The 72,089-nt window shown below is 37.8% G+C and overlaps 2 protein-coding genes across 2 annotated transcripts in view; both read left to right on the top strand.

The window, feature by feature from the left end:
- The window catches only part of LOC129237939 (uncharacterized), a 10,142-nt gene extending 8,025 nt beyond the window's left edge, over positions 1–2,117 (top strand). The window contains exons 3-4 of the mRNA XM_054872941.1: positions 1,183–1,494; positions 1,556–2,117. Of these exons, the coding sequence (XP_054728916.1) occupies positions 1,183–1,494; positions 1,556–1,966 (723 nt within the window). The 3' untranslated portion in view covers positions 1,967–2,117. The remainder of the gene's footprint in view (positions 1–1,182; positions 1,495–1,555) is intronic.
- A 39,073-nt stretch (positions 2,118–41,190) lies between these two features.
- Positions 41,191–57,288, top strand: LOC129238142 (uncharacterized). Its single transcript, XM_054873177.1, has 3 exons — positions 41,191–42,384; positions 46,424–48,037; positions 57,035–57,288. Exons 2-3 carry the CDS (start codon positions 47,206–47,208, stop codon positions 57,286–57,288), a joined length of 1,086 nt encoding a protein of 361 aa, XP_054729152.1. The 5' UTR covers positions 41,191–42,384; positions 46,424–47,205.
- Positions 57,289–72,089: the final 14,801 nt, after the last annotated feature.

Here is a 72,089-nt window from a genome sequence, read left to right as displayed (position 1 = left end):
TCTTCTTTTTATTTTTCAACATAGTCCCTTTTAGAAAAATACACTTCTCCCAACGCTTCGCCCATTTTCTAATCCCTTCAAAAATAGGATTTGTCGAACACTCCAAATACGCCTCTATCGCGGCGGTGACTTCCTTGTTTGAACTAAATTTTTTTTCCCGCGAGCCATTTCTTCATGTTATGGAACAAGAAAATGTCACAGGGAGCCAGACCGGGTGAATACCCGGCATTTCTTTCAGTTTTTTTGTGAAAGTGGTCCAATAACTCACTGTAGTACTATCCTGTAATTGTTCTTCCTTTTCCTAAAAAAATTCATGAGGATGATGTCGTTCGTATCCCAAAAAATCATCGCCAAGACCTTTCCAGCCGATGGGACTGTCTTCGCCTTCTTTGGAGCAGATACACCGGAAAAAACCCAGTGTTTTGATTGTTGCTTAGTTTCTGGTGTGTAATGATGAATCCAGGTTTCATCAACTCGACGCAAAAATTCCTTCGCATCACGTTTAAATTGCTCCAAACATTGCTTTGAAGTTAAATGCTGTAACCGCTTGTTGTCCGCCGTGAGCAATAGCGGACTTCATCATGTAAAACATTAATTGCCGTTCCGGTCGACACACCTATGGCTTCTGTTACTTCGCGCACTTTCGTTCGTCGATCAGCGAGAATCATGTCGTGGACTTTTTGAATTATTTCCTCGATAATCACGTCAGCCGGGCGTCCTGGTGGCTCCTCAACAGCGAAGCGTCCCCATAGACAGCATCCAACTTTGCTTTTATCTCCTCGCATTTTTCCCACCCAAAAACAAAAAGCGAGTTACCGAACGATACTACTTTTTCCATCTTAGCGAAAATCACGAAACATGTCGTCTTACTTGAATAGCTGCCAAATCCAAACTTTTAATCAGTCTGAAATTTGTTTTGCCGTCGTTTAATAGATGGCAGCACCCGATGCTAACACCAACTTCCCTCAGGAACGCCCTCTGTCATCAAACACGGGTACTTATTGAACCGCCCTCGTATGCCCATGTCTTATATTTTTATAGAATTAGGATAATTTCACTTAGCTCGGGTCCTAGGAAGTACCCACACAGATTCACTAGAACTAAAAATCTATTGGATCTCATTCCATTTGTGTGATTCTGTCTATGATAATCAAAATTTATTATCAAATTCTCGCACTTCAGGACCCCTCTGTTCGTGAACAATTCACCACCGGCATGCTAGACGAGCACTACATACGCACCAATGAACGCTTCATTGACTTCATGACACTCCAGTTGCGCACACTCGCCGATGTGGTGGCAAAGTGGCCTGATTATGAATCGATTGCCGTGAAATTGCATCGCCACTGTGACAATATCAAAGAGAACCTCGTAATAACGGGACAACCCACGCCTGGCGAGCTGACTGTGCTAAATCATGGCGATTTGTGGGTTAACAATTTCATGTACAAATACGATGCGAATGAGCCGACAAAGCCCATCGATGCAATATTCGTGAGTTACCTCAGCAAAAAGCCACTAAAAATGTAAATATAATTTTCGTTTTCGTTTGCAGGTCGACTTTCAAAACAGCTTCTTCGGTAGTCCTGGCTGCGATATAAATTTCTTTCTAAATAGTAGCGTACAGCTGGATGTGCTTGTGAATCGTCGTGACTTCCTCGTGCGCAGCTACTACCAGGCATTGCGTGATTCGCTCGAACGTATGCACTACGCACACATCCCTACTTTGTACGACATTGAAATGGAAATACGCGCTCGCGAACTGTATGGCTTCTTTTCGTCTTACGCTTTCTTGCCAATGGTGGCGATGCGCAAAGAGGATTCTGTAGACAATAGCATAGAAGCGTTGAGTAATCAGGAATTTGCGCGCAAGAAAGTGCAACTGATGTTCTCATCGAATCCACGCACCACAGATACGTTACGATATGCTCTTAGACGTTTCGATGAACTGGGTATATTCGATTGAGAAGCTACTAGAGGTGAAGAAGCTAAACAGGGGCGGCAGTTAGCCATTGGCTCATTTCATATCGTCGTTTTTTATTTTCATTATTCCATGCATTCCATTACCCGTATTTTTTAATTTTAATGTACAATATAATGTAAATTTTTATTATATAAAGAAGATAATATAGTTTTTGAGAGATGTTTTAACTTTCTAGGGCGGAGGGAGTGCAGGGAGTGCAGTGTTCAGCTTGGGTATCACGTCGATATGAGTGTAAGTTTGTTTTTTATTTGGTGATATAGAGTGACTCAATGTTGCAGGCGATAGGTGATTTTTATCCTCGACCAACTGCTTTCCCTAGGACTCCAAGGTCTCTATAGTTCAACCAGGCGTAGCATTGCTTTCGTAAAACGAAGAATGCCCAAGGCTAGATATTCACATACATATGTGATGGAACGCAGTCAATGACCGCTCTAGCGTCGCTACCAGTGCGAATCTCTGATAGCAAAGGCTTTTTCTAATAGCGGTGTATTTCTGCCATCGAAAATCTTCACATAAAAAATATCTGCGGTTCGGAGCCGGCTTAAAACTCTCTCTATTTGTGAAACAAGATGAAGACCTACGCCACAAATAGGAGGAGAGTTCGACCAAACTCTCAAAAAGAGTGTAAGCGCCAAATATACATATGGTATATATAATATATATATGTATATACATGGAACGCAGTGCCGTTATCTTCTAGGTACATTCAAATTAAACCAAAATTTTTATCAAATTTTTGATGACGTACTCTTTCAAAGGAATAACTCCCATAATCAAGTTAACAATAGTCCGCAAATATTGCCTGCACAAGTTTAGTGCAGCCACTGTGGGTCAATAATCCGATGCATTATTTAAAGAAAGAAGAGAGACATCGAAATATGAGAGCGCCAAGACCTCAACCTAAATATTTCGCTGCTTTCAGATCAGATTAGATTTGTGGGGGGTTGGACAAGTCCAGGCACTCAGTAAGGAGACCATCGTACTACACCCGGAAAGATTTCAGTAGAAAGAATAAAGAGATAGGAAAGATGAAATGTGGGTGGGTGGTAAGACGAAAAAATTAGTTTGAGGTCACTCTTCCACAAATCTCTTGGATTCATTGATGAATCTTAAGAGATCCGGAAGAGGAAGAGTATGAACTTGATCCATACTCAGTATATCGCAATCCAATATCCTAAGTCTGATTCTGGAAAACGCCGGACAGCTACAGAGAAAATGCGACACTGTATCATCCTCAAGACAGGATAAGCATATGGGGCTATGGGGAACGACCTTCATGACAGCCATATGCTAACCACAGGCGCTGTGCCCTGTGATTACACCCACCAGTACTCTGAGGTCCTTCCGACTAAGTTTTAGGGAAAAGGTCGCTAATTTCCTATTTGGTTCTTTCACAAAGCACTTAGCCACTCTGCACGAGTTCAACCCAGATCAACGTCCTCTATGGGTAGACCTCCTGAAGTTGTTAACATGCTAAATTGTGACATGAGAGAAGTTATAGAGAAGATGAAGACCCCTATACCCCAGTAGATTACAAAGTGCGAATGGTAAAATATATAACGGGCAACAAGGATATTGAAATCGACGGACTGCCGGCTTAGCTATTCAAATAAGACGGTGAGTAGCTGATAAGGTGCATGTATCAACTCATCTGCACAATATGATCAGATGAATGTTTGCCTGTCAATAGGAATTAAAGCATGCCCTTCCCAAATCACAAGAAGAGTGGTTTCATACACTGCTCATATTGGCACTGAGTCAGGATTCTTAATATTGCTTTGAAGGTTGTACCGAGAACTTTATTTGAGGAACTGAAGCCTACAGTTCATGAACTGATTAGACCTTATCAGTAGGACTTTAGACCTGGAAAATCCAAAGTTTATCAGATATTCACAATATGCCACAATCTGGGAAAAGGCCAATGAAAGGAGAATCTCCAAACTCCATGATATCCACATTTTTAAAGCCGAGAAGGTATCTCCACAAAACTAATACGGCTGTGAAAATTGCGTTGACCGGGAGCTCCGTAAGAATTGGGAAGAACCTCTCCGAGCCATTTGATACCAAACGAGGTTTCAGAAAGTATGGCTCTCTGTCGAGTGATTTCTTCCGAATCGCAGAACTAGAACTAGACAGAGTACCTCCAGTCATCATACAAACAGTAAGTACACTCGCATATGGCATCCTCCACTATGTTCGACGGTGTGCTAAGACTAGATGGGCCCCTAGATATTGAGAGGATCGCCAGCGAATCAATGAGTAGGAGCATCGTTTGGTCGTCGTCTATGAAGCTGAAATTAGCTGAGCACAAAATCAATGTAGTCTCGAAGCAATGATTGGTAGTCCTTTAAATTTTAAAATGCACCTGAAATATGCTGTGAAGAGGGCGTCGTGTGTGCAGTCCTGCCTATCACGAATCATACGGTGGTCCTAACTATAGCAAAAGAGTCCTATATAGTAGGGTAGTCAGCTCGGTTTTCTTGTAGGAAGCACCGATCAGGGCTAACGCACAGAACATAAATAGCTACGTAAGAATACTGATAGCCGTCTATCGGCCAGGCGCTTTGCGGTTTTCTGATGACGCTTCTTTCGTCATTGAGGACTAATCCCGGTAGACATTTTGGCAAAAGAAATGTATAAGGTTTATTGTATTAGGCTATCTGAACTCGTCGGTAGAGCAAGGCGTAAAGATATTGCAGCCGAACAAAAGGCATCGTTCGATCAGTCACTGGCAAGATCGGTGGAACAGATAACCGAAGGGCAGATGGACGGATGAGTTAATATCCATCCTTACGACGTGGTTAGAAAGGAACCATGGAGAAGGAAACTACACCTAACACAATTCCTTTCAGGGCACGGGGTATTTCGAAAATACCTCCATAGGTTTGACCATGACAGTTCCTAAAACTGCCCAATTTGCATGGAGAGAGAAGAGGACGTTGATCATCTCTGGTTCCAATACTTACGCTATGCTCCCGAAACCTTTAACTTCTAACTAACAGCTAATGAGCTTACCAGGTCCGCCAGGTAATAACAGCTAATCGGCAGCTCTGCGGCGAGAGTTCTAGACTGTAGAGAGGTCTTTAGTACGTAAGTGTTGCTGTGAGGCTCCAATTCGTGTATATTGCAATGTCGGTATAGCATTACTCATGAGAGTACTCCTCACGGGCGTCATCCCGAAAAAAACCTACGTTCCTGTTGACAGTTATTTTAAGTAGTAAGCGACTTCGTTTAATTGGGAGCCAGCATTAACATCTATAACAATATCAGCCTTGAAATCCAACGTAGAATCTTGCCAACAAGTGTTACTTTGGACTGAGTAGGAAATTGTGTAGTAAAGTCCTCTATCGACAATCAAAACTAACACTTTATTTGTAAGTCTTTCATCATGCTCGGCCAATTGTATGACGCAGAAGCTCGGTTGATGACAACTGCCGATGAAGCTATCCTTGGAGTATTTGAAAGAAAGATTGCGCGGAAGATTTTTTGATCGGTGGCGAATATCATAGACGGTGGAATAATGAGCTGTTTGGGGATTTACGACGAAATAGACAAAGCACAGCCATTCAAAATCTAGTGGCTTCGCTGGCTAGATCATGTCGTCCGGATGGACACAAACGAGCTCTGAAAGTATTCGTTACGGTACCAGCCGGCGGTAGCAGAGGAAGACGAAGGCATAGATGTACAAGGTTGCGTCTGTTTTTGAATAACTAAGTTACTAAATTAAAATATATTTTGAGTGATGGAAATCTTTATTCTGACCTTTACGGGCTCCATTGCTTGTCTGTTTACGTACTGCAGCTGCCTAGTTCCCAATTGTCAAATATGATCGAACAAGTGGTAGAAATGGGCTGTCCCCATAGAGGGAAATAAAATTGCTAATGAGCTTGCTAGGGAGGGGATTGAATTGGCCTCAGAGACCTCGTACCCGGTTATCGGCATCCCATTGTCAGTTGTTAAAGGGGAACTGCACAAATTATTTGTCAGGAAAGCGCAGAAAAGATGGAGCTCCATTTCTTCATGGGCCATTGCGAGAACCCTTTGGCCCCAATACGATATACGAAGGACTCAGAAAGTCCTTTGAACTCCTCGCCATTCAATTTCCAAGCTCGTAGCTATGTTCACCGGTCATTGGACCATCGGCACACACGCGGAAAACCTAGGTTTACCATTTAACCCCCATTGCAGAAGCTGTGGGGATCTTTCAGAGAAGGAGACTGTAGAGCAGTTTCTCTGTAAATGTCCGATTTGGCAGCCAGACGACTAAGGTCACTGGGCGCTCCTTTCTTCGACAGCCTGAGGCAGTGCGCCAACCTAAATCTAATCATTCATTTATCCATTATATCAACAGATCTGGCTGGCTGTAGATATCTGCCCGTTGGTGGAGGTCTCATAATGATATCAAAACGGCGCTTAAGTGCTACTTGAGGAGTGCCAGACCGGTAGTTCAACCATTTCATATACCTACCTACCTAAACCTTGCCATTAAACATTGAACACAGTTTCATTCAAGTGAGTTGCACGGCTAGCTTCGCTGTGGGACTACAGGAACCTGTCAATTAAATTCTTCGGTACTTTTTCACGAGCTTCGGCACTTATTTCACCAATGGCAACTTTGATTTCAGCAGTTTGGACCATCTCTGTATTGTTGGCGCAAGATTTACCCTTAGCGTAATCAAATCGCAGCTTCTAGACGACCAGCTGAAATCAGCACTTCGGCTGGTTATTCGATTCCCGAATGTTTGCGAGTATTTTCCAATTTTGTTCAAGCTAAAAGCGATCTACTTTGTAAACGTCTAACCATAAACTAAATTTCTGACACGTCACGGATATTATTTTAGCTATAATAGTCAAACAATTGGGTAAAAAATCCAAACGTTAGCTAGACCAACCTGTATTTACATACAGACATACACACATATGTGTGTACTACCCACCACAATGGTAACCTCAGCTGAATCCGTTTAGATTGAGCAATTCGTCGCATTCGTCTGGTTGTCTTTTTTCCAAAAACTAAGTGTATTTATTATTTTAGGAATTTGGATTACTGAAATTCATTTTCATTCCTTATCTTCTGTCCATGTTCTAGATCCCTTGACAGAATTCATCTAGCTCTGTTGCAATGCCCATGCGATTTTGGTAAATCCGAGATAGTATTGTATAATCTGTCCATCATTTTTGGATGTATTTTTATGTTTGTATAGCCAACACATATTTGTTTTCTTCTGCCATTTATGATATTTTCAAATCTAATTTTCGCCCAGCAAATCGAACACGAAACGCAAAATCTTGCGAAACTCTACATTCAACAATGTGTGGTCTTGTCGAAATGGGCAAACGGACAAGCGGGCATGTGGTGGTGCGCCATGCCCAAATTGTTAGCTGTCAAATAGTCAAATAGCGAAGAAAAAACTGTCAATTTGCGATGAAATTGAAAAATTACACTTTTCGTACGTATGCACACACATACAGTGCACAGCATAAATCATGATACCCTACCATGTCTGAGTATAAGTTTAAGAAATTTCACACATTAGTATAGATTCTGAAAAACTTTATTAATATTGTACTCATTCGTAATTAAAAAAAAAATAATCAACTTTGTCTGCTGCATCAACAACGGCAAGCAAAAATTTAACTTTTTTTTTGTAGAGGAGGTTAAAATCGAAAATGTCAGAAACATCATCAAAGGTGCCGCCCCACCAGTGGTATGTGGGGTATGCTCCCACTAACCCTATAACATTCCTCCCCTCTCGCTGATTCCAACCTGGGATTGCTAAAAGCAATTTCATCAAGGTGGAGCCGTGTTTATGCCTTTTAGACTCACCAGGTACCTGCGTCCAGGTTCCTTTCTTAATTGCGTATTGGGGTTATATGCTATCGATAGCATCAATTTGTTTGTCACCAATGGGGCATCGGAAAATTGCAATATTATTACTCGATATCGACTTGTCGTCTGTTTGGGTTCGTCTTGAGGTTTTACCCAACGCCTTTGTGACTGTCGTCTGTTTGTGAATACAGTCACCCTCACAGGAGATCTGTTTCAAAATGGCTTCTTTGGGCGACGCATATGGGCATCTGTTGGGTATTCTACATCGGTAGCATTCGCTTTGCTTCCGCTTTGCGCTCCCATTCTAAGTTTCTTAGTTTTAATAATATCCTTGCTGCAAAATGTTTTGCTGCTTCCTATTTCTCTTCCGAGTTCAGCATTTGCGTTACAAGGTTATCTGGTGTAGGGACGACGCCGAGGACTTTTGCGAGCTCGAAACGCTCTTCAGTGCAGTGCCTGGCGCAGTGAAAAGTCACGTGTTCTGCACTCTCACCTTCGCTGTGGCACTCTGGGCAGGTCAAATTGTCTGCTAGATTAAAACGGCGGAGGTACACAAGAAAGCCACCCTTTCCGCTGAGGATTTGGGTTAGATAGTAATCCATTTCGCCGTTCTTTCTGCTTATCCATTCATCTAGTTTGGGGATCAACTCATACGTCCATCGTCTTTTGGAGGCGTGATCCCATCTATTTTGGCACTTTGTCACTTTGCTTTCGCGCTCGGTTATTTTATCTTCAGATGTTGGTTTGTGCGCACATGAGTGATACAGTCGCTTAAGTTCTTCTGCTCGTGAGAAACTCTACTCGCTATAACGCAGTGGGGATCATCAGATACTGTTCTGTACGCACATGCTATTCTGAGCACGCTAAGTCTGCTAGCTTGCAATGCCTCCTTTGAACGTCTCGTTCGTCCTCCTGGTCATACTGGGGCGGCGTGTAGGAGAATAGAGTCAGTAACCATTGAAAGAATTTTTTTACTACTTTCTTGGGGTCCTCCAACGTTTGGTAGTATACGCATGAGTGCGATATAGTGAGGTTCTCGCTCCGACTATTTACAGCTCAGTTTTTTGCCCTGCCAGCTTTAGATTAGCGTTGCTGAACCACCTTTGGGTTCTCGCAATGGCAAAAATGTAATTGTAAGTAAGAAATTCGTCAGTGAAACTAATAGAAATAAAAGGTTCGAATTTGCCAGATGTTATCAGCTCAAAGAATTCGACTTCTGGGGTAGAGTAATTTTCTCCGATGAATCGAAATATAATATTTTCGCATATGATGAGCGACTTAAGGTGTGGAGAAAGCGAAATGAAGAATTAAATAAAAAAATACAATTCAAACGGACAAGCAGGTGGAGGTGGTCATGGTTTGAGGCGTCATGGTTTGAGGCTGCATGTTCACATTAGGTGTTGGTAATCTTTTTTTTATTGATGTAATAATGACAAAAGAAGTAATATTTACAAATCCTTAAAGAAAACTTGTTACAAAGCGCTGAAAAATGGGATTATCTGATGGATTTTATTCCTAGTAGGACAACGATCCCAAACACTCCGCGCACATAGTGAAGATGTGGCTAATACATAAAGTACCTCATTTAACATCAACACCTCCACAGAGCCCAGATATGATCTCTATAGAGCATTTGTGGGATCAACACCTCCACAGAGCCCAGATCTGAACCCTATAGAGCACTTATGGGATAATTTGCAAAAACGTTTAAAGAAAAGCCACATAACTTCCAAAAATCAACTTAAAAGCTTGCTTCAAAGCGAATGACAAAATATAAAATCGGTTACACAAAAAACTTTATTCACTTAATGCCTGACCGACTAAAAAGGTGATTCGATTACGAGAATATCCGACTAGGTTAGGTTAGGTTAGCCTGGTTGGCAATAAGCAACTCATAGACCTTTTTGGTGCCTAGCGATACCAGATGGAGACCGACCTCTATGAATGCTGAAAGTGGACATCATGTAGGATGTCAGCGCTTTTGGCGAATATAAGCAGAGCTGGGAGATCCGCTGTTGAGACGTCGTCCAGACCTTAAAAAAATGGGGCTCCCAGGCATTTTAAATGCGTTTTTAATAATGCCGGACAGACGCACAGAATGTGTTCTAAAGTTTCCTTAACCTCCTCTCTACATTTCCTGCATTTGTCCGTGTTAGCAACTCGTATCTTGTACGCATGTGCAGCCAATAGATTATGACCTGTTAGCATTTATCCTACTGGATATTAAATGTAATTTTTCTCAAAGTGTTATTAAACTTTTTCATGCATAAATACTTTATTGCAAGAGTATAAACACTTTTGTTGCGCGAATTTTCAGATTTTCTATGGGTTTTTCCTTCTTATTTGAGAATGAGATTGTTTATACATATTTTATATTTTCTTATATTTCACACGAGAACAATTGGTTTTATTTAGTTTTAAATAAAATATTAAAATACTCAAAAACTTTCGTGATAATTTTTATAAAACATCTGCGAAGTGATAGGGTATCAAGACTTCTGCTGTACACTGTATTTTTGTATGTAGCTGACATGCGTAAGCGTTGGTATTTGTCAAATAATTTGGTATTTCGTCTGTAAACATGTCAAGTAACCATATTCAGATAGTGAGATACTGAGCGAGAGAGAGAGGGAGGGTAGGGCGGAGAAGGCGAAAAACACGGGGTGTTGGGCTTTGGTCGTTGATGCATCTGAAATACGCCATGCCGTCCACTGGCAGAGGTAATTTGTAATGCATCAGCTTGGCAGGCATTCTTTTGATGTTTTTTGAATTTTCCAATGCACTTTTTGTCAGTTTGGTGTATTTTTTTGGGATATTTATCGTATGTATTTTAGTTTGTAATGCGTCGCTTAACAAGCTAAACAAAAATTACTACAGCAACTGGTTTTAGCCATTGCGGTCACTTTGGCTAATTCGCACATGATTGTATGCTTAGAAACTTTTTTGTTTTTCGTTGATTACCTTAACGGCCATTCAGGTGTTGTAGACGTCCGTTAGGAGATTATACACCCGAGACTAACTGACTGTCAAATGACATGCGAACGGAATGATGGCTGGTTGACAGATGGCAGCGTACCATTGAGCATAATAATATTCTTTAACATTTTCTCGCCTTTTCGCTATGAAAAAAAAAAAATTAAACCAAAGTTATTGGCACATAAATCACGAACAGAAGTAACTGCTAAAATTCCAAAACAAAAAAAAGCACGCAACGATTCGCAAAATGCGATTGCAATGCAGTGATAAAATTACAACAGCAATTTGACAAATTAGTCGAAACGGTATACGTGAAAAGCGTGAAAAAATTTGTTAAATAAATATTTTAAAGTAGCTGATGGATGCCACTAAATTCGTGTACAGTTTCTTGATGTTGTAATATAATATACAAGGTGTGGTGGCCAATGAATAACGGGATGCACGTATGCCTCGATCGCCTAACAGTGAGTAAGTCCCAAAATATGGGGTTCGAAATACTCACAGTGAACTTCAACTATCTTTAGGTTTGTCTAAAATGGCGTCAAAAACAAAGAGCACAGCTTCATCACGGCTGGTATGAAGGCGAATTGAATACAGAAGGTGGTGTCTTCCCAAAAACAGTTACTTTATTTTTCGCGATTTTGACAAGTCTGACGTCAGCCGACGAAGGGACCGACAGACAACTACGAGCATATATAGGGTGGGCCATGAAAAATTTGCTTTTTGAATCGGCTATAAAAAAAACTAATCAATATTTTTTCAAACTTTTTTTTTTTATTTTGAAGATTGAACATTGTCATTTATGAATGAAAAATAATAACGTTCAAATGACTGCCACGACTGGCTTTACAGTATGCCATTCGGTCAACCCAATTTTTAAGCACATTTTCGATTGTTTGGGCTCCAATTTCATGAATGGCAACTTCGATTTCGTGTTTTAAAGCATCAATCGTCACTGGATGGTTCGCATAGCATTTGTCTTTAACGGCTCCCCACAAAAAATAGTTCAACGGGCTTAAATCACAGCTCCGAGGCGGCCAATTGATATCGGAATTTCGGCTGATTATTCGGTTTTCAAAAACGGTAGCCAAAAGTTCGAGTGTAACTTTGGCAGTGTGACAAGTTGCACCGTCCTGTTGAAACCAAATGTCGTCCATGTCATCCTCTTCAATTTTTCGGAACAACTCGTTGAGCATGTCACGGTAACGCTCGCCATTTACTGTAACCGCGGCTCCTCGCTTATTTTCGGAAAAAAAATGGCCCGATGATGCCGCCAGACCAAAAACCGCACCAAACAGTGACTCGTTGTGGATGCATTTGCTTCTCTACAGTAACGTGCGGATTTTCTGAGCCCCAAATCCGACAATTTTGCTTATTGACTTAGCCAGCGATGTGAAAATGAGCTTCATCAGAAAAGAAGAAGAAGACTCACCACTTTGGAAATAGGTTTTCAATATTTCCTAATTTTGTTCAAGCGTATAGCGTCCCATTTCGTAAATGTCAAACCTTTAAGTAAGTTATGAACACATTTGACATGTCATTTGTGTTACCATTCTCAAAAAAATAGGTGGTTCAAAAAGCAAACGCTATATGGCCCACCCTGTACAAAGGGCGGTGCATGATGAAAAACAGTTTCATAGATATAAATTAAAAGTAAATTCGGTCAACGTATTCGAAAATTCATCCTTTCATTTAATATTAAAATTTGCAAGTCGCGAACGCGACACCCGGACGTGAGCCGCTACTCTTTTATAAATCTGGAAGAAATCAGAAATAAACTAATAAATATTGAATTGGAGTCGGGGTTTGAGCTACATACATATATTCAAAATATAAAGTCTATAGCCACCGGCGAGTTGCTGAAAAATCGACTGCAAAGTTCCTATTGAAACTATTAATTACACAGGCCTGCAAAATCTCGCTTTTTTACAGTTTCTAAAACCGCTATGGGTGTTTCCTGAAGGTTTTTTATGCTATAAACGAATATGACCTTGAAAATGCTCCAGCACGTCAGTATTTTTGGCAATTTGCGGTTAAATAGTCAAAAAATGCAGGACTGTGAAATATATCCGATACATTTTGGTACATAAACTTTATTTTTACTTAATTGTAAAATGTGAAAAATTGATGGGTGATATAACTTTTTAATAATTTTTTTCGTAATCAGGACACCAAATTACAAAGTAATTAGTTAAAATTATCGAAAAAGTTTTTTGGTTGTTGGCCTGTGTTATTTACTACGTCTATTTTGTGGCCCATTTCTCATCAATTAAAAAAGAATATCAGCAAGAGCAGTAAAAAATCCAACAACTTCCATATTTGTAAACATGAATTCGAACCATCCAACCAACTATTATTGCCTCAGGTCGTGATATGACAAATGTCGAGAGACGAATTGGTTCAATATTTCCGTCGCTACGCAATTGATCCGAATTTATTGCATGTCTATGGCTATACGGCCGCGAGCGTCGTACCATACATTAGGGCTGCATCAATATGTATAAGTATCTGCCATTTTCTTACGATGCTATTGCGAAATAGATTTTACTAGTAACAACTTGTTACGCACCGATTATTCGATAGACTCAGGTCAGACTTTGATCTTCATCGGACTTAGATTCGAATGAGAGTGGTGATGAAGAATGTAAACGCACCGACCAGTTGAAGAGGATTTGCATGCGTTGTAACAGTGACGGCTGTACGCTTCGCATCGGTGAATTGTGAATGCATTTATATGATGCCTTCTCGCCAAAAATCGCCTGGTCTGGTGTCAAAAGAAGTTGTTAAGTCAGTTTTTAAGGATCTCTTTAGTATCGAAGGTAACGCCATTCCTATGGTTTGACAGAGAGCGAAAAAGATGGTAGTCGGTCGGCGCAAGGTCTTGAGAATACGGCGGATGTTGAAGTACCTCCCATTCGAGCTCTTGGAGTGCGGCTTTGACGACTTTTGCATCAAGGGGCCTGGCATTGTCGTGAAGGAGTATAGTTTGACCATGTCGATCAGGTCTTTTCAGTCGAAAAGCCTCATGCGCGCGATGTAGCTGGAGCTCCTGTACAGCTTCTGTTGACTGTGACATTTTTTCCGAGCATTTCCCAGCGAACCATCCCAGTCCCACCAAACACATATAATGACCTTCTTTGGATGAAGATCCCCTTCACTCTCGACTTTGGCGGGCCACTCACTCCTTTTTTCGCTTCATATTGATGTATGGGTACCAGTCACCCAGTCGTTCTTGTTCTCATCTTTATAAGTTGCACTATTTGTCATTTGCAATAGATATTAAGTATGACTTTTCGGCAATGTTGCTATCGGAAATTCCTGCAATCCATTAAAATTATGTGAATTAAGTCTAGTTGTCAATCCGCATTAGTTGCACACGATTCCTGAGATATATTCGAATAAAGTCGTTAACACCATCGTCTGTCAAGGCTATATGTTGCTTGCGTGGATTGTTTTTCATATATCACCAACAAAATCTCAGTTTTTGCCGACCTGTCGTAAACTACTGTCGTATCCTCTGTTGCATTGGCGAATCAACTGATTCCTTCAAAATCACTGAGAGCCGGCTAACAGTCTGATGTTAGCCACACCTTCTATATTCTCTCCAACGTGGTCTACTAAATATGCAGTACAGCGCACAAACAAGAATGATAGAAACAAGATTAATAATTTGACCTTCGCAATAAATTTATTGCTTTTTTATACCTAAAATGCGAAAATTTGTAAGTTTGGTGTTTTTTTTTTTTTTTAATTTAAAGCTACTGAAAGTGTAAGTTAAAAAAAGCTCTATTATTAAACAAAAGGTTGGTTAACAAAAATAAGATTTTAGTGCTAATGAAAATTAGTTGGTTCTTATAAAATTTGATATTTTGAAAGTGTGAATTTAATTTTTTGCTCCTTTTAAGGTTATGCAAGAATATTAAATGTCCCTCTCTCAACTCTTCGTATGATTGAAAACCTTTTTACACATTTTAAAAAGCGCTTGAATTTACTGAATGCGAATTAAAATCATAGAGCCATAATAGTTTCTTCCGCTCCTCAATCCTTAGTGGGACATAGGGCATCAAGTCGTGTATTCATAGTAAAAATAAGTAAAAACATACCAGAAAATACTGAAGAAACTATAACGACATTTTTACAAAAAGTGTACCTTATCTAGCTACATAACCTCAAATATAGCAAATAAGTCGTTCCCTTAACAAAAAAAGTCTCGCTTAACAAAAAAACTCATAAATTAAATTGTACATAAGCATAACACATTTGTTATAATAAAAAAAAAAAACGCACATTCTAAAGACAATTTGTCAAGCAGATAAAGATCTTTAAGTGATTCAATAAAAGGTTGATGTTTCATTTTCTTTAAATGGGAATTTTAGTGTGTTTTTATATCCAAAGCTAGGCAACACTGCAGTAGCGAGAGAGAGATTTGACTGCTGAAAGCAGAAGAACACCAACAATACGAGTAAGGGCAATGTGACCAGATGGTAAGGTAAAGCTAAATGTCACCTGAAAAAAGGTAAAGCTAAATAAAACTGAGTGAATAATTGAACTAATTTTTAAAAAATGTATATTTATAAACATTACATTTTAATTAGGACAGGCTAGAACTAAAACTCCGAGACTAAATAACAAAAAAAAAAAAATGCTAAATCAAGTTACGAAAATGGTAATCTGGCCATACTGGTGCTAATACGACGTCACTAATTGTCAGAATTGCTGAGAGCAAAGCAATGGTACCACGATAGGCGCCATCTCATTACTATTTCCATCATGGCGCACAAATCTTCTGCGTATCCGCTGGCCTCCCTTGCTTTGGAAAGATAAGGTGAAGGATTTGGCTTCGCTTAGCACTTTGTTGAATGCGGCCCAAATCGCTTTGGTGGTTACCGCACCAAGCAAGAACTTTCAATAGTAGCAGCACACAAAGTACAAATGAATGAACAGTATAAAAAACGGCGAGGACGCCAAAGCTTTGCCTCTCCACTCTACTCAGAGCTTCTATGACGCACATTTACAAATGCATATAGTAGAAAAATGTATGAATGCGGCTAACTCTAGCATATTTTATACGATTGCTGACGTCGTATTTAAAAACTAGGGAAAATAAACTTTTGCAATGAAATTCCCGCGTCGTACTATTGTTTAGAAGGCAGCACGACGCGGAACGTAGAGGGCATCACTTGTGTCTATGCAATGCATTTTACTTCAGAGCAGAGGGTGGTGAAAACTGACGTCTGTTAGCGCATTAGCTCAATTTATTTGTGTTGAACTTTTTTATTTCTAATTATTTGCTGATGCTAGTAAATTTTTTGCGTTGCTTTTGCTCATTGGCATCAATTGGTTGGGTTGGCTTTGCAGCGTTTTGACTTTGTGGGGCGTGCGCTAATACGTTTTGTTGAGAATCTTAGTGATTCATCATTGTGATTTTCACTGAATATTTGCGTGTGAGTCAATTATCGTGAATTCGTACAATGTACAGTGGGAATTTGTAATATTTAGTGATGTCTGTTAACGAGAAAGATACGACTTGCGCGCTTTGTTAAACTCGGGCAAAACCGCTTAAGCGGTTATCGAGCAAGTGAAGAAGAAGAAGATATCTAATACCCACAGGTATTCTGTGATGGAATGAAAACTCAACAACTCGTTCTTTGAGGCTGTACTATATTTTTTATCCGGTTCTCGATCGTAGAAATACAGATTCCATGGAAAAGGTTTTCGTTTCGTGTTTAAATGTTGCAACATATTTTCGTATTACAAGGTGAAGCCCAAAATAAACAAGGATTTGTTAGGATAACTTCGAGTTTATTTATACAACATAGTCCCTTCTGGCCTCGATACACTGTTTTGCGCGATCTAAAAGCTTTTCGAAAGAGTGTTTGAGGCCATTGACAGAATGCCCTTCAGGATGTCGGTAGAAGTCTTTTGGGTGGCCTCTACGGACGCAAAACGTTTTCCTTTCATGACCAAATGCAATTTTCCGAATAGGCAGAAGTCAAAGGGAGCCATATCAGGCACCAAAAACATTTTTATAACGGCAGTCTTGTTTATTTTGAACTTCACCTTGTATATAAATATTATTGTTTATTTTTTTATTGCACATTGCAAAGTTTCAATTATTTATTAATTTTTTAAGTGATTTGTGAATTTTTTTTAGAACAATATAGTTCATACTACAACAAAAACCATATAACTTAAAGTTTCAAACTTTGTAAAGCGTTACAAAAAAATATTCATCCAAATTTCAAAATTAAAACTTTGTAAAGCGTTACAAAAAAATATTCATCCAAATTTCAAAATTAAAAAAAATTAAAAATGTTCACCAGTATTTCAAAATACTTAGAAAAACTGTGGGTATGCAGTTCTATTTTTTATTTTTTTTTTTTACCTTGGGAGCATAGGGCCTCGACAAGACTCTTCCAACGTACACGGTTCTGTGCTGTTGTTTTTGCACCGTCCCATGAGATGTCGGCATCTGCTAGTTCGCGCAGCATCGACCTTCTCCAAGTGTTTTTTGGTCGATCGCGACCTCTGCTCCCTTGCGGGTTCCAGTTCAGTGCCATTCTCGTGATGCTAACTGGTGGTTTTCTCAATGTGTGACCTATCCATAGCCACTTTCTGCATTTGATTTGCCTAAGGATGGGTTCCTCGTTCGTAAATATCCACAGTGCGTCGTTACTGATGGTGTTTGGCCAGAATATTCTGCAGATGATGCGGAGGCATTTGTTGAGGAAGGATTGTAGCCTGTGTGTGATGGTGTTAGAGACTAGCCATGTTTCGCTTCCGTACAACAATACAGGGTTGCCCATACTCGACGGACCCATGTGTTTTTTTTTTAAATCAAAGAAAAACACAATTTTTTTTTGATGTTGACGATAATAATCATTTTATTAGGTTCAAGTAGATTTGTTGACATCGCTTTTTGAATATGATATCTCTCAAATGGCCGCCTTGAGCCTGTACGGCGTATTGTGTCCGTTTTGCAGCATTTTCCATAGTTTTAGCTAACATTTCGGCTGGAATAGCGGCTATTTCGTCACGGATGTTGTTCTTGAGCTCTTCTATGGTCTTTGGCTTATTAATATAAACCTTTGATTTTAAATATCCCCACAAGAAGAAGTCAGGTGGCGTTAAATCGGGCGAACGCGGTGGCCAGTCAAAATTGCCATTTCTTCTTGTTGAAACCAGAACTGCCTCATACGCTTTCGACGAATAATTGACATCACAAAAGTGGTTATCATATCGCGATGACGCTCTTTCTTCTTCTGATTTCTTTTGTTGAATGTAAATTTCAACAATTTGGGAGCGCTCGTGTGGCGTGTACTGTTCCATGGTAAAAATCTGCTTGGACTGACGCTTCCAACGCGGTATGTCATTAAGCGATCTGACGTCTCTGTCAAAAGATACAGGGTTGCCAGATGAGTCCGTCGAATATGGGCAACCCTATACTGCCTTTACGCATGAGCCGAATATTCGTAGTTTAGAGCGCCTGGAGATTTGCGAACTCCCCCAAACTATATGCATTCTCCCGAATACCGTCCTTGCTTTGTTTGGCCTGCAGTTGACATCTTCATCTGCTTCACCATCTGCCGTGATGATGCAGCCGAGGTAGCAGAAGCTTTCGACGAATTCCACCGATGTATAATCGATTCAATTTGGCATAATATGGTACCTATGGTTCTGGCTCTAGCACCAATGCGCCGTTTTGATATTATTGTTAGCCAGCCAGCCAGAGCTGTTGATATAATGGAGAAGACTGATGGGATTTAGGTTGGCGCACTGCCCCAGGTTGTCCAAAAAAGGAGCACCCAGTGATCTGAGTCGTCTAACTGCCAAACCCGGTCATTTACAGAGAAAGTGCTCGACAGTCTCCTCCTCTGAAAGGTCCCCACCGCTTCTGCAATTAGGGCTAAATGGTAACCCTAGATTTTCCACGTGTGTACCGAATGTCCAGCGACCGGTAAACACTGCTATGAGTTTGGAAATTGAATGGCGTGGAGTCCCCAAGACTTTATGAGTCCTCCGTCTATTGCACTGGGGCCAAAAAGTTTTCGAAATGGCACATGAAGAAATGGAGCTTCATCTTTTCTGCGCTTTCTTCAGAAATAATTTGTGCAGTTTCCCTTTAACAACTGTCAGTGGGATGTCGATAGCCGGGTACGAGGTCTCTGAGGCCAATTCAATCCCTCTCCTGGCAAGCTCATTAGCAATTTCATTTTCCTCTAAGTTCCTATGTCTTGCAATCCAGATCAGAGAAATGTTACCTGCACACCCAAAATATTTGATATTATCCTTACAGGAGTTACTAATTTCGTCCTCTGAGCCTTAATTGCGGCTTGACTATCGGAGAAAATGTTAATATCTCCCTCGCTTCCACGTTCCCTAAGCATTTTGCATGCCTGTAGGAACGCAAAGACTTCAGCCTGAAAAACACTAGAAGTATTCGGCAGTTTCAAGGAGATAGATAAATTGGCTGATTTAGAGGAAAACCCTGCTCTGACTCCCGATTCCTCTTAGAGCCGTCAATGGGGTTATGTAAAAAAAAAAAATGATTACAAATCGACGCGACTTTTGAGTCACTTAAAGCTTTTATTTTTTCATTATGCCAAAATTAATTTTTAAAATTTTGTACAACGTTTTTAATTTTAAGTTCTTTAATGAATTCACTAATTAATTTATTATGGTTTTTGTTGTTTTATGATTCATTTCTCCATGGAAAAAAAATAAAAGAAAGTAGTGAACACTTTGCAATACGTCCCGCTGCTATTATTGACGACACAGGTGCATTCTATGATTTTCAATAATTTCATTTGTCGAAAACTTCCTAGCACTAACTCATTTTTTTCTATGTGAAAACAAATAAACAAATAATTGCAAAGGGCTAGCAATTGATGAAATGATGGCAACATATAAAATGCATGGCTGAGTTCCAAGTTGAATGTTGCTTTGCATTAATATCGAGTTCCTTAAAAGTGAACTGCTTACGATATGCAAAGTACCGAGTTGACTTTATACGGTAGACAGACGGCAGCGTTAATGTATATTTATGAGCGCTCTGATGGGCATTGAGATTCTTATGACAGACGACAGTTTTGTCAAAGAATGTCCGGTACAGATCCGCAATTACATACACTGACTCAATAACTGACTCATACACTGACTCAATGTTCAAAAAGTATCGGGAATTTTGTGTTTTTTTCAAAAGTTATTTAATTATTCATTGATATCTATTTTGTTCCCTTCAAGATATCGTGCCAACGTATTTTCCAATATTCGAAGCACTTCAAAAAATCACTTTATATCTTGTTCAGCTCCTCCTTCGATGCCGTCTTTATCTCGTCAATCGTAGCGTAGCGTCGTCCTTTCATAGCCCTCTTTAGTTTCGGGAACAAGAAAAAGTCACAGGGGGCCAGATCTTGGGAATACGGTGGCTGTGGCATCATTAGGGTGTTGTTTTTGAGAAAAAAGTCGGGCGGTAGCAACGATGTGTGAGCATGGGCGTTATCGTGATGCAAGAGCCAATTTTTGTTCTTCCGCAAATCGGGGCGTTTCTGGCGGACTGCTTCGCGCAAATTGCGCATAACTTACAGGTAATTTTCCTTATTGACCGTTTTACCCTGTGGCAAGAACTCATGATGTACAACGCCCCTGCAATCGAAGAAAACGGTAAGCAAAGCTTTTACATTCGACCGAACTTCGTGCCCTAATCATTGAAAAAAATCGAATGGCACGAGCCAATCGACATGTCTAAGTACTCAGCAACTTCTCTAACGGTGATTCGACGATTGGGCAATATCATTTTCTTCACTTCATCAATTTTTTCATCTGTTGTTGAAGTGCTCGGGCGTCCGGCAAGCCGGCACGCTTTTCGTCGTTCACATCTTCTCGGCCTTCTGAGAACATTTTGTACCACCGATAAACGTTGCTTTGGTCCAAAGTAGCTTCTCCGTATGACACAGTCAACATTCGGAATGCATCCGCCCACTTAATTTCGTTTTTCACACAAAATATACAGGTTCTTTTGGAAAAGGAAAAAATCGAAGACGAGCCGAAACCCCCTGCAAGCAAAGCAGCTGTCAACAATTAACTGAACATTCAAAATGGCCGAATTGGTCGGCGTGAGTGAGAGACATGATTACCAACATATCGCCACAAAAAAATTAAATTCGAATATACATAACCTGCGAAAATTCAAAATTCGCGATACTTTTAGAACACACCTCGTATTAAGGTGTTGGGCGACTTCTGTTACGAGCTTAGGAGCGCTCAAATTTGGATTTTTCTTAATTTGTTGCACTCTTCGCCGTTCATCTGCATTCGAAAACAATTTTGGTTGACCCCATTTCTTCTTATTTTCCACAAATTTTGTTTCTTTGTCATGTCGAATACAGTCAAACGGGGTCTATCCACTATTTCTGTGATTTCCTGAATGGTTTTACCTTTTACATTATTACTAATAATTAAATTTCTGACTTCAATTGAGTTTTTTTCACGCTGTCTACCCATGTTTATAATTTGGATTTTTATTCAACAAAACGCGACTGAAATTTTATTTCAATTTATTACGTTTGCTTCTTTCTTTGCACTGATACAATACAAGATTGCCCGCGCTTGCGGTTGACATACATCCCCACACCATTACACCCCCCCTCTATGGTGCACTGTACTTAGTGTACTCTTCTTCTTCTTAATGGGCGCGATAACCGCTTACGCGATTTTGGCCGAGTTTAACAATTGGACACACCAAGTGAAGTCAAGTCCACCAACTGGTATCGCACCAAATACTTTCACAGCCGGAGCGTTTGTATCCATTCGGACGACATGACCCAGCCAACGAAGCCGTTGAATCTTTATTCGCTGCGCTATGTCTATGTCGCCGTAAAGCTCATACAGCTCATCGTTCCATTGTCTGCGCTATTCGCTGTTGCCAACGTACAGAGGTCCAAAAATCTTACGCAGAATCTTTCTCTCAAACACTCCAAGCGTCGCTTCATCGGATGTTGTCATCGTCCACGCTTCTGCGCCATAAGTTAGGACGGGCATGATGAGAGTAGTTTTGTTCGTCGAGAGAGGACTTTGCTACTCATTTGCCTACTTAGTCCAAAGTAGCACTTGTTGGCAACAGAAATTCTACGTTGGATTTCAAGGCTGACATTGTTGTCGGTGTTAATGCTGGTTCCTAAATAAACGAAGTCTTTTACAACCTCGAAATTATAACTGTCTACAGTGACGTGGGTGCCGATACGCGAGTGCGCCGACTGTTTGTTTGAAGACAGGAGGTACTTCGTTTTGTCCTCGTTCACCACCAGACCCATTTGCTTTACCTCTTTATCTAGTTTGCAGAAGGTAGAACTAACAGCGCGGTTGTTAAGATCGATAATATAGATATCGCTCTTATAAAATATTGTGCCTGAGCGATTAAGTTCTGCGGCTCGTACGATGCTCTCCGACATCAGGTTATAGAAGTCACACGACAGCGAGTCACCCTGTCTGAAACCACGTTTGGTATCAAACGGCTCGGAGAGGTGCTTCCCAATTCTGACGGCGCTGCTGGATATAATTTAATCTCTTGAAAATATGGGGAATCGTATGATTTTCGCTAATATTTCATATACCGGAACTGTTCAATAAAACGAAAAATATGTGTTTAATCATCAACATTTATTTTGTCGCCTTCAAAATTGGCTCCCTTCGAAGCAATACACATATGCCAACGATTAGTCCAAACACCTTTAAAACGAGTTTGAAGAGATCTTCTTCAGCTCCTTCAGCGAATTCTCCTTAATGGCCTCAGTTGAAGTCTTTGAAGTGCGTACAGATCGGGGCAAATCTTCCACGACTTTTTGGCCTTATACCATTCGTAAACCCGTTTTTTTTAAGCACACTTGCCATAGGCTTTCTGCAACATTTTCAATGATTCGGCACACGAAATCGCGTTCAAAACACAAAATTTAAAGCAAATTTTTTGTTCCTACTTTACTCTTTTTTGAGTTATCTTTTGAATTAATTTGCGTTATTCATCTTTACTCAATAATTGATTCGGTCATTAAAGGTCAGTTCTGGTTTAATCCAATTTATTTTGCTCTCTTATCCATAAAGGCCTTGAAATCCAAGCATGACCTCAGGAGCTAGTGAAATCAAATATTTTGACCTTTCAAAATGAAACGAATTTGCAAATATCCAATCAGGTTCATTTATTGGCGCCACCTACGCCCTAACACACAAACACACTCACACACGCGCGCAATTTGGTGAATGCGAAACAAAATGTACTATAAAATACCGCAGTAATGCAGATTCCTAAAATTAATATTTTTCTCCAACGCTAAATTTTCTTAAATTAATGTAACCAAACCGAACAACGGACAAATGTAATTGGGCGAAACTTAAAAACAAAACAAAAACACTTACGAAGTGTGCCAAAAGAGAAGCAAATATAAATGTGCATACATATGTACATTTGCATGTGTATTTGTATTTTTTATAATATATTTATTTGTATGATAAAAATAAAAAACGAAAACGTGTCTTCGATGGCTTACGTTGAGGGCTACTGGCTCAACGACATCGATTTGAGGGTCATTTGCGCAATAAGACTCGTGCCAGTGCCAGAGCCGCCGGAGACACGCGTACTCACGCCCACAGTTGCGTCAGTTTACGTATGAGTAGCCAGCAACAGTTGTTACATATTTCAATGAGCAGTGAAGCTGACGCATGACTCTTACAATATACAGGGTGGATATATTATTTGAGGAGGCCATAACTTCCCCAAACCATTATTTTTTGTTTTGCTATTTTTCAGATAAGGCATGGAGGACTACAACATAACTCAAGAAATGAACCTACATGCAGTTGCCATCGCTATGTTTGCAAATTACACCGATTTAGGAATCTCTAGTTTTCTTAAGTGCGCCCTTTCATTCATTCGTAAGATTCGCCGTGAATTGGAAGCAGCAGGAGCCAAGCTGTTGCAAAACGAAGAACGATCTGATCCTGTGTAATCTGTAGAATTTATTCAATAAGTGCAACCGATCATTGACAAGGACCCTTCAATATAAATGAAGGTCCTTGAGAGCTGGTTTAGTGTTTTTGAGTGCCTTATCCGTCGAGTTATCCATGAAGACCTCTGGCATAAATCCAATGCGATGCATAGAGTACAGCTTATGTCGGAGTAAACATGAGAGCAGCGGGTTTCCCGATCCAAACGCCTTTTAAACAAAATTAAACATCCTGAAGCGCTGAGATGGTTTTATGGGGGTTTGTCTGCCAAAAAAATGTTGACCAAAAACAAAAGTCCAACCACAGAAATTACAGATGGCTATGTTCCAATGCTGCAGAGAGCGATGGCGACTCAAGTTTCAATGGTTCAAAATTTCCATGTCCACATAATACCAAACTTATGGCCGCCTAATTCTCGAGATATTTTTTTTTGTCAGGACAGCCTAGCAAATAACTCTCAGACAGCAAAAAAGAAGTTGGCCTCAGAGCCCATCCTAGCTAAAGAATCAGAAATCTCGTTACCCGCGATACGCACGTGTAACGGGAATCATATTAGCAGCAGCATATTATGTCTTCCGTCATAGTTCAGGCTGGATTTACCGGACTCAGTTACCCTTGAAGTGGTTGGAGGGTTGTCTAAAGCCATGAGTGCAGCTTTGCGGTCGCTGCAGACACATACAGATCTGCCACTCCATCTCTTTTCCACAACAAAGTTGAATGAGGAGCATTTGTTTCTGGCGTGCAATGGTTTCCGGGCCCGGTTCGAGGAGGTTATTGCAGCTATCGGAAATTTAACTGAATAATTTTATAAATATGACAGTGATAAGTTAATGTTGTTTAAAAAATTCGTGAAGTTTCATTAAATTTTCTTCAAAATAAAAGCTAATTAGTTTTACTCGCAAGTTGTCTTCACCCTGTACGTACTTACATACACCCATACATATGAGTAGTAATGGAGAGAGATCAATGTTTTGACCAATTTACATAGCGGATGGTTTGTGAGTGTGTGTATACACTCGGCCCAGCAAGCAGAAGCGAAAATATTCTCCACGTTTGATATACCTTTAGTTCTCAAGTGGACTTTCTTTATTCCTTACGATTTGATATTAACCATTTTCTCAAACCTTTTTAGTCAACTTGTGCTGATGTTGGAGGAATAATTGATAATATTTTAATACATTTTTCGCTGCACAAATATTTTACTTCCAATTTTCTGTTATATACAAAATTTTTATTTAAAAAGATGTACTTATATATAGTTAACTTACTTAAAAATATATGCAGCTAAATAATTTAATAAAAGTACTGAAAATACGAAGTGAGGTTGGGATAAATATCGTAGCGTTTTGACCGAAAACTTTTATTTAGACAAAAAACAATAATTATATCAATAAGGAAATCAATTATATATTCGCCGTTGCTGTTTACAACCTCTCCCACCTCTCGAACAATTTGTTGATGTCGTTTCGCCAAAAAGCGACTGGTCTGGTGTCAAAGAAGTTTTTGAGTAAGTCTTTAAGGTCCTCTTTGTTATCGAAGTTAACGCCCTTCATATGGTTTGACAGAAAACGGAAAAGATGGTAGTCGGTCTGCGCAAGGTCTTGAGAATACGGCGGATGTTGAAGGACCTCCCATTCGAGCTCTTGGAGTGCGGCTTTGACGACTTGTGCATCAAGGGGCCTGGCATTGTCGTGAAGGAGTATAGGTCAGGTCTTTTCAGTCGAATAGCCTCATTCATGCGATGTAGCTGGACAATGTAGAGCTCCTTGTTGACCGTGGCATTCTTTTCGAGCATTTCCCAGTGCACCATGCCCTCCCAGTCCCACCAAACACATATCATGATCTTCTTTGGATGATGATCCGGCTTGACTCTCGGCTTTGGCGAGCCACTCACTCCTTTCTTTGCTTCATATTGATGTATGGGTACCATTTTTCATCTCCCGTGATGATTCGGTACAAAAAGCGCTGCTTATGAGCGTGAATTACTCGATGGCGGGCGAGATGCTGAGAAGCAATTTGAAGGTGATTTTCTTTGTTTTCTTTCATTCATCTCGTGAGGCCCCCAGTCTCCCAGTTTTTCGGGAAATCCCATTAAATGAAGGTGAATGGGAATCGTTTTATGATCGCAGCTCATTTTTTTCGTCAAATCACGACTGGTTTAGCGACCGGTCGTTCTCCTTCAAAAGTGAGTTGGGACTTTCTTCATTGAATTTAGAAAGCCTTCGGCTGCGGGGCGTGTCATCGACGTCAAAGTTGCAATTTTTGAACTTTCATCCAGCACATGTTGCTTATTCTTGGAATACCTGCCAAACTAATAATGCTCGTTAGCGCAACGCTCACAAATACACAAGCAAAAGTGATCATTCAAGGGAAGCTCACAGAGTCGTTCCCTATTGAAACAGGTGTAAAACAAGGTGATGCCTTATCAACAGTCATATTCAATTTGATGCTGCCTTTTGTCATAAGGGAAGTCAACAAAGGGGGTACCTGGATAACTAAAACAACCCAAATATGTGCTTATGCAGATGACATCGCTGTTCTCTCAAGAAATAGGAATGACTTAAAAGAAATTTTCTTGAAAATTAACAAAATTGCGAATCATATTGGCCTTTTTGTAAACTAGGGCAAAAACAAATATCTGTTGAAATCGAGGCGGCGTGCACAGATGGTAAATTTCCATGTGGGAGCCTATACTTTTGAAGCAGTGCAGCATTTTAAGTGCCTAGGAGTTATGTTCGCATGTAGCGGTGATTCAACTTCCGCCGCCAGGGATTGCATCAACGCCGCCAACAAAGCGTATTACGCCCACCTTAACTTGTTCAAGTCCCGACTTTTGTCTAAAGCTACAAAGTTCACTATTTACAAAACATATGGTTGTGAGGTATAGACTCTTAAGGTTGATGATTATGCTCAGATTGCTCGCATGGAAAGAAAAATTTTAGGAAAGACCTTTGGCCCAATAAGAATGGATGATGGTACCTATAGATTTCGATTGAACGCTGAACTGATCGATCTAACTCAGAACGAGATAGCTGTGCGTTTTGTTAAAGGGCAGCGCATAAGATGGCTAGGTCATGTGATCCGTATGCCTGTTGACTGTACCGTGAAGAAAGCCTAATGGGCGTGAAGGCCAAAGGCAGACCGAGGAACCGTTGGATAGACGCAGTGGAACACGATCTTGAGAAGCAGGGAATACGTAACTACGAAGCAACAGCTCAAGATAGACCGCTTTGGAGGAGCATTTTGAAGGAAGCTTTGACGCACCCCGCGTTGTAACGGTATGAAAGAAGATGGAATCCGTTTCCGTGCTGTAGACACCTAAGATACACGTCGCAAATGTCCCTTCGGCAGCTTTTTCACTTCGATGAAAAGCAGAAAAGCAAAGAAGCGCAGGTGTCGAAAATGTTGATTTTGCCTCCATTTCTAAGCCTCAAAACTAATAAAAAACTGAGTAACTCAAAAATACAATTAACATAGTTTTGTAGAGCGGAAAGAGTTTTATTGAATGCATACTTACCCTTTACCAAACACGAAACCAAGCTTTGTAAAATAAAATAAAATATAAAAACGCTATGAACTTATTCCCCAACTGAATACATCACCTTGTACCATTACGCCATGGATTTCCAGTACCTCAAATGTGGCAGTTTTGCTTGTTACCGTCCCCGTTTAGGTCAAAATGTGCCCCAACGTTCAATGGGCAATGCGCGAAATTTACTCCTTGCACACTGACCATTTCCATTGATCATTTGGATCATTTTCACACTTTGTTCAGTTGAGTATCGCTGTAAAACTAAGTTTGCCAAAGCCTGCATTGTCTGAAAAAAAAAAAAATGAATACATACATACATAAGTATATATATGCTAATGTAGTATATACATATATCATAAATAATTGATGTCAAAGCTCTTCATGACCCTACAGCTTTTATTTCATATCTGATAGCGAGATGACTAAATACAAAATGAGACATACACAGATACAAAATTAAAATAATGAAATGTTTTAAACATTTTTTTTATTTTTGGTTTTTTACCTGCACATGCAGCTGTCTGACTTGCTGAAAATGCACAAATGACTGACTAATTGACCAATTGTAGATATGTATGTATGTGGGGGCACGTGTGTAGCGACGTGTTGAACGATGGAGACTAGGCCAAGTGCCATGACTATTTTGGTTTCTGTTACACACACATACATAAGTATGTATGAGTACATACGTAAGTAAGTTCATATTTAATTTTGGTTTATCGTACAAATATTTTTTTATGAGTAAGGAAATTGTTGGTGTTGTATGGTATGAATAAAAAATATTATTGCAAATTCCTTAACTAACACATTTACATACAAGCAACCACATGAATTGGCAACATTGCTGCTTAACCGCAAACTTGACAACGGAATCGACCGACTCCACCAAGTCAGACATAATCAGACATAATCAACCAATGGCCAACGTGAATACAGATAGACAGCTCAACAAGCTGGCCGCATGTCACCACATAACCCCGCCATAATCGCCTTCAACTATTCATTGTACCTACAGAGATCAGCTGTGCAAGTGGCTGAAATGTTTGCCGCTTTCAGGCCTGTTTTACTTTATGGAGCAAAACAAATGAGAGACAAATGAGCGTGTGTGTGTGTGTGTGTAGTTGTGCACACGCGGCACCGTGTACATTGGGTGTTCCAACCTAGGCGCGTCGGCGAGTATTTTAGTTTTGAATGATTGTTTGCGACGAAAGTTAACGCGCGGCAAGTTGAGTGTTGTAGGTTGTGTAAATGGTGAACGGTAAACGTTTCAGTGGCGAATACATTTCGAAAACGAAACGTAAGCAAATCAGCTGTGCGGAAGTGCGCGTGTACGAAAAACAAATTGAAGTGCTGGTAAATTGGAAAAGTGAAAAAATTATGAAATTTGAAATAATTTTTTTTTTTGTAAACATGCAAGCATGAAGCGTGGAATTGCGAACATATATTGTCTTGTGCAAATAGTGCAGTTGAAATGCTTCTATGCAATCTATGGATAACACAAAAAAACAAAATCGCACTTTTTGTCTGATGAATGACTTTTGATACTTGATGTTTACTAATTTGACAACGCTGATTCTAAATATACCCTCATTTTTTTTGTAACAGCTCTTGTTTACGAGTTATAGCTATCACAAAAAAATCACTATATTTCAGTGTTAATTGACGAATATTTAAACAAATATTAATTTTTCTTAATATTATTTGTTATGGCATCGTCAAGACGAGTTTGTATAAATGACCGGAATAGTTCTTGTTTTATTTGTGGAGAGTGTATGTTTCAAGAAAACCGTTTTAATGTGACATCGTTCGTAAATGAGGCGTACAAAACATTACTTCGGTCACCCAATGGACATGAAAAATAAGCCTTGGTTTCCACAAAAGGTATGCAAAACGTGCGTTGAGTTTCTACGTGGACGTTGTGGACGAATAAGAAAAGAAATAAATTTAGATACGAAACTGCTATGATCTGGATTGAACCTGTAAACCACCACGACGACTGTTATTTTTGTATGTTAAAAATAACTGGCATTAACCGAAAAAATCGAGGCAAATGGGAATATCCTTCCATACGATCGGCACATAGACGTGTTTTGAGCCCTACGATGTCATCTGAACCTCAACCTGGTGCTTCACAGGAAGAACTTTTACATTTTGAGGCAAAAACAGACAATAGCGATTGTGACTTTGATTGTGACCTGGGAACACCAAAACCATTTAACCAAGATGATTTAAACCCACCTTTAGTATCAAGGGATCGTATAATTTTGCCTCCGTTACATATAAAACTGGGGCTTATAAAACAATTTGTTAAAGCTCTTGACAAAAATGGAAATTGTTTTCTTTTTCTGTCTAAAAAGTTTCCAAAATTGAGTGCAGAAAAGATAAAAGCGGGTATTTTTGACGGGCCACAGATAAGGTCGTTAATAAAAGACTCAAATTTCATAGACACTATGACAGTGATTGAGAAAATGGCATGGAATGAGTTTGTTTGGCTTGTTCAAAATTTCTTAGGAAATAAGAAAAGTTCTGACTATTCTCAGCACGTCGAACAACTAATGGGTCACTTCCAAAGGGTTGGATGTAATTTGATCATTAAGTTACACTTTCTTCACAACCATCTGGACTATTTTCCAGCCAATCTTGGGGATCTCAGCGAAGAACAGGGCGAGCGATTCCACCAAGAAATAAAATAATCTTTTAATCTATAGTGTTTTATTACAAAAAGTCAAATGTGTCATATAGAATCATATAGAGCTGATACAGGAATTTCAGTTACAGATTTGAAATTGTCATTAAAAATTGGACTAAAAACATGTATCATAACCCAATCATCAGAAATGCTGTTGTGCAGTGTAATTTCTGTATATGTGGCTTTTTTTCATGGGCAAAAGCCTTGCAAAATTTGTATTCCAGCTAATACTCAACATTTTTGCGTCATTAGTTCATATTAAAAACTGTATGTTGCAACAACACAAAAATTATGCTCCCACATACAGTCGTGTGAAAAATAATAGATGTTGAAATTTGCCATGAAAAGGCTCCTCAAACAAGTAAAAAAAGATTATTTGCTGTTCAGAGTCTGTATAAAACTGTAGATCCCTCCATTTAAAGAACAACATCAAGACGCATGCCACAGATAGGAGGAGGAGCTCGGCCAAACACCTAACAGAAGTGTACAGGCCAATTATTTATTAATATGGACATTTTTTTTTATTATTTTTTAATATTGAAATTTGCCACAAAAACTGAATAACTTTAAAAGTTTGACCAAACAAATGTCTTGCTTTTAAAATACAAAAAAATATTTTAATTTGGAGTTTTCCCGCTTTGAGATATTATTTGTACATATGTATGTATGTGCGATGTATATGAATTTCTCTGTTTCTAAAAGTAGCATAATTTGAAATAGTAATCGCATTTGCCATATAACAAAGTACGGAAGCAACATTTTAAAACAAAAAATAAAATAAATATAATTTGTTTAATAAAAACAGTAACAAGCTTGTTGCTGTTGTTGTTGTAGCATACAGCATAAGCCTTCCCCCTACATATATACAGGATATGATTCTGAAGTGACAGCCCCTGGCCGAATATAAATCCGGGTCGTTCCTGTCGTCTGGAATGGAAACGCATTCTTAGCACTTCTGCTGCATAATCCCGTATCGGCTAAGGTGGTTTGATTAGAGTTAGTTGATTTCTTCTTCTTAAGGGGTAACACCACTGTAGAAATTTCAAAAAATTGATTTTTTTTTATAAGCTTAAAAAATTCTTTGAACCTTTTAAAATACAGAACAAAAAGTTTTATACGTTACCGAAGTCTATTTCATAAATATTTTAAGCTTTTAACCAAGCGTTAGTGACTGCTACCTAACGACTTCTCCAAATTTCCAAACTTTAAACGCGTTTTTCTCAAAACACGTTTTCTGAAATTGGCACGCAGCATAACTCAAACAATTTTAAATATTTTTAATCGGGTTTTTCACTACGTTTGTATAATAACCTTCTTAAGAGAAGAGCGTAGGGGTTTTTCGATAGATTAATTTAAACTATTGTTATAATTATTTAAATGCCGTTTTTTTAGTCCAAAATAGAGTTTTTTCCTTTAAATGCTTGCTAATTCCACAAAAATAAATATTTTTTAAATCCCCTACGTGTTTCTCTAGCTATTCTTATCTAGATTAAGAAGAAAAATGTTTCTTTGTTCCAGATTAAAATTTGCACCCTCTATGCTGCGTGCCGCGGAGCTCCTTCAAGAGAAACCACATTACAAAAAAGTCTCCAATGCCGCCATTTTGTAAAATTTTTCGATCAAACCTTGTAGTTTTGTATTTTAGTATATAAGTAATAACTTCCCAAATTAGAGTATACAAAAAAATTCTTTAAAAATCGTGTTTATTTTACGCGTGTACAGTGGTGTTACCCCTTAATCTCGCCTTTAATTTAGAAATGCCAGTAAAACGGAATGACGGAAAGTATTTGTTGTATTGAGAATGCGCGACGACCTAATTTTATCTATTTGTCATTCATTCTATTCTTCTATATATTATCTTTCCCGTGACTTTTTTATTTTAGAAAATGTTGTGGTTGGTCGAATGCCACCTCGTTGAATAGATTCGCCTTGGTTTACATGAGGAACATAATAGAGCCAACTATGCTATGACAGACGGACGTCGGTATTGCGTTCCACTAAGCCTCCATAATTTTCCAAATCTCATTTTTGTTCGATGGGCTTTTTTTTTAATCGGCTGCAAATTTTCCATCGTATTTAGATACGGAGATTGTGGTGGAAATACAGCGAGTTGTTAGCTTCAAACTACTCCTTTGTTCACATTGTCCTATGTCTAGAATCTTGATCTTTACGAGGTACCTAAACGGCATAATATTTTTAGAGTGCTTTGAAGAATTCCAACATAATCTGTGCACCCATACTACTAAGTTGTCTCTTTTAATAGACTGTTTCGTGGAATTTTGCATTATATGCAAAATTTTAATCGACTAACGATTTTCTCCGTGCTGTTAGTTCTGCCCTTTCCAAACTGGATAAAGAGGCAAAGCGAATGGGTCTGGTTGTGAACGAGGACAAACGAAGTACCTTCTGTCATCAAACAGTCAGCGCACTCGCGTATCGCCACCCACGTCACTGTTGGCAGTTATAATTTCGAGGTTGTGAAAGACTTCGTCTATTTAAGAACCAGCATTAACACCGATAACAATGTCAGCTTCGAAAACCCACGTAGAATCTCTCTTACCAACAAGTGCTACTTTGGACTAAGTAGGCAATTGAGTAGTAAAGTCCTCTCTCGACAAATAAAACTAACACTCTACACGGCTCTCATCGTGCCTGTTCTAACGTATGACGCAGAAGCGTGGACGATGACGACATCCGATGAAGCCACGCTTGGAGTTTTTGAGAGAAAGATTCTGCGCAAGATTTTTGAACCTTTTCTCGTTGGCAACGGCGAATATCGCAGACGTTGGAAAGATGAGCTGTATGAGCTTTACGGCGACATAGACATAGCGCAGCGAATAAAGATCCAGCGGCTACGTTGCCTGGGTCATGTCGTCCGAATGGAAATAAACGCTCTGGTTCTGAAAGTATTCGATGCGGTACCAGTTTATAGTAGCACAGGAAGCAGAAGGCTTTCTCTGTGTTGGAAAGATCAGGTGGAGAAGGACTTGGCTTCACTTGGTAAGTCCAACTGCCGCCGGTTAGCACGAGAAAGAAACAACTGGCGCGCTTTGTTAAACTTGGCCAAAATCGCGTAAACGATTATCGCGCCAATTAAAAAGAAGAATGGTGTTCTAATGAACTCCTCGATTCGAGTTGAACAAGCAATACACCGCTACCGCTTTTTGGCTCTTTGAGGCTTCATATTTATTTTCTTTAAAGAGGTTTCTCCTATTTCTTATGTGCCCACATCAATATTTAGTTAATTTTTAATGTGACTTGACGGGGTAAATTTTCATTTCTAATGGGCTGGTCAAAAAGTAAGTAAACTGCTGTTAATCTATTAACATTTTTCATTTGCACTCGCATGCAATTCCGATTCTTGGTATTGCTGCGCCTATCAATTTTCACAGCACTGTACGATAATAAATAGCACCTACACTCTCTTTTTCTGTTTATTGTTTTCCTTTTGAGGAACATAATAAACACACTAATGTTGTGTGTAAGTGTGGCAATCACCTCACACTCTTTACTCACTGAGCAGCGGAAAATGTAAATGTCACACACATCATTGCACTATGGGCGCATTCAGATATTTTGGTCATTAAAAACTATCTCTTCTCACAAAAAGAAAAACACCCAAAAACTCCAATTTCAAAGATTTTAACCAGAAGGCTCAACAAACAGAACGAATTGATTTCGTTTCCTTAGTGAGCAAAAATAACTTTTGAAAAGAATTTCTTTTCATTTCAAAGCAAAATTAACGAATCAAAATCTAAGCCGAAATAAAAAACAAAAAAATTGTATTTTAAACTATGAGTGTAAGCGAGCCACTATGGCTTCATATTTAAAGACGCGAAGGTGTATAACATTTCTAGAGCATATCTATCTATCGATCGTAAGGGCAATTTAAATGTAACATTTAACATAACGATCGGAAAACGTTAAACTTAACGTTACGCTGTATACTTAATTTTAACTATTTTTTACGTTAGGTTAAGTATTTAAAAACCATTAACGAGGTAGCTGCCTTGTTAGGAAACAATGTAACTAACATTAGAGAAGTCTACATTTACCCTGATAGCCAAGCGGCGACTAAATCTCTTATTGGGGTTGTTACTAATTCCATCATTGCTCGCAAATTCCGGGCGTCTCTGAAAGAGATGGCGGAATATTTCCGCATTCGTTTGACATACCAGGGAACTGTAAGGTAGACACATTAGCGAGAGAGGGCATTAACACTCGCCTCCCATTTGATATGGAGATTCTAGATCCTCTCTACCTACAAACTGCGTGGTGCAAGTAGTATTGTCAATTCAGCCAACACGAGATGGGTTGGTAGTCTGACATGTAATGTCACAGAAATAATTTGGTCAAACTAGGACGCTAGGCGCTCAAAAGCGCTACTTAATCGGTCAAGGAAAAAAGTGTCTGTACTAGTTGCTTTGATTACAGATCACTGTCTCATAGGTTGACTTGCTCAAAGATTGAACGTACCTCATTTCGACTAATGTAGAAGCTGCAAGAATGAGAAGAAAAAGAAGAGTCTGTTAGACATTTAGAGATACTTCCGCTCATCGTTCTTAAATAATGCTGATGATCTAAGGGATATATGTAGGTGCCAGCTAGATCAATGAGTTTGCAGTTAAAAAAAAAATGGTTCAACGAGGAGTAGCAGATAAACTTTGTTACTGTGGGCTCACAAGGGATCGGCAACGGTCTAAGTGAATTGGTTCAGGTAGTAGGTATTTCAACTAAATAGCTATAGTTATATTTCAACATACAAATATCGTAGCCAAGTGGCTAAGCATAACTAATCGCAACAAAAAAAAAAAAAAAAAGAAAAAGGGTATACTTATGCTCGAATGTTAAAGTTGAACAGTTATGTGAAATTACATTGAGTATTCAATGGTATCCATTCTGCTGCAGTAGATAAATAAGATTCACATAAATAATGCAACGTTACAGTGGTTCTTTAAATTGCCGCACATGGACTAAAACATAAACTATAAGCAATGAGAATTTGAGCTGGCAATGCTTGTGGAATTTTTATTGGAGATATAAATCAATAAGTAGATATTTTCTGATAGCAGTCGTTTTCCCCACTCCCAACTTCTTACCTAGCAGCAATTCTAAAACAGAAATCAAGAGGGAGTTAAGGGAACAAACTTAAGTAGTTCGACGCACTTAGAATATGTTTGTTGGAGTTATTTAAGAGCTTGAGGCCTTAAAATGATAATACCAACAATAACTATTTTTGGAATGAACTTTTCTTTTGTTATATTTTGAATAAGATAACCGGTATACTTGTATGTACGTTACTACTACGAGTTCCATGGCCTATTTCATCAGCCCAATATATTGATTGCTAAGCGCGTTATATAGTAAGTTACATCGTCCTGTTGGAACCAAATTTTGTCGATATTTAGCATATTAATTTTAGGAAATAAAAATCCAGTCAGCATATTTCCCTAGCGCTCGCCATAACGCAACGGCGTAAATAGGGGCCGATGATCCCACGACAGTCGGTTCTACGTAACCGGAACGACACGGATTCATATCCGGCCAAGGACTGTCACTGCAGCAGCATTCCTCGTATATGCTGCTGCAACAAAATCAGCAACCGATGATTTCACCAGCGCTCTATAAACTGCGTGAACAGACTCATTTTTTTTTTCAAAGTAAATTTCACAATTAAACAATTTATAATGACTTGCCAAATCTTACTGAATAGAAATGCCAACACAGTCAAGGGCCTAATCAGGGAAAGTACTTCACCAAGTCGTAGCATTAGTCATCTCTATTTACTTCTATCGTAAAACAAACATTTTGTTTGAAGTTATTTATTGACGATATTACAAAAGCAATTTTTTCAGATTTTTATCTTGACTTAGGTTCCGCCCATGTCTCAATTTCTAATTCTTAGCTTTTGCAGTTATTTTCATTAAAACTGTATAGGTTTGTCACACTTCAAATGAAACATCTGCAACATCGATAGGAAAATGGGTTTCGAAACAGGGTTGGGCGTAGTGCACTAAATAATTAATGCAATAATCTGAAAAGCTGAAGATTTATTGACAATGAAACCCTTATTTTAACTATCATACAACTGAAAAATTAGTGGTACTGCAAAATGCCCATTCCTGTTTCGAATGTACATATAAGTACGGTGAATCTACAGGGTATCGTAGATCTATGACTACCTCTAGTTTATAGCTCAGTACAAATTTAATTTTATGTGGAAATCTTAGAAACTGCCCACAGTGTAGGCGAGAGTTTTTTTCGCCCATATTACAACGTACTTTTTCCTAACTAACACAGCTGATTTTGTATATCATAAGGCGGGCTACAAGTTGTTGTCTTACAATTGAGTAAATAAACTCATAAATAACTAAACTCACTAGAAATTCTCTGATGGCGGAGAAGCTTTCATTACGAGTATAAGTACAAAATGCATACATTCATAGTACATGTAAATGCATTGGTATGTGTTATGTTTATTCAGAAGTGAGAGCTTTGGAACGAAATCGTAAAGTGAAAAATGACTTTTCTTTTTTGTTATTGCATTATTGGAAATTTGTAAAGAATGAGAGAACATAATAAACAACACTGTCGAAGAGGAAACGTTCCATACAAGGGTAGAGATAAAGAAATATGTCAGAGGTGAAGTAGAGAATTTTTAATGAATTTTCTTGTTTTAATAGACATCTGCTTCCATATAAAATTTTATTTTAATATAAAAACGTAAATTTATTATTTCATACACTCTCACAAAAATTTTGCTCTTGAAATTTCTTTGAAATCAATGAAATAATAGGGTTTCTTACGTACTGATATATACTTAAGTATGTACGTATGTATGTTCTGCAAAATATGCAAGTGGCAGAAGAAATGCAAATAAATATATATTTCCATGTGTATGTTTAGAGATTTTTGTAATCTTTTGCTTGCAATATTTAAATAAATACAAACGAACTGACGACGAAATTAATTGAAATCTAGTGGAGCTTATCGGAGTCTCTCCTTGTGGCTTACGACGTTTGCATAAAAAATATTGGACAAAATTTGGAAAAATTTATTTATTTCAGTTGAAGCAGAGTGCATCCCTTGAGTGTCGGCACATTTTTGCAAGCGGGTTTCCATGACTCTTTCCATGACTTGAAAACTTCCTGATAGGCTAATTCCATTATTTATTTATTCAGAAAGCCCTTAAGAATACGCGTGCAGGTTTTTTTGATGACACTTAGAGCTTCATCCCGGTGTTTCACTTTTGAAAGTCGAAAAGAGTCCGTTGGAGCCAAGTCGCGTCGTAAGGCGCTTGGGGAATCACCGTAACGCCGTCGCATCAGCTTAACACTTTGCCTTCTGACACTTTCCCTCGGCTGGCAGAAAGTTCCGCTTTCAAGAAGTAACCGGTCAAAAAATATCAGTTACAGAATTTCGGAGGCAATTGGCAATTGTACTGACTCACTATGAGTAGCTGAATGAATTGCACTTCGGGAAGGAAAATTTGTTCATAAATTATAGAAAAAGGAAGGAGACGATCATAAAGTACGAAAATACAGTTGTTTTAGTTATGATGAAATTTCAGCAATTTTGAAGTGAAACTTCTTAGGCGTCGATGGACGAGCGAGAATGGAGAGTAAAATTTCAAGGCCATGCAACGTTTTGGGCATTTACGTTCCGCGAGAGAGAAAAAAGATGTAACGTAGAGGAAAAGGAGAGAGAGAGCTATACCTTATATATATCTTAGATACACTTTAGGCTATTTTTCCTGAGTTTTTACTTGTGAATGCCCATTTCTAGTGAGAAATAACACTCCCTACTTTTTGGTGCTTATTTGTTGGTGCAAATTTGTAGGAACTATAGTTTTTTTCGCAATTTTTTTGGGCATTTTTTTTTGGTGCCTTCTGTTTTGGGCGTTTTTTTGTCCCAATTTTTGGTGCCTACTTTTTGGCGCTTATTTCCGTTTCCTGGCTAGTGCTTGGGCGCACTATAAAGTGCTATCCATTCCGGCGTCGGATTTATTGGTATTGCCTTGCGGTAATTTGTGCCGTTACTGCGGTCCTGGAATCGCTGCGTTTGTGCGTTTGACAAACGCTCCGAGTAGTGAGCGTTGTTGCCACGGTTTGTGTCCGGCGTTTACCTACACCGGTCGACCTTTCTCCGTTTTTTGTAAATTTTGTCTATTTGTATTCTCTGCTAATGTTGTGAATTTATTGAGATATATGTTCTTTCTCTGTCCCTCTCTCTCTCATTCTCTCTCGGGTCTCTCCCTCTGCCTTGAAGGTTTCACTTCTGTTATGTGGACTGCGCTATACGCACTTATTTTTTGGTGAAAAGTTTCTGAAACGAGTCTCGTTTTCTTGTATGTCATAATGCTTTCTGCGCAAACTGTAGAAGAGAGAAAAAAATTGAGTCCAATAAGCACTTGCCGCACGAATGCGCCTCCTTTGGAAGAATTCACTTCAGATTTCTGTGGAATCATTTCTTCCAGAACCCGGATAGTTAGTCTTGTTGTTGTTGTGCAGCAGTTCACTAGGCCCTGTCAGTGCGGTGTAGTTGGTTAGATTGTCATCGTCTAACTCATCTAACGGTAGACCAAGGAAAAGTGCTGTTTCGACAGGTTGGGTCCAGAGGGAGAAGGGTGTTGGGTGAGTGGGTTTGAAAAGGTATGTGAATAGGTGGTTAGTATCGTGTGGTGTACCTTTACATGAGTAAAGAGCCAAAATTACCTGGATCTTGCGAGGCACCTGAAGCATTTCGTCTGCAATAGGTGGTGGTTGGACTAGGATAACGGCATTCGGGGATCGAAGGTTTAGGAAGGTGGTGGGTGTCTCCCGATTACCATGTTGTTTAGTGGCCCTCTATATACTGTCCTGCCTAGTAGTTGCAGTTGTGTTTGGTCCTGGATCACGTCGGTGTAGTTGAAGAGATGCCTTCTGACTCATCTGAGAGGTGACTCAGGCTCTAGCAAATGTTTGTAGAGGTAATTCCTATGATAACACCCAAGCAGAAATTGCTTGCTGAGCATTTTGTTGTGCTTCTTGACTGGGAACATGGAAGCTTCGCTGTGAAGATGTTGCATGGGGAACGTTAGGAGACATCCCGTGGCTGTTCTGAAAGCAGAATTTTTTGGCAGGTCTGGAGCTTTGTCCATTGCTAATCACTGGTGCTAGGCGACCGTTCCTACGACATTCGGTTCTTCGTAACCGGAACGACCCGGACTTATATCTGGCCAAGGATTGTCACCTTGACTCCATTTCCCGTACATATCGTACATATATACATAGACACAAGAACCAATACCGGCTGGCCAGTTGCTTTAAATGTCGCCAGCAACATTTGCTTGGCTTTGCCCCAAGTGCTACAGGCTAGCGATTTGAGGATCTTGTTGAGGTTTTGCTTGAATGGCTGCTTTGATTTGCCAAAATTTGTATCATTTTTGGTTTTTTCAAACATTAAAAGTACTTCTTTATTCAAAATATGAAGCATATAAGTTATCTTTTTCAACAAAAATTTGCTCCTAAAAGGCGTTTATTAATGATTTACCGTCAATACAAACCATAGCACAGTTAATGTACGAAATGTTTTTTTATTTGGCGGAAATGCGTAACACTGTCAGCGAAATAAATTATGAAAAATCAACGGGAATTTGCAGCAACATCACATTTGCACTGCACCTACTTAAAATTAAGAAGCTATAAAACTGCATACCAAAATTCTTTCGAGCAATTTATTTTTATTTATTTATTTGATTTATTTATCTAAGAAATGTTTGTATATATGTAAGACTTTAAGTTCTTTATAACACATCTAAAGGTTGGAAGTTACAAAAATTTAAAAAACTTAATACCCATTTCAAACTTAAAACTAAGAAATTGCTCCTATTGCGGCGCTGCTGTCAAGTGTTTTGCACAGCCTCGCTTACTGAGGCCATCAGTGCGTATACAGAAAATTTTGAAGAGCTTTAATCTTTTGCGCAGCTAATTTTGAATCTCCCACTTGGCAGACAGTATCTTTCAATTCTTTGTTTCCAACGATGCATCATTATTATTTTTCCATTGTTCGTTGTTTTCCTCGTTTTTATTTTATGCATTGTTTTTTTTTTCTTTTTATTATTTTTCTTTTTGTTTTTTGTTTTTGTTTTTGTTTTTGTTTTTTTTTCTTTTTGTTTTTTTTTTCTTTCGCTGCATTTCATATATTGTAGTTGATTTTCATCAGTTTTTCCTTATTCTTGCATTTTTGTTTTGTTCTGAGAGAACCTATTTGACTTTATATCTCAACAAGAATTTTTGCGCTCTCTTGCCGTCATCGCATACACTAAGAAAATATTATAGCTAGAGCAAGTTCATGTAGAAATTTGAAAAGCTCTCGCGTACATCATCATTATTATCACTGCATGTGTGTGTGTGTGTGTGTTCACTAAAATGCTCTATTGCTTTTGATTGCGTTTACTTTGTATTTGCTTAATGCTTTTGCATACTACATTTGTTTTGTTGTCTATGCTTGAGTTCTCTGTTTTGGCTGTTCGCTGTCTGCTGTCTGCTGTGGCTTCGCTGTGATTTCCTTTTATCAATTACTTGTTAAAAATTGTGCAAGTCAAAAATCATTTCAAAACGTTCGTAGTTTCCCTAACGGTAAGACGCGCTGGCGTTATGCCTCCACGAGTTTAATAATATTTACAAATATACTTACTAAATAATATTTATACTCGTTCGATCGAAAAAAAAAAACAATTGAAAAGCGGGGAATTTCTTTGGTGTTGTGAACTCGCGGCGCATTTTGATGCTCCATTGTTCTATATGATTGTACGTGTATATGTAGAGGGGAAAATACTAATTTATTTAGATTTTGTGGAATTGCTGTCTCATAAAATGAATTGAGTTTTATAGTAAATTATTATTGCATGTGAAACGTTTCGAAAACTGAACAAATTAACGGTTGATTGAAGAAAAGGCGACAGTTTCTCTGATGAGTTCGGTTCAAAGAAGTTAAATAAGCTGAACTCTGAGAAAAGTGCTCTGCTATATTTTTTGTTTGGTGTTGGTTGAGAGAAGCTTATGCACGTATGTATATATTTTTATACACATTACAAATTGCAAATATTCTATTAGAAAATGTGTCAGATGCCAAGTATGGCCGCATGTAATGGGAAGTTGTATTTGATAAAATAATAACAACAAAAATAGAATTTGTTAAACGAACTAAGCGAAAGTAGTCAACGTCAATTTTAGTTTCTAGACGTTGGCCGCTGTGGAATGGTGGCAAAGCGTAATAGATGTAATTCAAATGCTTAATTCTTGTTTGAAGATTACAAACAACAACAAGTTAAAGTGAAAGTTAGAAAATAATAAATTTCATAACAATACGAGAACAAAATTAAAAGGGGAAACAGAAATTTGCTGGACGATTATTTTTTAAAAAATTAACACTCGGAAAAAGTTTTTATGAACAGTAAACATCAGCAGCAATAACAGCAGTGAAGAAAGCGCCGCTTAATTAGCCAGCCATTCATTCATTTGGGTTCATTGTCTAAAGGTTGGACTTGTTTTGTTTCAATTCCATTATGTTTCCGCTTTGCACAGCCTATTGATATATGCACATATGCATGAACGTATGTGTGTAATTTTTAGTTGAACTTTGAAATCAATGATTTTTAATGCAAGCTCATTTTGAATGCAGTGCAAAAGTAAACAAAAGCAGAGGTGATGTAAAATCAGCTGATTCGGTGAAACAATCAAGTTTCGTTTATATGAAAAAACAACAACAACAACAAATAAACAAGTAAAAAGGTAACAGTGCGCACGAAAGAGAATACAAAATTTTACTCATTTAGAAAGTGAAGTGAAATAATTTCACAAAAGCAGAAAAACGGCAGCAGCAGTGGTACAATTACAAAAAAAAAAAAACAATCTAAAAACAACAAGCAATCGTTTCACTCATAGAACTTTCGCAGAAATCCCTAAAATAATTGCGCTGACGTCAGTCGGTGTGGCGCGTCAACTTATCGCATACATACATACATACATGTTTGTGCTATATACACGATTATGTCCACTTGTATTTGTGTTGCGCAGAAAGTAGCGCTTAACGAAATTATTTAAAAAGTAAAACTAATCAAAAAATAATATTAAAAAAAGAAACACAACGACCGACCATAATAAGAAAACGCAAGAAAACGTGTCAACGCCGAAAGTGAACAACAACAACAACAAAATAATTTACTACACTTCACAGTGATAGAATTGATTTTTTTTGTATATAAACATACATACATTTGTGTACATACATATGCGACTTTTAGTGCAGGTTTTGTTTTGCGAAATGCACTACGGTTGTTAATTTTCACTGCAATTAGCAACGGAGTAGCTAAAGTGACAAGTAAATAGAGACAGGTAAATATTGGGAAAATTAGTAAAGTCTACATGTAGGGCTGTTTTCTTAACCCACTGTTAAAGTCTTGACACGACAAAAGCGATTTCATACCCTTAAAAATGTTCACAAACCGTTAAATATTTATTTAATAGTATTAAGTGCTCGACAGCGAAGTGCAAAAAAAAAAAAATTGTGAAAATCTGTTGCTCTAGCATTGGTTTAACAGGAAAAAACTAAAAAAAAAATATTTCATTGGTTGACAAACAAAATTAGAAAAGCGGCAACAACTTCAATGCTTCAGAAGATATGAATATTGTGACCTTAGTTACTACTCAATACTCTAAAATACCGGCAACGAAAATATGTAAAGTAGTCAATCAGCTGTTTTTTGTTTACAAACAACACAGGCAGCGCTGTTATAACGAATCATTAAGGGGGAACGCCACTGTGAAGGGTAAAAAAATAGTAGATTTTTGGAAATTTTTTTTTGTAAGTAGGAATGATTATTCGAGGATCGGACAAAAGGCAATTTATTACATGTGCATTAAACTATGTTGATGTAAATTTTTATTAAAAAATATAGAAAATTGACAAAGTTATGTAAATAAACGTAACGAGTAAAAAAAAAACTGACGTCATCGGGTAGCAGCGATACAGCAATGAATAATCATCTGAAATTAAAAAACCAAAAATTTTATTATTCTACACAATAGTGGCTATCGTTGCACGTAGCCCTTTTTTTCTTGTTTTTTTTGACAAAATGGTGGTGATTTGAATTTCGATGTGTGTTTTTCGTCATTTTTTTGATTTTCAACAGCCCCAAAAAAATAGTTATTTTCAAAATTTTGAAAATCGGCTACGTACAACGATAGTCAATGCGATAACAAAAATTTGCAAAAAAAAAAAAAGAAAATTAAAGTCGGTCCATTAGTCTTCGAGAAATCGTTGCCACCGTATCAAAAAAAGTCGTTTCGAGAAAAACGCGTTTGAAATAAAGCATTATCGTAAGCGCTACGGGGCCGAACCGATGGGCGCTCACCTAAGTGCAGATAGAATCGGGAATAAAGCGAATTTCGCTTTAAAATTATTACCAACTTTTTCTTAAGTAGTTATACTAACAATTTATGCAAAAAAAAAAATCGATTTTCATGAATTTTCACAGTGGCGTTCCTTCCCCCTTAACATGCAAGGGTTGTCGAAAGTGGAAGCTGAAGTGTCCTCTGGGGGGTTAGGGATAGTCAGAGGCCCGAAAAAATCAAGATTTTCAAAAATTTTTTTTTTGCGATTAATTGCTTTATTTAAAAAAAATAAAAACATAGCATTAATACATAATGTTTCGACTTGACTTTGGTAAAATTTCAAAAAAAAAAATTAATAATTGCAAAAGTTAACGATGTTTGTGTGGAGCCCGTTTATCCAGAAGTCCCTTGCGGTGATCATCACAAGTCCTTGGAGATTCAGCTAAAATCAATCGGGCAAGAGAAATTAGTTTTATTAATAGATAATCTTGTGCCTGATTGAAACTTTTTGCAAAATTAACAATATGGCGGTTTCTGGAAATATTTTTTCAGATTTTCGAGAAAAAACCCGACAATTAATTATTTAAAAAAAAATTTAAATTTTTGAAAAAAAATCCTTCGATCAGGCAAGAATTTTTTATGTTTTTCAAAAGCAGTATACATTTTATTGAAGTTTACCAAGCGGTTTTTAAGTTACAGTGATCACCAGTTCAAAAAACAGCGCCGAGCGCCCTTTGTTAATTGTTGAATAACTCGAAAAGTATTTGTCGGATTCACTTCATATTTTCACACAATATTTTTAAGATATTATACTTTAAGAAAATGTAAAACAAAAGAAAACCAATTTTTTGAAAATTCTGACTGCCCCTAACCCCTTAGTAGCATAATAAAATTTGCTTGAAAGTGAATATTAAATTTGAGTTCAAAGGTAAGCTAAGTTGGGTGAAATGTTTTCGTTTAACTCAAAGCGAAATTTTGTTCGCTTCTGAGAGAATTCCACAAACGTAATATGAGAAATAATTCAATAACATAGCTGTATTTTTGTTGTCGATTGAAGAGAGCGAATTTTGCTTATTTAGAAAAGTGAAGAAAGAGTGTTTCGAGTGGTTATAAAACACTAGAGGTGTGGGATTTTTTAGCGCTAAAAGATTTTTGAAAAATAATCAAAAAAAATTGTCTACCTTTTTCTAATGAGTTATTGAACCCCACCCTTTTACTACAGAAAATTTTCAAATTTATAAAAAATTAATATTTAACTTTTTCCAAAAAATTTCTTTAGAGTTTTTAGAGCCCAAATTATTTTCCAAAAAAAAAAAAATTAAAAAAAAATATATATAAACTAATTGTTTCTCTACCTTTTTCTAAGGAGTTATTGAACCAGTCTTGTGCTACTGAAAATTTTCAAAATGTTAATTTATAATTTACTGAAATTATATATTTACTGAAATTTAACTCTTTCCAATAAGTTTGTTTTGGTAGTTATTTTTAAATGCAATGGTTCAAGTTAGTCATGGCAGGGCTTAGGTTGCGTTAAGTTAGGCGTGTTGTGTCTACAGAGCTCCCTCAGTGGTCATGGAGGGCCATTATCATGCACAGGTAAACGATATTTCCTCCATTCTGTCCCTACCTGGCCCTAAACCATACCCCTCTTTTACCGAATCAAATCAGCACTTCCAACGGAATTTCACCTAAACTGTGGATTTGGAAAAAGTGAGCCCATAAAAATCTAAAGTAAATGCTTCAGAGTGGAGGACATTAGCATAAGAAATGTTTAAAGGAGTCTATAGCTCGTGCGCAGTTCGAAATGCTGCGCTTCGAGCGCTCCTTATTATTTCCGTGACTAGGCGTATGTTCGTTTGATAGATTCTGGAAGTTCCGCATACTTGAGTACTTTGAACGCTGGTTGAAATCAGTTTGATGAGCGCATTACTCCACCTGTTATAAGTTGCTGCTCTAACCCTTTTTTGGACTCGATTCTTCAAGTTCAGATCATTTGCCTGCGTACTTGACCGCCTCTTACGCCCCGGTACCTTTGTCTTTAACGAGCGGCTGCATCGCTTTGTGACACTACCCATGCCTCTGCGCCATAAAGCAACACGGGTATGATGAGCGTCTTGTAAAGTGTCAGTTTGGTCATGCGAGAGAGGGCTCGACTACTCAATTGCTTACTTAGCCCATAGTAACACCTATTAGCAAGAGTGATTCTCCGTTTGAAGTGTTGAAGAAGTGAGGTTGATCTAATCGTAGCTAATATTAGAGTTTTCACGAAACTAATTATTTTGAATCTGAATTAAATTTTTTTATCTTAAGTATATAAAAAATTTTGCAACATTTTACGTCACAGCTCCCTTGATTATGGCGGTAAAAACAGCATAAGCAGTCTTGAAAATATTGGACCTTTATTTGCTAACCGAAGCGAAGCCTTGAAACTAGCAAATTCATTTTGGGCAGCCAGTTCAGAAAGCGAACAGTTAACGGACATTTTAAAGTTTAGGATGATAGATACCAGGTTTGCTGTTGTTGTTTTTGTTATTGTTGTAGCAGTAAGTTACTGCTACCAGGTCTGCTGTTGTTGTTTTTATTGTTGTAGCAGCATAAACATTCTCCATATTTACATACGGGGAATGCTGCTCTAGTGACAGTCCTTGGCCGGATATACATAAATCAGGGTCGTTTCGGCAACGTAGAACCGACTGCCGTGGAACGAACAAAAAACAATTTCTTTTGAGGGGAATTTCGGATTCTACATTATTCGTTTTGTGTTTCACAAAATTTTGCTTTAGCTTAATCGGCATATCCATCAAATTCTCTCACAGCTGAGTAACGGTCTGCTAAGTAGTACACCTCTAAAAATCTTTTCCCCATGTTTTAAAGTTAGCATCACTCTCTCCCTGTTTAACCTCTCTCTATCGTCTCACTTTAAGCGCTGGTTGAGAAAAGGGTCATCACAAATAATTATGCAATAAAATCTCGCAACATATTTTTAATTAAAAAAATAATAATTTAAAAACTTTATTTTCTCTATGCTTTGTATTTTCAGTTTATTCAAGTGTGGGAGGACATTTTTTGAGTAAAGCCATTGCAAATAAATCAAGAAAAAAATATTCGAAAAACACCACCAATTCAACAAATAAACGCAGACTATGTACAAATTGGAACTTCTGCCAAAACAACAACAACCACAAAAACACAAATCAAAATTAATAAAGCGACCAAAACAACAACAACACCTAAAACAAGAACCACCGCCTGACACCGCAGCAACACTCAGTCAGCCACAATTGCAAACTGCAGAACGTGCAAAAAAAGCAAAAACATTGTCAGCAACAACAACAAAACACGCTTGCAAACTAGATAAAGTAGTTAAGACAAGCAACAACAAACGATACCTCTTGTACGCAGTTTGTCTAAATAAACGTCGTACAAGCGCTTTCGCCTATCAGCAACAATTGCCAGCAATTCGCAATTCATTGCATTTGATCAAACACTTCCTGCAGCGCGGACGTGCACATCTGCTGATCGCGAACTGTGATCTGCGAAATTTTATCGATTACACATAGCGAACAAGAAAAAAGAGCGCAGCGGTCAGCAGAATCAGCTGCAGCAAAGAGAATAGCAGCAGTAGCAAAAACAAAGATACACTAACAATTGTTGTGTGCGACGCCAACTGCGTCGTTAATTACGTTCAAGAGGAAGAGAACGATTAATTTTTCTCTGTAAATACAAACAAAACTCAGCAAAGAGCAAAACAAAACAGAAACGTTTTTACAAGCGAAACGATATACAAATCGAAATAAAGTTGTAACGAAACATCGCCGCGCAATGAATATCGGCAGTCCGATTTTTGTGCCGCGTAACAGCGCGCCAATGGCCTCCACGTCAGCTGCTATTAAGACAGTTGTCGGCACATTGGAGCCGAAATCACCCTATGCCTCTCCACGCGCCATTTCGCCAACCACAGTTGGCCAAAATATGGACACTAATAACAATGTGGAAGGCTATTGGCCTTTATTCAACAATGCAACAGCGTTTTATTCCTGTGATGTGAATAGCAACTATTTGCAATATTGTCAGCAAAAACAACAACAATATTTTCAAAATTTTTTCCAGCGGCAAAGAACTTTACCCAATTTCCACATTCAATGGACGCAGCGGAAAGCGATAAACGCCGCAATCGGTCAGCGTCAGCAGCGCAAAGTAACAAAAGCAGCGGCAATGGCAGCAGAAGTGACATCTTCACCAAGCCAGCAGAGCAGGAAGAAGCAAAAAACACAGCAGCAAGCAACGAAACAACAACTACTTTTTGAGCAACAACAACAGCAACAACAAGTGGATGCCACGAAATTTACAACAAAAGATAAGACAACGGAGATGCCCAACGATTCGCTTTCGCCACTATCGAACCCAGCAACAATGTTGTTGCTGTTGAAATCAACTGCAGAAATTGTCAGCATCGATGTTGCAAACGAAAATGTTTTGAGCGAAAACAATAAAAACAAACACATAAATAATGACAATGTCGTCATTTCGAAAGAGGAGGGTGATGTCAATATGACAACACTCACGCCGATATGCGATGCAATTGCGGCATTGCCAAATCAATCAATTCAAATTTCAAAATTAGTTGCTGAACCGGAAGAGCCGACAAAGAAAGGTAAGTGTTGGACTCTCTTGAACTTCTGCGTAAACTGATTGTGGCTCATGTTGCATTTTTGATTACCTCTTAAATTCTCATTGCATCTGTTAAAAAATATGTATGTAAAGAGTGGTTAAATTTCAAGGGCCGATGTTGAATGTGAACCACACCTAAACGTCAACGACACCGTTGGACTTCTTTCTTTGGGGTTATTTGAAAGAATAGGTGTTTGGCGATAAGCCAGCAACAATTCAAGAGCTAAAGGATGAGATAATTTGGCACATTGACGGCATAGAACCTCAATTATGCCTCAGCGTCATCGAAAATTTGGACCATCGGATGGAGGTGTGCCACCGAGGCCGCAGCGGCTATTTGGCCGATATTTTGCTGCATGCGTAATTGAGCCGTACCAATATTATCATAATAAAGAGAAATGACAGCAAGTTCCTAAAAAAATTGTATTTATTCAAAATCAACACCGGCCCTTGAAACTTAACCACCCTTTACAAAAACAGTGAGTGCCACTGAAAATCGTACAACTTTTTATTTTGTAAAAAACGATAGCGTGTAATTTAACTAAAATAGTACAGTGTGCTCTCTTATAAGCGGACACCTTAGGGACCGAAAAATATGTCTGCTTATGAGAAAAGTGTAAAACTAGCTAGTAATACGTTATGGGAGTGTTAACGGGTTAAGGGAGGGTTGCCCGTCCAGGAGAAAAGCATTTCAAATATTCTTAAGGGATTATATACAGTTAGAAGGTCGAAAAAGGCGAATTTTCCAGAATTTTTTCTGAGAAAACTTTTAAATTTATTGATCTATTTTATTTTGTATTTTAAGACTTAGTTTTAGACCCGTTCTGTGAATGCCGTAATCGAAGTCCAACCACCACCTATAGCAGATGAAGCTAATATACTTCGAGAGACCCTCGTAATTTCGGCACAATTACATTCTGGATACTGTACCAGAATCGACCCCGACATACTAAACATATAATATATCCGGCATGTGAAGGCTCCCCGCATGACACTAACCACCTTTTCACATGCCCTCTAATACCGATTCATCTAACACCCCTCTCCCTCTGGACCCAACCCGTCGAAACAGCATGTTTCCTTTCCGTTCGGAGTCGGCTTGAAACTGTAGGCACCTCCATTTGTGGAACAACATCAAGACGAACGCCACAAATAGAAGGAGGAGCTCGGCCAAACACCCAAAAAGGGTCTATATCACACAATCCCATTTCCTTTAACAGATTGAAGAGGAAATCAACAACAGATCTCTAAAAAGCAAAAATTGAGTACTGGTTTCATCACTGGGTGCCTTCCACGCATGTCTCGTGGAGCATCTTGGTTTTAAGTATAAATATTGTTTCATGGTAATATGAACTCAAATATCCGGTGATAGTGAGTTTTTTTTAGTTGTTTTATTGACATTGCAAGCAGAGACTCCCGTACCACATACGCAGAAGCTTTCATTTTGCAGCACATTTCATCGTTGGTTTGTGGTTTATGCGAGTATTTGCTATTATTATTATTATGAGGGGATTTAGCACTGCGACCTTAAAGATCTATTGTGTCCTCTTCATGGATGCAGGCGATATCTCTGAGCCCAACTTTTGCTTAAAAACGCATGGAAAATAATAAATGAACATGCCAAATTTTCTAATTGATTGTTATTGTTATTACAAAAGCTGTCTTTTCGCATTGTTCAAAATTTCACGACTTGAAATATTTGTAGGCCAACTAACATTACTTCAGATTCCTCAAAGTTCTCTAAATAAAACTCATCGTTGGTGGATTTTGTCCATCGCGAAATGAGCGTCTCAGCACTATCAACAAATTCCTATAAATATTGAATTATTTTTCAAATAGGATTAAATTTGTTAAAAATCGTTATCTTACCTTTGCTCAGCACAAACTCTGCTCTAAATCAAGCAAAAGAATTATTTCTTTCTCTTTCTAAATTTACTTTAGCTGCAAAACAAATGTCATTTGACATTTGAATATCGCACTTGCAAAAGTTTCATGGCTACATGACACGAACAAGATTCGCAAAATAATCTTTTGTGCAAAGAGGGAGAGAGAGAGAGAAGTGCCTGTGAAACGAAACTTTTTTTTCACTTCACGCTTACACAGAAGGAGAATCGACCCCCTGATCACAATATTTTGTGTGGTAACTGTAATTCGATGAAATATTTCCCCTACGCCTGCTCGGCATTGTGTGGGACTCTAAGTAGGTTTCTGGTTAAAATTTACTTTGATAGGCTAACAACAGCTGAGTCTTCCAACAAGCTGGGCAAATCTACTTTATTTGCTAAGGGTTTTAAACCTCACGAGTTGAATTTGACAGAAATCGGGGCTTTTCCAGTCTACTTAACAACTGTGTTTAGAATCGAAAAAAAGCTGGCATAAGTGCATTTTGTTGGAGGTGGATTACTTTGAAGGGGACGAAGTGGATTCGAAAGCATAAATAAACATTTTGAGATACGCGAACAAAGGCACCTTGCAATTGCGGCACATTAATATACTTATAAGTGTTTATGCATGTGCCTTTGTTGTTATTTGTTTTTTTTTTGTTTTGTAGGTTTCAATTAGTGTTTGATATTGCTTTTGATTATTTTTGTTTGAACGAACTCAGTTGAAAAAGCGATTGTAGATAACTCGATTTAACAAAACACAAATGCAAATGGCAGCACAAAAACATTTCTTTCGTAAAAAAGGCCACCATAACAACAACAAAGGTGTGATTATTTGATTTTATGCCTTTCAACGCCATTCAATGACTTTCAACTGGTTTTAGCTTAATTGTCAAGTGCTCGGGTTGTTTTTGTAGGTGGTATGTACTGAGGTGAGCAAAATTATTCAAACAACGCAACATTTTTTATTACGAGTGTTCTGAAAATAAATGAAACACCGATGTCTGAGAGGGGGACAGTTAAAACCGGTTCTGTCGACCCCTTCCTGGTAACCCAGATAAGGGAGATGTTTCCTGCTCGATCGAGATGTTTGAGTTCCTCCTTACAGGAGTTCACCAGAAGAGAGCTGCAATACGGCGACGACAGGGCCTTGATCGCAGCTTGGCTGTCGGAAAAAATATTAATGTCTCCCTCCCAACAGCGATACCGAGGCAATTTGAATGCCTGCAGGAACGCGAAGACCTCTGCTTGAAAAACGCTGCTCGTTTCCGGCAGTTTAAAGGAGACCGAAACGCTGGCTGATTTAGAGAAAACTCCCGCTCCCACTCCAGATTCCATCTTGGGTCCGTCAGTGAAAACAGAGGTACCTATATCCGTGACGACTCTCCTCTCCTTCCAGTCTTGCCTGCTCGGAAAGATAGCCCCAGCACAACCCTCAAATCCCAGTTTGCGGATGGAGAGATCAGTGCGAAGAACAGAGAAGGAAGGGGAGGTCTGCTTCAAGATGCTACTATGTCCTATAGGAAATTGTCTCCAGAGGCCAAGCTCCTTCAACCTAATAGCGCTTTGAACAGCAATGGATTTAACCTGCAGATCCACAGGAAGTAAGTGCAGAATAACGTTGAGCGCAGCAGTGGGCCATGTTCTACAAGCATCAGTGATGCCCCATATGCAGTTCTCTGCCACTCTCTCTAGTTTAGTGGTGTTGCAGCTCTTCTGAAGAGCTACCCACCAAACTAGGCAACCATATGTTAAAATTGGTAGAACCACTAAGTTGTACATCCAAAGTACGACACGTGGCTTGAGACCCCATTTTTTGCCGAACATAGATTTACAGGCGTAGAAGGCTATACTGGCCTTCTTAACTCGATTTTCAATGTGCAGCTTCCAGTGGAGCTTGAGGTCAAGTATTACACCATGATACCTGACTTCCGATGCGAGTGTAAGACACTGGTTGTTTAGTCTTGGAAGCTTCAAAGGCGGAGGCTTGTATTTCCTGGTGAATAACATCAACTCCGTTTTGTGAGAGTTGACTCTGAGACCGCAACTGGCAGCCCAACTACTGAGTGTAGCCAGTGCACCTCCCAAAATTTCAGCCATTACTGATGGGAAGGGTCCTGAGACCATTAGGACCAAGTCATCGGCATATGCTACCACCTTTACTCCTCCCCTGTTTAGGCGAGTTAAAGCTTCATCCATAGCTACTAGCCAAAGGAGAGGCGAGAGAACGCCGCCCTGTGGTGTACCTCTACGAACGAGCCTAGTGATTCTATCCCCTCCTGCCACAGCATTTATTTCCCTACCGCCAAGCAGGGACAGACCAAGTTAAATCGAAATTATGATTGATAAAAAATATTCATTAACTTTCATTAAAAGAAATATTGTTTTTGGTAGAAAATATTAATCCCTTTTGGGAAATGTCCTCTAGAGAATCATTTATTACTGAAGCGTTAGACTTTTTAAATATGTGAACAACACAAAAATCGGTTTTAAAAAGGATTTCAAATGAGCCTACAGCCTCACTAGTGCCAAGCCGCCCTGGTTGAATTTTTTCAGTCGAAGCTCTATAACTCCCTCAGTTTTCCTCAGATTTGCTTGAAAGTTTGACACAAAATTACAGAAGCGTTAACCTTTTTAAATATGTGAAAAATACAAAATCGATTTAAAAAAAACTTGGTCAAATGAGCCTAAAGCCTCACTAGTACCAAGCTGCCCTGGTTAAATTCTTCCTTTTTCAGTAACGTAGAATGGCAGACAAACATGGATGAAATTCTGTCATTCATCTTAAGGCGTCTCTTTGGGTTAATCTTTTTTGAATTCCGCAGTTGCTTTAATTTTGAAATTTTTTCTGCGCTAATGGAAGTGTAATTCAAAGAAAATGAGGAATATTTTGCAAAGTGCTGTGCATTGAAAATTTTATAGAGAAAATTTTATATTGTGCCTCTCGTTTTGAAGATAAAAACCTTACATTTTGTATAATTGTTGAGCATTTATCACATTTTGGTTAATTCAACAAGAAAAAGTGCTGCCAGACAAGCGAAAAATAAGTAGTATAAAAACACCATAGCAGATAATAAATGCATAAAATGATGATAGGTCTTTTGCTATTTGCGAAATTACATACTCACTGTACATACATATGTTTGTATGTATGTATACTCGTAGATATCACATGCACAATTGTATCTGTTTGCTCATTTCAATTTGATAAAATAATCTAAATTACTCATTACGAACTAAATGACAAACATTCAGTGCATAGCAAAGCTTTGAACACAAAACTCGCACACACACACTTATGTATTTAGACCGGCGCGAGTCGCAACGGGGTGTAAGCGGCTCAAGGTCAATGTATGGCATTGAACTTGCAATTGCTTAAGGTTACTTTCGAGGTCAAAACCCCACCACCACTCACCAACTACCATTCACTGCCTGCCGATAACGTCGTCGTCACTCGTCGCTGCCTTCGTCGCCGATGCGCAAGAGCCGAAAAAGCATCCGAGCAACCGTGCAGACGACTAACCACCACCAATCAAAGAATCAAGGCAGCACGGCATGGCAGAGCTACAAAAAGATAACAATAATAAAAATAACAAAAAAGTAAATAAGTAATAATCATGCGAATGCGAGTGCAAGCAGCGCAAAAAGCAAGCTGTAGACGGGCATACACAAATGAAAATAGCAAAACCAAATAGAAAAAACTAAAATAAAAATATTTTAAGTAAACAGATGTAGAAGCGAAAAAGGAGGAATCAACTTGAGTGTGAGAGTTTAGGTTGTTGCCTTTTGGGTGTGAAGCGGGGTTGGGGTTAACCGAAGTATGCCGCCTTTGTTTAGTGACTGCTGCTGAGTTTAGCGGTAAAAACAAGTTTGTAAAACAAAGAAATTTGTTTATAATGTTTTCTCAATAGAGCAGCTAAATTCAATCAGCTGAGTGAAAGATAAAAAACACACAGTGAAAGACAGCCAAGATAAGTACAAAACACTAACAACATAAACAAGCAAAGAGTTCATTGCACTAGCAAAGCAAAAGCAAAGCTTCTGAGAATAAGAAAAGCAAAATTCCAATAAATTGTGGAAAATAGTAAAAAAGTGTAAATAAAAAAGTAAAGATAATTCAAAAGCTTGAAGGCAAAAGCTTTCGTGTTAATGATGAGCCGTCTAAAGGGTGTTTACTTCACAAACTGGCCGCCTTGTCGCTTTACTTTAGTCATGCTCCTAATCACACTTGCACGCTTGAACTTTTGTGATTAACTTTCGCAATTTAAATTTGAATTTAGTGGGTCAGCGATTTATTTTGTTTTATTTGGAATAAATTACACATTTTTTACAGCGACAACTTTTTGCGGCGCGTCAATAAAATATTGATTGTTTTGTTCTTCTTTTTTGAAGATATTATATGTGGACGAATTCGTTTATATATTTGCGCGTACAAAGGGCGTATGCATAAGGAGGGGTGGCGGCAGATGGCCCTTGAGGCTAAATTCGCACCACAATATAATATTATGTTTTTAGTGCACCGGAAATTAAAATTTGTTTGAAGTTATGAAGAAATGGACTTTTGATTGAAGATTATTAAAACGTATAAAATGTTGTTTTTATTTATATTTTCTAATTCTACAAAATCGGTATTTATTTATTATCAGTAAAAAGAAAATAGCAAAATTATTATTACATTTAAAAAGCTTTGAAGGCTTCCAGCTGAAAAATAAGAATATTTCAGTTATTAAAAAAAAAAATGCGTTTAATTGGATTTTTTTTTTTTAATTAAGGGGGCAGATACCTGTAAACGGCCATATTTTCCCTGATTTTCATTAAAATTATATAAAATGGAGAAGTCAATATATTTTTTTCAAAATTGGCATACAGTTTATTTATACATCAAAATAATATAAAATTTTTTTTATTTTAATCTTTTAAAATGGCGGATGTACACTCAATTCTTCCAGGAAGGCTTCTCAATCGGCGGGCATTGTTGCATCGGCGTCAGTGACCTGAATACGAAAAACCAAAAATTTTTTTTGTTTATTAATGTCATAATTTCTATATGAATTAAACAAAAATGGAATAAAATTAGCAAAATAAAATGCTTAAAAAAATGAATTTTGGGGGAGTTTTCCACTATTTTTGCTTCGAAAAAATTATTTTTTCGAGAAATTTTCAGAAACTTTAAATTCACTTAGAAAATAATATCATAAAAAAGATGTGCAAAATTTTAGGGAGATCGGTCAATAAATTTTCGAGTTATCGTGTACGCCAATTCGAAAAATATAGTTTTGAGAAAAACGCGTCTAAAGTCGGCAACGTAACTATACCTCTCCCAGCGCTCGAACGCAAAGAATACAGTCGTCATGGTTGACGATCTATAATAAAGGTTGATTTTTTAAGAGCTATAGGAACGTTTAAAAAAAAAACCCACACGTAAAATTCAGAAAACTACATGAAATTTTTATTTAAATCGATAGTAGAGTCCATATAATTTAATGTTTGAAGATTATTTCATGCAAATGTTGACCGCGACTGCGCTTCAAATGGTCCATCCGCTTAGTCCAATTTTGGCATACTCTTTCCAATGTTTCGGCCGGTATCTCACATATAAATGCTTTAATGTTGTCTTCCAATGCGTTAATTGAAGCAGGCTTGTCTGAATAGACATGAGCTTTAACTAAGCCTCACAAAAAATAATCTAAAGGCATTATATCGCACGATCTGGGTGGCCAATTGGCAGGTCCCGAAAGTGAAATAAATTGTTCACCGAACTCGCCTCTCAACAAGTCCATTGTTATGCGTGCTGTGTGGCATGTGGCACCGTCTTGACCACGTCTGAAACCACATATCATGCAAGTCAAGCTCTTGCATTTTGGGCAAAAAAAAGTTGGATATCATTTCACGGTAGCGCCCACCATTCACAGTTACGTTATGATTCGCAGCATCTTTGATACCTCCAGCCCATAAACCGCACCAAACGGTGACCTTTTCTGGATGCATTGGTAGCTCTTGCAATTCGTCTGGCTGATCTTCACTCCAAAATCGACAATTCTGCGTATTTACGTACCCATTGATCCAAAAATGAGCTTCGTCGCTGAACACAATTTTTCGATAAAAAAGTGCATCTTGGGCCAACTTTCCAAGAGCCCATTCACCAAAAAATCTGCGTTGCGGCAGGTGGTTCGGCTTCAATTTTTGCACCAGCTGTATTTTGAAGGGCTTCGATTAAACTACCATAAAATGGAAGAATCGCGTGATAAACTTTCTTAACAGAACACGCATTTTTATAATAAAATTCAATGATTTGCAAGCTTTGTTCGTTTATAAGACGATTCGTGGTTAAATTATAGACCAAATTGAAGATGTTTGAGAGTGAAACAAAACACGAAACGTGCGTCAGCTGTTTAAACCAACTGTTTAAAAAGATAATAGCTAAAAAATCACCCGTTATTTACCTGAAAAAAAAAATATTAATCAGTATGACTGTAGCTATGTCATGCTACTAGAATAATAAAAATTAATTTGAATAAATGGCGCGGTTTTGAATTTGACACTCTAAAAATCGGTTCTTTTTTCAGTTTTGTAATAAAAAAAAAAAAACGAAATAATTGAAATAATAATATAATTCTAGTACAGGCTAAAGCTATTGATGTTGTGAGCAACATATTCAAATTTCAGACGATTCGATTGAATGGTTTTTTTTTTTTCTTTTTTTACAACACCCGACCGAAAAAAGTCGTTTCGAGATAAATGGGTTTAAAGTTTGAGGTACAGGAGCGCGCCGACCGCTCTCTACCTAGTTAATGGGTTGTAAAAGCTATAATATTGGGAATCTCCGCATGAAAATTTGACAGTACTTTGTTATATAACGGAATATTGAAAAAACAAAAATTCGATTTTTTGAAATTTCTAGACCACCGGGTTCCCTTAAGTCACACTGTAGCACGTGGAGAAACTGTCCACCAGTCACTGCGAAATGTTGACCTGAAAAAATCAATATGCTTTTTAGCTATTGCATGGGGTTACTGCAACTACAATTCAGTCATCGTTTCAAAAATTGTTTGCAAAAGCGTCTGACTGGGATTGTGAAGATATCATTCCTTTTTCAGAGTTACGATTACAGGTAGCTAATGATGCATCCAACATCCCATTCACTGCAGATTTGCTTCGAGATGTAGAACCACTGCAGCAAACCTCCCAATCTGAAATCGAGGTATGTATTGTTGAGCCTCATTCTGAACCCACAGTTTCAAATGAAGAATACTGTAATGAAGACGACGAAACAGTCGGTGACGGAACTAATGAAGTGATGCTAAGTACAAATAAAATTACATCGGAGAAGATAATATTTATCAGCATTTAAATATATATTTGGATTGGGCAGAGCCAAATAATGCTTGCTTAAATGATGGTGTGACACTGCAGAGGCTCAGAAACAATGCGAACAAGCGAGTCTGTACAAAATAAACTAAAATCGTAATCGGAAATTTTTTTGAATTGCAAATGAAACTTATTGCACCGAGCCCGATTTTCATTACGTGCAAGAATCGACTTTCTACTGTAACTATACTCAGAATATTTAATATCCGTTTCTGATTCAATGACGATGTGAACAACAACAAAATGATCGTTTTTAATTCCAAAGAGTTTGAAGAAAACTCACATTACTTTTATTGGAAACCACTATTTAATTTTTATTATTGCTATTGTTGTTGGCAGTTAAAAAATAAGCGGTCCATATTTCAACATCGTCATCTCTTAGAAGCATCGCGATTTGCTTGCTCAGAGTGGACCATATTAATCATAGTTGCGGCTAACATTTCAGGGAAATACTCTTTGAAAATGAATGCCAAGAACTGTTCTTCTTTCTAATAATAAACTCCACTTATCGGTCACTCGTTTACTCATTCATACCAATGATCTGACTTACTTTTGTATGAATCGAATTGTTATATGTAAGTAAATATGTACGAGTACTTATAAATTCCAGTGAGGTATACCCGATTGTGTCGTACCCGATTAGCATCTGTTGCCATCATTGCAATGTTTATTAAAATATGTGAAATACTAAATGAATAGGGCATTACTTATTAATCACGAGTGTTGTGACCACAAATGTGTGGCATTCATTGCATCACCTAAAGAGGTTACTGACCCGAAAACCATTTGCGTATTAATAACTATGAAATTCGTTTGTGTAGCGCTTTTTAATTTCTTCTAATTCTATTTCTGGAACATCAACAAATTTTTTAAGGTTATCTGATGATTACGGTGGAATCTACCAGATGAACGATCGCTTAAGAAACTATTACGAAGTTCGTAAGATTAGGCCTCCTCTTTTCGCCACGCGTTAGCAAATAGCGAATAGGTGAAGCAACTGGTATAAATAACATATCTTGGAAGCGCTAGAATAGAGCTGCCTAAAACTACATGTGTTTGTGAAATAGTATAATTAATAATAGAAAGAATAGACGAATAGAATAGTAGTCAATTCGTCTTAACCCTTTCGACCCGACATTCGCACAGCAATCCTGGTATAAAATTGTTTGTCGAAGTTGGTTAATTAGGTGATGTATAATTTAAAAATTATTAAAAATCTGAGATGCAATAACAGGGTGGTGCGGTGGGTGGTGGTAAAACGTTGTACCACTCGAGATGTTATGTGGTACAAATAAATATCAGCCGTCCTGTAAAACACACTTTAGAAATAAGAAATAATGTACACAAAAATGTATATTTTATTTATTAATTTTTTTTTATTTATATTTTTTTAATGGTTAATGTAACAAGAAATTGTTAATATAATAATCAAGAAAATTTTAGTGAAAAATATCTTTATACATAAAATTCACGTATGGTAAGGGAGAACTGCAATTGATACAACGATGTCGTGTAGTACCTTCAACAGGAAGGTGTATTGCCTTGCATTTGGCAATTTGTGCTGTAGTTTGTAAGCCGCCCTGGATCAATGCCTCAGCTAAAGCAACTAAAAACGATTTGAATGGTATCTTTTTCCGGCTGAGGTCATTATAAATAACCCAAGCGTTCACTGCTGTCATCATTATCAGACGGTAAAACACTTTCTTCCGCGTGTCAATTTATTATTAATTTTAATTAATTATTTAGTTAATAAATTTATTTTTTTTAATTAATTATTGATTTAATTTATTAGTTTTTATTAATTAGTTAATTAATTTAAGCCTATTTTATACAACAAACACTTGAGGGGTGCTGTAGAAAGAGAGGCAACCAATCTTGTCGGAAACCAGATCAAAAATTAGCGAAACTGACCCGAGAGTTCACCTGCGTGTTAATGAGAATAAACTAATTAATCGACACCGTGATTTGTAGGACGAAATTGAGTGTGCTGAGATGATTCCCCCTCATCCTCCATACAGCTAACGCAAGAAGTAATGCCAAGTTGTTGTTGTTGTAGCAGCATAACCATTCTCCACACATGTACGTTCCGGTAACGTAGTGCAGACTGTAAAGGGAACGAAGTAATACCGAGTTCCCAGCCTGCATATCTTGCGGACTGAGATTCGAGAGCTGAAATTTCGTTAAACTTATGAGTTTTACCGAGCGCCTTTGATCCACATTATAAGTTTGTGTACTTGCTTAACAACACGCTAAGTTGATGCGGAGCCTATTTTTCCAGAAGCAGATCGCAAGTAGGCGAGGGGATACCAATCTTCTCACAGGCAAGCCCCCTGTCCAGCCAGCTCATATGCCTGCAACGTCGCAGTGCCCAGATGCCCGAACGAGCCTTATATCAAAGATAGGATAAGTTAATGTGAGATATCAAAAAATAGTAAGAATAGTAGAAACGTATGGATACTTAGAAACAATTACAAGCAGTATTTAAGTCTAACGGAGACGAATTTTAGGGCGTCTATTCATAGTCATAGTGTAAAAAAAATATTTTTTTTAGCCATGGACTGCGTTGACTGCAAATGGCTAGAGTCCCTGCTACAGACAAGGATAGCTGAAACCGGAACGGCGGACAGTACTAATCAACTTCAAAAAAGTAAATGGTGCCCACCCCTCCTGTAGAGCCTAGTAGTTGATCACCTGCTTCACTTGCTGACAAACAATGACGTTGTGGCCACGGATGGATGGAATGGTTTTGGTAAAACAAAGGTGATCTCATCGAAAAACATGGAATCGTTAAGCCTTTCGTTCCCACCTACGCAGGGATGATATCACCAAGGCTATTAAATTTGGAAAGAAATTCGGGATCGAAATGAACTATACAGTAAATTGGAGTGTATCTGCTCTTGAAAAGAAACAAATGTGTACCTACACTGGTACAGATTTGGCTCGAAGACATAAGAAGGCGTAGAACGCCTACGAATGTATTGTTCCAAAATAAAGCGACCTATGACGGTGGGTAGTTCTCCAAGCATCTTCAAAGCGGGAGCGTATGCCATCTGCCTATGTTCAGAGAGCGACTGTCAGACGGCACCCAAGTCGTTGTCATCCTTTGAAGTTAAGTCCTCATTAGTATTTGAGGAGAGAAATAAAATGATCTAGGAATGCATTCTCGCATTCGGCTCATATGGGTCCCAAGACATAGGGGTATAACTGAGAGTGAAGTAGCGGCCGGACTAGTTAAGGAGCCTACGGCCTCGTTATTAATAGGACCCGATCCCTTCCTTGCTATAAGGCTGCCATCAAGCAGAAGCTTAGAAGTGATAGGCAAAAGCTAAGAGCCTTGAGCTGTGATCAAATTAAGGGGCTACATGACAGAAGAACTTATTACTGGGGGTATAATAAAAATAGGTTCAGGCAACTCATAACCCTAAGCTAAGGACAAACTGCACAGATATGGGATATGGTCTCTTGTCGTTCCTGCGACCAGTCCTCGGAGACTTCAACACAGGTTCTTCTCGAATGTAATTCAATAGCGCGAATTAAGATAAGTTATCTCGGCCGGATTCAGCCAGAAGAAAGGCGTATACGATCAGTCTAACCCAGCAGTATCGTGAGTTTACTAAGTGAACTGGATTTGAATAGTAGAGCGCACAAAAGACCACGAGGTTGAAGAGCAAACCCCATTTTTTTCATTTCTTTATTCAAGGAGGTATTGAACACATTTTATACTTTTGATGTACGAATTTTTCGTATTTCGCATGTCGTTTCACTCTAGAAAGGGGCAAGCTTTGATGGCTGCTACAAAAATGTACGCCTAAACTTCAAAAATGGCTTATGGAAAATATTTCATTGTTTTAATCTTCTTATTTTGAAGAAAGTTCGGATGTGTTTTTTTTTTGTGTTTTAGTTGTTACTCCAACCCTTTAACCGTAAACCATTACTAGAATTTAGTAGTCGTTTCCACGACATTCGGTTCTACGTAACCGGAACGACCCGGATTTATATCCAGCCAAGGACTGCCACTTCAGCAGCATTCCCCGTATGTAAGTATATTTATGCTACAACAACAACAACAACAACTAGAATTTAGTTATCAAAAACCAAAAAAAATTGACTAAGGTTTGCTTAAAAAAAAAAAGCAGAAATGGCTCAGCAAAACGAGATTTTCGTGAAATGAAGACGTTAAATGAAAAACTGCGTAAAGTTCAAGAAAAAATATTTCTTGTTGTTGTTGTAGCAGTATACTTATCCCTATGAGTGTTATGTAGAACACCGGTCATATTTGTCTAGCTCATCTAAGGGTAGGCCTAGGAAACTTGCTGTTAATAAAAATTTCTCTCGGTCCCTTCTTTTTTAAAGCATAAAAAAGTTGAAAAACTATTGGAACACCGTTGAAATAAGTTAAGTAGACTATTTTGAAAAATTTGATAAATTAATATTTTCCCGAAAATTCAGCTGTCTTTTCGTGTTTTTATTAAGACACTTATTTTTATGCCTATTATTATTACATTTAACTGTTTTACAAATAAATAAATAAGTTTGAATACAAATGGTGTCAATTCTACTAGCCATGGCACTCGTATGTGCAACCCATATTTGGCATCTTTTGCTGTACATTTGCCTTGATAGCCTCTATCTGACCCACTTAAAGGCGCACAAAGTCATACAAAGCAAAACTGACAGCAGCATGACATTCACTCCGGCACTCAACCGTTAAGGTTTCTCTTTTTTTTGTTGTTGTTGGGCTTTTGTGACTTGTTTAATGTGCATATGTGTGTGGTGCTGCTTCTTTCTTTTATTTGATTTTTTTTAATACTTTTTATGTACTGTTCAATTCATTGTTTTGTAGCGGCGTCGCGGCGCACCTTTTACTCTCTTCCCAGCAAACACAAGAGCAAATATTCTCCAACATTTGATATACCCGTCGTTCTGAAGTTGAGTTTTTCAGCATTCCTTGCCATTTGATATTAACTGTTTTCTTATTTTCTCAAGTCTTATTCCTCTACATGAAATTGAAAATTGATATTTAAACTTGAAGCTGTGCTGAATTCGAGGAATATTTGAGAAATCATTAATATATTTCTGGCAGCACTTACATTTTTCTTGGAATTTTATTTTACCTACAACACTTTTTATTTAAAAAAGTTTATGTAATATATTTAATTCAAAAAATGGTTGGAATTTGGGTTCATAACAATTAATTGTTAAAAATATAATTAATTTAAGTTTTAAAAGTTTCAAAAATGTTTAACCTAAATAATTTATTGAGGGTAAAGGATCTTTCAGAATACACGCCTAGATGTTATTTAAAAACTTTTTGTTGCTGAATTAAAAAGTGGGCATCCAAGCTTTGAAGACGATCTTCGCCATGGACGTCCAAAAACCGCAGCGATACCAGAAATCGTAGAAAAATTAGAGGCTATAGTGTTGGAACACCGTCGAGTGACATCTAGCCATTTGTTGTTGTTGTTTTAACAGTAATAGAAGCCCCGTCAGTGTAGGGTATATCGCCGGTCGTCTTCGTCTGGCTCATCTAAAGGTAGGCCCAGAAAACATGCTGTTTCGACGGGTTGGGTCCAGAAGGAGAGGGGGGTTAGATGAGCTGGTTTCAGAGGGCATGTGAAAAGGTGGTTAGTGTCGTGCGGGGTGCCTTCACATGCCGGACATATGTTTGGTATGTCGGGGTCAATTCCGAATAAGTAGGAGTTTAATCTGCTACAGTATGCAGAACGTAATTGTGCCAGTGTTACGCGTGTCTCACGGAGAAGCTGGAGCTCTTCATCTGGTATAGGTGGTGGTTGGACTCCGATTACGGCATTCACAGGATGGGAGCTTAAGAAGGTAGTGACGGTCTCCTGGTGAATGTCGTTTATTGACTGTCTAAACACTGTCTGGTCCAGTAAATATCTGTCAGTTTTGTCCTGGATCTCGTCGGCGTAGTTTAAAGGTGTCTCCAAACGTGTCTAGGAGGCAGCTCTGGCTCAAGCAGGTGTCTGCAAGGGTGGAACCTGAGGTTGCGTATTTGGACTTTAGTTGCAATTGCGGTTGTGTGCTCTGAGAAGGAGAGCAAACTGTCGCAGGTTACACCCAAAATACCTTGACGGACAGTTTGACCTCCTCGTGTCCAGGTGGTAAAGAGGGTCCCCGTAGACTTAGTGGGGGAAAGTTGCAGATTCCTCGCAGTGAAAAAGCGAAAAGGTCGGTGAGATAATATAGTTGTTCACTTTGAAGCACAAACCATCGATGTTATTGCCCGACGCCATTATCGTACAGTCGTCAGCGTATGAGACCTGGGAGACTCCCTTTGGTGGTTGAGGGAGCTTCGAGATGTACATAGAAGTTGAACAGAAAGGGTGAAGAGACACCATCCAGCGGTACACCTTGCTTAATCTTTCTCTGCTTTGATGTTTGGCCTCGAAAAATCACTGACGAATGACGACCGCTTAGGTAGTTTGCGGACCACCTCTTCAGCCCTGGCGGGAGTGTCGACTGATAAATATCATCTATGTAGTAACGTGGAATGGCTGACTGTGTCGAAAGCCTTCTTCAGGTCCAACGCTACTAGGACAGCACTCTCGCAAGGGCGGTTTTGGGGCCGTTTAGGCATATTGGGTTTCAGAAAACTGTGTGTACAATGGGTGCCGCATTTGCTAACAATGGAACAAAAACAAATTCGAATGCGACTTTTTCAGCAACATTTAGAGCGTTTTAGAAAGGATAAAGTGGCTTTTGTGCACCGGTTCATCACTATGGCTAAGATTTGGGTCAATCAGCATGATCATAAATCAAAACTAGAATCTAAAGTGTTGTGTGAACCTGGTTCTTCGGCTTCGAAACGAGTTCGTGTTCAGAAATCGGCCAAGAAGTTGTTATCTTCAGCATTTTTGGGATGCGAAAGTTATTTTGTTTGTGGATTACTTGCCAACTGGAGAAACAATAAATTCTGAATATTATTTAGACCAGCTGGCTAAAATCCATAAATTAAAGTTCGAATTGTTGAAGTATCCACCGTATTCAACTGACTTCCCTCATGAAGATTAAAAAAATACTAAGACGCCGGGGCATACCAATTAAATTAAAGACAACATTTTTAAAATGCTATGTATGGTCAACACTCTTATATGGATGCGGGTCTGGACAATGATAACCATAAGCATACACCGGATTGGACGGACAAAATATCAAAAGACATAGTGCTAAATACAATGCAAGCCTCTAGGAATATGCTAACGAACATAAAAAAGAAGAAAAGTCGCTTACTACGGACACATAACAAATACGATCCTTTAAAACTGCTGATACAATAAAAAATTTAAGGACCAAGGGAAATTGGTAGGAAGAAAATGACGTGGAGTGGACAGGTCTCAAAACAAGCGGCGAACTAACAGTGGCAGCGAGAAACAGACACAAATGTAATGACATCATTAATAATATGACTTGACAACCGTGCGGCTAAGATCATAATAACGATTGTATGTAATCGCGAACATACAGCATGGATACGCCGATTAAGAAGGCTTCCATCTGTTCCCAGATCTAAAAAAATCCCGCGTGGAGAGCGTTTTGCATCAAATGATGAGGTCACAACAGCTGTGAAGCGTATTTTGCAGTCCTTCCAGATTCTCACTTCACGGATGGAATTCATATTTCGAACCCCAAAATTGTGTTTTTCTTGTCGACACAACTTATTGAACAACCTAGTAAATGTCCCCCATCAGCACGTCTACAGTTGAAATCCGCCAAACAGTGGATTCGTGAATGTCTAATTGTTGAGAACGTCGAATATCGATGTTGAAGGTTGTTCAGCAACACTTTGCCCTAAAGCAGCAACATTTTTAATAGAACGTCCGGGTTTTGATCTGCCAGTCCTTTTCTATCCTCAGCGGAAGCAGTTTTTCACATTTTTTTCACCAACCTTTGAAGTGTCGACTCATTCAGACGATTATTCACGATAAAATCACGATATTTGGGAGATGTTGTTCTTAAAGATCGACCATTTTTAAAATAATTTTCACTCGTTTTAACGCGCTATTCCATCGTGTGAAATTGTACATCTGTCTACGGACAATTGTCACATATGACATAAGCAAAGGGTGCCGTTTAGAAATGATTCGCTGCTGATATCTAAGCGTCACTTTTGAAATACTCTTTATTTGACACTTGTGAACTAGACAGCTGTCCTTTATTTGACAGAAGCAGACAAGCAATGGGGCGCTATACTCCGCAAGAGCGTGGAATAGCATGGAATAATTATGACGATTTTTTGTTGGTGTTGGCGAAGCGTAATATTTACGTCAATTTTGTAATCATTTTTAGGGCACTGAAAATTTGACAGTTTTCAAAGATGACATAAAAAAATAACCGCCTAGAAATTATTAACTACTCACACCTATTTCTCTTGTCACCCATTGGAGAGTTTTTAATTTCTCTTCTTCTCTTAGTACCTAAGAACATTTCCATGTAAAGAAATTGCTTTTTAAGTTATATTTATATAAAGGGTGGTTAAATTTCAAGGGCCGATGTTGAATGTGAACTACACCTAACCGTCAACGACACCGTTGGACTTCTTTCTTTGGGGTTATTTGAGAGAAAAGGTGTACGTCGATAAGCCAGCAACAATTCAAGAGCTAAAGGATGAGATAATTCGACACATTAACGGCATAGAACCTCAATTATGCCTCAGCGTCACGAAAATTTGGACCATCGGATGGAGGTGTGAGGCTATTTCGCCGATATTTTGTTTCATAAGTAATTGAGCCATACCAATATTAGCCATACCAATGACAGCAATTTCCTAAAAAAATTGTATTTTATTCAAAATCAACACCGGCCCTTGAAACTTAACCATCCTTTATATATTTGGTGTTTCACCGAGATTTGAACCTACGTTCTCTCTGTGAATTCCGAATGGTAGTCACGCACCAACTCATTCGGCTACAGCGGCCGCCTTTCAAGTTGGGAACACTAAAATCCTCTATTTCATATCAAATGCTTCTCCAGTTGATTTCAAACAAAAAGGTTTGTTGGGTTATAACGTGGCTTTGTCTGCCATGCTTGTAAGTTATGTGCATGTGTGTGATTTTTTGTTTGTTTACTTTGCCGTAAATTTACATGAAATTAACGTAGGTCATAACCGTATTTGGTTAACCTTCTTTGTGGCACAACAATAGCAGCCGACGTTTTTATTTTTGTTGAAAGTCTTTTTGTTTGCTTTTAATTGGTAAGCACACACACATACGTGCTTACATACATACGTGCATATGGTATGTGTTTGCTCAAGTTGTAGCGGAGTTTACAGCTTCACCGAGCAGCAGTGAGCTTTGCTACTTAACTGGTGGGCTTTTGTGTTTATAATTTTCTGTAATTTTTTGAATTTTTTTCTTAAAAAGATTTTATATTAACACAAAAGGTCACAATATAGGCCTATTGACGGATTTTATTGATTGCCGCTGTAGGCAATAAAAAACGTCTCGAGGCTGCACATGGCTTACTCACCTGATTGAGCAAAAATTATGACTTCAGCATCAGAAAAAAATTGAGAAAAATAATTTTTGTTCCCACCTGCAATGTTGCACTGTTGCAGTGCATACTTAGAGGGCCTCATGTTAATTGTTGTTTCTCTTTTCGGTCAACCAACTTCCTGTGACTTTCATTTCCTCGCGTTATCTCACTGCAATTCGCATAAGAAGTGAAATCACAAGTCTTGTCACGCGCACTTAAAACACCCGCAAATTATTTCCTCAGAAATTGCCATTAAAATTGAAAGCAGATGACAAAGCAAAAAAAAAAAAAAAATTTCAAAACCAAAAATCGCACGCTATACCTGTATACATATGTATGCACATATGCATACATACGTAAATTCAGCGGTGACGTGATTTTGGCAGTGTCACTTGATGAACGATCGATCGCGCGTTTGCAATGATTTTTTTTTTCTTGTATGGCTGGTCCTTGCACAAGATCAAACAGCTTGCGGTTTAATAGCCACACAGACAGCGTTTAATTTTATTACACTTTTATGCATGCATACATTTATCATTTATGTGTAAAATAAAATTTGTAGATACACATGTATATACATATGGATGTACAAACATACCTGTGGTGTTGGGTATAAACATGATAAATCCATTTTTGCTAATTTTTCGATTCGCTTTAGAAAGCTCTCACAGCATCGCTATCACTCTTGACAAAAAAAGCAATGCGTGCTTGACGTATTTATATTTTCAGTACAAAATTAAATAATTAAACAGTTCTCCCGCAAGAGAGGTTTTAGGATTTATGTATGTATACTCGGCACCCAAGAGTGATGGAATGGCAGATTGTCTTGATTGAGAAGTGAAAAAATTAGCGTAAATTTGCCGTGAAGTTTCCTTAGATGGGCTAAGTGAGATAACTAAGAAGATAGTGTAAAAATGGTGATAGAAAAAAGAAAAAGAAGAGAAAGAAAAAAGTTGTTCTTATACACAAAATTAAAACAAACCTCTATAATTATAGTGCGGGGGCCAGGGGTCATTTTGACCTCATCATTTCATGCCGACTGATTTTAATACTGAAGACAGACGCCATCCAATGGATGAAAAAATCAACCGTCAGCTAATCCAGTAGCGGCGGGTATGTGCGTGGGATGCCGCGAAAAGTGTCGAAAAAAATTTTTAACAACTCATTTAATACATAACACTTTTTCACATAATTTTGGACATATATGAAAATATAATAATGATGGTCAGCTGCGTTTATAGCGGTGGGAAGACCGTCAGCCGAAGCAAGAATGTATCATTGCGTTCAGCTGACGTATTTTCTCCCCTCTATGGTGCAGCTGACTATTGTTTTTTTATTCTACTAAATGCCAACAATACACAAAAAAAATTTCAGCAGGTATAAAATGAGTTGGTAGACATTTTTTTTGACACGTTTCGTACCCTCCCACAATCACACCCACCGCGGATGCGCCAGCTGACGTTCACTTTCGTTATTCATGAAAGCTAAATCACAAGTATAGTCAAGAATTTAACGGTATAAAAACGCAGTCCAAAATCGACCCCTGGCTCCCGGACTATTACGGCAGCTCAATATTTCATTCTGCCAGGAATAAACTGAGAGGCATGTAACGGTACCGCGATATGCACAAGCTGCTGTATTCTTTCAACAGAGCCTGATGCTATGTATGATATCTTCTTTCATTTGGAGAAAATGCGCGTCACCATCATGGAAAAAAACATATTTTGGTCTCGCTATAATGAGCATTCAGTAGAGGATATTTCAAAACTAAATTAACGGATTCGTACATAACGAAAATTCAGTATAACTTTTTATTGATCTTTGTGCATTTGAAATCTTAACTTGCACCTATTTTAAATGGAAATTTATTTAATTTAATAATTTAATTCCTTCATTTCGTTCGTTAGAAGTTCCGGGTAATGCTTGTAACAGAGGATTTGAATATACAGTCCAATCGTGATAGTCCGACACATACGGGACCGACTCGTTGCCGGATTATCAAATATTCCGGACTACCGAAGGTTCCATTTAATGACACGAAAAGACAGAAAAAAATCACATCAACACCGTCAGAAATCGCGAGAGAACTGGCGTCGTTCAAATTTAATGACAAATACGTTGTGACCGGGAAACAAAACACAATCCCCCTCTGCTGTTCTGCTACGACTGATCAAAATAAAATAATGCCAATTGCATCCATAGACGTTATGAGGTTGTCGGATTACCGAACGTGTCGGATTAAGAAATGACGGACTATCACGATTGTACTGTATATATATGCACCATCAGTACTTACATATTAGCGGGATTTTCATATAAACACTTCCCGCTTATAAGCATCGAATCTCATGCATTTTAGTTGGTGTTTATATCTGGGAAATACTGTACTTTAATACCAAAATAATGAATAATCAAAAAAAAAGTAGTCAAAACTGATGTTAATGTGCTATCATTTGTCGCGGGGTGTTATATTAGAATGGCTCGAAACAAAAAATAAATAATTTCTTTAATTTATATTTTCTGATTAAAATAAATTTTTTAGTCATAAAATTTAGTTTTTTGTTTTAAAATTTCTTGTTTTGCTTAAATTTTTGTTTTATTTAAATTTTTCTTTAATTTATATTTTCTGATTAAAAAAATGTTTAGTCATAAAATTTAGTTTTTTAAATTAATTAAAAAAATTTTTGTTTCAAAATTTCTTGTTTTGATTGAGTTTTTGTTTTATTTAAATTTTTCTTTGATTTATATTTTCTAATTAAAAAAATTTTTTAGTCACAAAATTTTGATTTTTAAATTAATTTAAAAAAATTTGTTTCAAAATTTCTTGTTTTGATTAAATTTTTGTTTTATTTAAATTTTTTTTTAATTTATATTTTCTGATTTAAGAAAACTTTTTAGTCATAAAATTTAATTTTTTAAATTAATTAAAAAATTTTTGTTTCAAAATTTCTTGTTTTGATTGAGTTTTTGTTTTATTTAAATTTTTCTTTGATTTATATTTTCTAATTAAAAAAATTTTTTAGTCACAAAATTTTGATTTTTAAATTAATTAAAAAAAATTTGTTTCAAAATTTCTTGTTTTGATTAAATTTTTGTTTTATTTAAATTTTTTTTTAATTTATATTTTCCGATTTAAAAAAAATTGTTTGGTCATAAAATTTAGTTTTCTAAATTGATTAAAAAAAACTTTGTTTTAAAATTTCTTGTTTTGATTAAATTTTTGTTTTATTTAAATTTTTCTTTAATTTATATTTTCTGATTTAAGAAAACTTTTTAGTCATAAAATTTAGTTTTTTAAATTAATTAAAAAATTTTTGTTTCAAAATTTCTTGTTTTGATTGAGTTTTTGTTTTATTTAAATTTTTCTTTGATTTATATTTTCTGATTAAAAAAATTTTGTAGTCACAATTTTGTAGTGTAGTTTTTTAAATTAATTTAAAAAAATTTTGTTTTAATATTCCGATTTAAAAAAATTTTTTTTATTTTGCTTTTCAATAAAGTATTGGGCAATATTTTCTGGACGCTTTTGAAGAGGACTCAAACGAGTTGATTTAAATAAGCTTAAAAATAAATAAATCGATCTGTAAACATTTTATGTCAAATATTAGAATGGCCCAAAGGAAAAAATAGAAAAAAGACAATTAGTTTGATTTATAATTTTTTGTTAATATAAAAAATTTTAATCTAATTTTGAAAATTTTTTAATTAGTTTCTTTTATATCAATTTTTTATTTAAATATTCTTTTTTTTGTTTTAATTTGAATTTGTATTTTTTTTGTTGTAATTTTGGGAGTTCACCAGTATCATTTAAACTTTTTACTTTTTTCTTTAAAAAAAAGTATTGGGCATTATTTTCTGTACATTTTTGAAGGGGAAACGAAAGGGGACGTAACTGAGGGCACGAAAAAACTAAAAAAAAAAAATGAACACAGTTGTTGTTGTTGTTGTTGTAGCAGCATAAACAGACTCCATACTTACATACGGGGAATACTGCAGTCTTTGCCCATGTTGGTTTGTTGCCATCTGAACAACTACTAATTGATTGAACGAGTGTGTGAAGACATGTGAAATGATGGCTGGTGAATTCCCCGTGGCGTGTCAGCCAAAATTCTCTTTACAATTATGTCTTTCATCATAGTCATTGGCCAAACCGTGTAAATCTGTTATCCTTGGCTGATAGCTAATTTTGTTATCGAACACAACTTGCATTGAGCATTACACACAATTGCTTTTCATGGTTGTTGGGTGCCCCAGGTCAGTAGCAATTGTCAAATGGTTCCAAGGAAATGGTGAACTATGACTTCCATTTTGTGAGGAAGAACTACTACAAAATACTACTTTGTGTGGAGGTACGTCAAGCCATTGATCGCTGCTGATGAACCAGTTATGAAAGCCAACATTCGGCGCGGAGAAAAGTGTGGCTCCAAATCTAGGTGTATAAACACAGGAAGCCATAAAATTTGCAACGTAATAAAGGCAAATTTGTACCCATTTTATGGCCTCTAAAAAGCATTTCGTACTTATCACTTTTAACTCTTGCTCTTTTATTTTCTGCACACATTTATCTGTATCAGTTCAGAATTTTAAAGCAAATTTTATGAACGTAAACTTATACAGAATGCGAATGGCCCGTGGCAAGGTTTTACACAGCTGTTGTTGTTGTTGCAAAAATGAACTTTCTGAACTTTCATAACATTCGAAACTTTCCGCACCTTTACTACTGTTGGTTCAAGCAATTCTGTAATCTTCGTGCCGGCTAACTGCAATCACCTATGCAAATTCACATGAAAATTTCCACTGAAATGAAATCATGCACATATGTACTTATGTAGGTATGTATGTATGTATGTTTATAATCATTACCTGTTTATTGTTTCCTTTCCAGGCGCATATGTATGTATGTACATATTATATATTCTGAAAGGCTTTTCCATAAAGTTGTACAAATAGGCGAAACGAAATGCTGATAAAAAGCTAAACAAACAATTTACGGGGAAAACAATAAATGAACTGCGCAGCAATTGCAGAAGTGCCGGGATAAATGCACCCCATCAATGGCAACCACTCGCCCGTTTACACACATACATACATATGTATGTCTGTATATCCAAAATAACGAGCGTCTGTGCGTGGGTTGACAGTTTGTCTTGCGTGCGGGTTATTGCTCGTTTTCAAAGTCGCCAGCAGCCCCCCATAGCGCAGCGTTCTGCGCAAATGGCATAGGCTACAAGTACGCGTACAACAAGTGCAGTGTCGCGCAGTCTCGCCGCGGCTCTTCAGCTCAGTGAG

This window comes from Anastrepha obliqua, chromosome 2, assembly GCF_027943255.1.
Source record: "Anastrepha obliqua isolate idAnaObli1 chromosome 2, idAnaObli1_1.0, whole genome shotgun sequence".
Classification (NCBI taxonomy): Eukaryota; Metazoa; Arthropoda; class Insecta; order Diptera; family Tephritidae; genus Anastrepha; species Anastrepha obliqua.
Note: the sequence above shows the minus strand (reverse complement) of the source record. Positions and strands in the feature narration are given on the sequence as shown.

Coding starts and splice junctions, on each gene's coding strand:
- LOC129238142 (XM_054873177.1), top strand. CDS start 47,206: ATGAATATCGGCAGTCCGATTTTTGTGCCGCGTAACAGCGCGCCAATG. Junction 48,038..57,034: donor GGAAGAGCCGACAAAGAAAG/GTAAGTGTTGGA, acceptor TTCCTTTTTCAG/AGTTACGATTACAGGTAGCT.